At 37.7% G+C, this 70,560-nt stretch overlaps 1 protein-coding gene across 1 annotated transcript; it reads left to right on the top strand.

The window, feature by feature from the left end:
- The first annotated feature begins 37,310 nt into the window (after positions 1 to 37,310).
- barhl1b (BarH-like homeobox 1b) lies at positions 37,311 to 40,793 on the top strand. Its single transcript, XM_067376718.1, has 3 exons — positions 37,311 to 37,764; positions 39,291 to 39,513; positions 40,499 to 40,793. The coding sequence occupies exons 1-3, from the start codon at positions 37,311 to 37,313 to the stop codon at positions 40,791 to 40,793; spliced, it is 972 nt and encodes a 323-aa protein (XP_067232819.1).
- Positions 40,794 to 70,560: the final 29,767 nt, after the last annotated feature.

The following is a 70,560-nucleotide window of genomic DNA, read 5'->3' as shown; positions in this document are numbered from 1 at the left end:
TAACCATAAGTGTACAATAACAAGTAAATACTTGAAAATATAATGTGAATTAATATGTAAAGTAGAAGTACATAAATATATGAAAGCAAAAGTAAAACTGATAAATCATAAGCCATAAATGATTAAAAATAAATATTAATAAAAATGCATGAATATGAATATTGACCATTTCAGATCCATCACCACGAAAAGCAACTTGAAAGAGTTAGAGGGGCCAATTTTTGCCATGTTATAATCATTTGAAAAATAATTAAAATCAATTGGGGAATTGATATACATTAATTAAACAATAAAATGTGAATGTATTAATTTAAAAATCAACAATTACACAGTTAAAAAAAATAATTTCATAAAACAAATAAACAATTTGATTATGCAAGTCTATAATCACATTTGGTACCACTTTTTTCTTCTTCGTTATGTGGGAAGTTGTAATAGAGAAAAGGCGATAAACAAATTAAAAACACAATTACATACTTTATACACTTCATAATCACGTATTTAAAAAAAATCATTTTCAATTTTCACTTTTTTGCATTTTGCTTCAATGTTCATCTATTTGTTTCTTCTGCTCACAAAATCTGCATTTATTCAATCAAAAATGCAGCAATATTGTGAAATTGTATAATCTCATTATTGAAAATCTTTGATTCTATTCTATATGAATCAATATCCCTTTGTGTGCGGTGTTAATATACACATGTACATGTATAGCATGTTGCTATTTTCATGATAGGCTGCTATTTCTGTTTTGTTGGAAAAACACTTCTGAAACACCAATGGGTGTTAATTTTGTTCTCAAGTACATTGTATGTTGTGCCAGTTAATAAATGTCCCTTTTTAAACTGCACTCTATTAATGCAGGCCTTTGAAGAGACGAAGGAGTGTGTGGACGCTCGTGTTCTCATGGTCAAAGTGACCGAAGCTTACAGTCATTCCTCTCACACCCTTCGTTTTCTGGGCGTCAATCCAGACAGCCCCTCTCACCATTCCTGTCGATCCTAGAGGTGCGATTATCCTGAGAAAGTAAGGGGAACGGATGCGCTGCTCGCTGGAGTGGTCTGGGACTCCATGGCGGCTAATCCTCTTTTAATTAGGCTAAGGAGAGAGGATATGGGACCCCCCTGGCTTAGTCACAGCACATTGACAAAGCACCAAGCTGGGAGAAGTGCACATCACTGACTGCTAGCAGCCTGTTAGGGCCTTACGCTGCCTTCTCATGTGTGAAAAAATGCTCTTCCCTCACCAGCGGCTACCTCGGATTTGACCTTTTCCTTCAGAGCTAAAGATTTTTCTTGAGCTCCATGTAGTCACGGAGGATGAGTTACAAAACACGCCCGATGCATTACTGCTCTCGGTTTCTCACTTGAGCTCTCTTTTTCTCTTTCTTCCTCAGTAAATCGCACATTCTTTCATGCGATCCTCTCTGTTTTTGTCTTGTACCACCTTAATGATTGCTGACAGAATCCCTCCAAGGTTCTGAGGTCTGTAAAAGTGTGCGAATCAATTCAGGTGCATATCAAATCATCTGCTGTTCACAGGCTTCTGAACGTGGTTCGATGGAGACAACAGAAGCATCATGTCGAAGCGCACTTTCTACACAATTCGCATTGTTCCTATGTAGAACAAAATGCTGTGTTGTTTCCTAAGTCCTTTTTTTAATGTTTTTTTCAGGAATCAGGAATATTATTCAGACCCATGATGTTGATGTACACAAAGCCTGGTTGCATCATCACACTCCACATGTTCTGCAACAATGAATAGGCCTATTCGCAGATGGAAAAACAGGTAAACCAACATGAAAGAGAGCAAACAGCATTTCAGTGCAATTGCACTCTTGACACACAAGAGGGAGGTATTACTCCTCAAACAAATAAGACTTGATTGATCTTTTGGTCATTTGTAGCTTACATTGAAGGCAGGCACCTTTATAGGGACCCTACAAATAAATAATGAGCAGTTATTGGGGTTTCATAATTTCTAAAATCTGTGGCTTTCAAAACAGCTATGTAACATTTAAATGTTCCTGTATGTTTGATTGTAGTTCAACTAAAAGGAAAGTTCCATAAAAGAATGTACGCTAAGCAAAATGGCTCAGATACTGTTGGTAATGGTGGTCAGCTTAGATTAGGATGTTTGGGGTCTGTAAATATTTTTTAATGTTATTGAAAAAGTCTCTTATGCTTACCAATTTGCTGCAATTATTTGATCAAAAATACAATAAAAAAGCAATATTGTGAAATATTATTACAATTTAAAATAACTGTTTTATATTTTAATATATTTTGAGAATCTAATTTATTCGTGTGTTGGCAAAGCTGAATTTTCAGCATCATTACTCCAGTCTTCAGTGTCACATGATCCTTCTGAAATCATTCTATTATGCTGATTTGCTGTTCAAGAAATATTTCTTATTTTTATCAAAGTTGAAACAGTTAAAATGCTTAATTTTAGGAATGAATAGAATGTTCTAAAGAACAGCATTTATTTAAAATAGAAAACTTTTAGAACATTATTAATGTCTTTGTCACATTTGATTAAATTAATTTCTTTCAAGTGTATATATATATATTATATTCTCTGCTATTATTTCCGTTCAGTGCAATATATCTGAATATAAGATTTTAATTTAATTAGATTTTTTTTTACCATTTTGAAAGTAACTAACAAAATGAAAAACAGGATAGCATTTATCATGGCAGTTTAAACAACGATTTAAGTTTATTATTTGATTAAATTGCCTAAACTGTAAAAAAGAATTATAAAAAGAATATTTTAAATATTAAAAAAAAAAAATTAGTTAATACAACAAAGGCGATTGGTTTAATCAGCAGAAACTCAAAATATTATGTTATCTGAACTACATTAATTATTGAAGTTGATTTGACAAAAGAATAAATGTTATGATAACAAATCATGTAAATATTTTTTTTACAGTGTACTGTTCAATTTGTTATTTTTTCATGATAAAAGATAAATGCATCTTTTCTAGGTATCTTCTAAACTGTCCCACTCAAAATGTATGCTGTCTGAATCTGGGCCCAACAGATTGAAAAATATTGCACAAATCCAGAGTCTCTGTTGACACCGATCAGATTTTTCTGTTTATTATTCCAGTTATCTGGCTGTGTGCATGGTGCTGGCTGAGGTTTTTCGAAAGCAGAGAGATCCGATTGTATCAGATCCCGCAGGTAGCACAGTAAAAAAAAAAAAAAAGACACTACATCCTGACCCGTCTCTTCCAGTGAAATGAGTTCTCTGTCAGTTGCAGAAGATCTAGGGCCCACACAGCTGTTCTCCCTTGAGCTGGCGTAGATGAAACATAAAAGCAGATCCTATATGAAAAATGCACAGAGCTGTAAAAGACAATACGCTCATCAGGCTCAATACCATGCTGCTGTTGAAAAAAGAGAGGGAGAGAGAGAAAGGAAGAAAGGATAGAGAACGAGAGAGAGGGGGACCTGGCTGCCCCGGATAGATCCTCTTTTCAATGGAATGGGTTTGACGGCAAGTCTGGATGAATGCCTGTGCAAACATTTACACACGGTGCACCATCCACCGATTGCATTACAAAGATTGATAGTTCAGTCGCTATCTTACTGACTGCTGTTTTATTGGCCTGTGTGAAATCAAACGCAGCCTTGATACAGGAGATTCAGTGGAGAGGAGGAATTGTGCACTGGGGACAGCCAAACTTGCAATAAAGGACGTAAAAGGACATCTTCCACTACAGGTTCTTGTTTTGGCATGCTGAAAAATAATAACAGAGAAATAACAGAGTGATAATATACTGATAGCTTCTCTTTTTCATTGCGATATATATTTTTTTTTTTTCTTTTAAAACCAAAACGCAATGTGTTTATAATGTATATTTATATATTATTCAGACACTAGATATTGTTGTTTTTTTTATTTTTTACTAGTGGGTGCAGGACACTATAGTTCGTTTATATAAGTGAGGATAGCAAAATAAAGTACAATAAACTGTGTCATATTGTAGCCAAAAATTCTTCATACAGTGGACTACCAGTAAAACTGATAAAAATTTGGAACCAAAAATTATTCAGACACTTTGACCTGACCATGTTTTTCTTAAGTGTTATCTCACATAATTAAGATAAAAAAAGATCTTGTCATATTTTATTACCATTTTTTTAACTATAGTGAATAAACTGTAATAATGAATGAAATGTTCAAGGTGTCCGAATAAATTTTGGTTTCAGAGTCTATATACAGTAATTAGGAGTCTATAACTCCTACTGCTTAATAATAGCTAGTAAGGTAGTTGTTAAGTTAGGTATTGGGTAGGATTATGGGATGTAGAATATATTAATGCAGAATAAGGCATTATTATGAGCTTTATAAGTACTAATAAACAGCTAATGTCCTAGTAATATGAATGCTAATAAGCAACTAGTTAATAGTGAGTGTTTCTGATATGTTCAGTCGATGGATAGTTAATTATCCCATGAAGCTATGAGAGAGGAGTTTTCTTTTTTTAGATCAAAAAAAGAAATAAGTTTTTCTTTTTTTGCCCTCAGGCTTGAAAATATAAAATTTTTAGGATCAGACAGAAGTCTATTTTCTTTGTGTTTTATGTATACAAGTAGCATGGAAGGGTGTTTGTGTAGTTTTTATTCTGTTTTATATGGTTCTTTTGTCATATACTCAATTCTTTAAAGTTTATGACTCAATAAAAAAGTCAAAAAGTGTTTTTTTTAAACCTTAATAACACCACATGTGTGTTTTTTCCTAACACAGTGCCTCCTGAATAAAAAAACAAAACAAAAAAAAAACAGCTTTGGCTGCAAGGTGACCCAGAGCTTTTACCCCAAGCTTTCCAACCCACTACACCAGCCACAGCCAATCAATTCAGCCCGTCTAAGTCCATGCAGAAACGACGAGAGGCATAAAAAACACTCATGATTTTTCCATCAATATCTAAGCAGCGGATATTAAAAGAGAGCCGAATATGAGAGGGTGAGAACCGGTTGAAAAACGAAGCCGCTCGATACGGCCGCCGCAGAAGGGCCAGAGTATCTCGAGTGGAAACAAGCGTGTTGATGAGGGCCAGTGACCTCCGTGAGGAAGTGTCAGCGCGCGGGGAAGAAAACATGTCGCCTTCCCTCCGTTGCCGCAAATAATTTGATAAAACGCAACAGAAGAGCGCTCAAGTCATCATCAGATTAGCCCCTGTTCTTCCGAACACATTTCTCTCCCTCCGTAAGGTGCTCACGTCGTTAGCATTTAGATAGACGAGAGCAGTAAGGCCTGCGTAATAGGCTTCTCCCATCCCTCCTGCTCAAATCAGCTGAAGAGAGGAGGATTAAATGAAAAGAATAACAGTGATGATAGCAAGGGTGGGGGAATCAGAGAGACGAGGGAGAGCGGCATGACGCTCGAGCAGCCGTGAGCTCATTAACTGAGGCCTTGACAGAATTGATGTTAGAGGTGATTGGAGATTATCACATTTAGAGAATGCTTCATCCTTCCGTCACCCTCGCTCTCCCTCCGTTCCCATCTTTCCCCGCTCTTTCTCTCCATTTCATCCAAGTCAGCTGGCCTGCGCTCAATTCCTGGCTCCGTGGAATCCTGTGGGAGAGGGCTTACGGATAGTATCAGCACGCGCCTGCCCGCTTGATCTCCTAATTCTGCTTCATTTAAACTTCATCAACTTTTCCACTGGACCGGAAGACGAGAAGAATAGAAACAGCTTGCAGCTGTGTTTTTTTTTTTTCACCTCCACTATCCTTTTGTTGTCAGATCTGATATTACGCCTTCACACCTCAGTGCCACTCGCTCACACACACACACACACATTGAAACACCCCTTAACAGTATCACAAGATGGAAATGTCTACAGAATGGTTCAAGAGTACTAATCCCACATAACCCTCAACCCCGGACCTCCACCCTCCCTTTCCAACGCCGTTACCACTTCATCTGCCACCACCGCACACACACATGCATGTCAGTGAATTTGGTCGCCCCTCTAGCTGATGCAGAAAATGAGATTACTTTATTTAAATGACTATGATAATAGTGTTGTGTGCCTTTGGCCCCCTGTATGAGGGGGATTTCTGCTCCACTCATTGTTAGCAATTTAGCTGAGCCGCCTCATCTGCACATACTAACAATGGTCATGTCATGCGTACAGGTTATGCGTACCATCTTTCGTCTCTCCTGATCTTTTTTTATCCCGTCCCTGAGAGAGACAGATGTGGGGTCCCCTCTTTATTCTCAATTTACAGTCCAAACGCAAGGTGGACGATTTGCTCACCAGGCCATACGGTGATGGGATACGCATATTGCATTTTAAATAACCTAATCCCATCTATAATAAGAGTTTACGGTATGTCAAAGGGCTGAAGACTCTTCCATCTCAGAGTAAGAGAACAGGTGTCCACTGAGAGCACCATTGAGGTTTCTGTCTACCAGCAGTTTTACTAATACAGGTTTATCTTTTCTGAAGTATGCTGGCTTTACAAACTGATGTTGAATTCAAATGTGATATTGTTCTGAATCCAATTTTTTTTTCCTGCAGCATTCAAGCACTTGGCAGAGACCTTTGTCCTGTTCTAATTTGGTAAGCTTTGTTTTTTTCTAAACAATCTCAATCTATTTTTTCTCAGAACATACTGTAATGCCTATAAATGCATTAAAAAAAAAAAAAAAAAAAAGTTTGAATTTCATTTGAATTGATTTGAATTTCAATTTTTTTGCATGTGCTTTCTTAGTATTCACCTTTTGTCTTGACAAACTGTATTTACATTTGTTTGTTTTTTTGCTGGTGTTTTCTTAACAAAGTGACTGATTAAAAAAGTGCACTTATCGGAGAAGTAGTAAGCGCCAGATTTTTTTTAGTTCAGATTATTAAAAAAAAAAATGTATTAGTTGTTTTTTAGTTGTTTCACATTGTGAAATATGTTCTTGTAAAATGTGGCTTACTGTTTCTTGTTATTGTGGCTATTCCTTGGATTTGTGTCTGATAATTGTATTGGACTTTATATTTCAGAATGTGACTTTTTCAAATAAGCAATTTTTAGGCAAAATGTTTGGAGCCGAAAAAGGTCTATTGTCAATAGAAATGTACGTAGCACAGCTCACTCAGAAGTCACTTTCAAACGAAGCAGCTTTCTGTTGGTCAACATGGCAAATCTATGTGACCAACGATATCTGCGTGGGGAAATCTTTGCCCTCACATAAAACTCCTGAGTGCCTAGATACCTTTTAAAATGACTGGAGTTCACCTGTGAAAATTCACCAAAAAATGGTAAATGTGCTTCCATAGCCTCATACCCTGTGTGACTAGAGTGCGAAAAAAGTGCGAAAATACTGTTTAATTACATCACACTTTGTGTGAACCAGCCCCCAAAGGCCAAGAAGAATGGCACGAGAATCGCATAGAGTTTCAGTATCCATCAAAATCACTGTATGAGTCTTTTAAAGGCTTAGTTCACCCAAAAATGAAATTTCCGTGATTAATTACTTACCCTCGTCATTCCAAACATGCAAGATCTTCATTCATCTTCAGAACACAAATTAAGATATTTCTGATGAAATCCAAGAGGTTTTTATCTCCTATAGAAAGCAAAACGAAATTAGTAGAGTAAAGACATTGTTAAAATACTCAACGTAACTACAGTGGTTCAAGAATACTTTTTGTGCGCAAAAACAAAACAAAAACTTTATTCAACAAGTTTTTCCTCTTCCCTGTCTGTCTCCTATGCAGTTGATGCAGTGAACGCAGTGCAGAGCTTCCGTGTTTACGTCCGAACGCCAACTCTGTATTGGCCAGCTCCTGCATCAGCATCACACTGCATCGGCCAATAATGAGTCGGCGTTCAGACATAAATACGGAAGCTCTGCACTGCGTCAAAGTCCCTTTAAGACAAGTCATTTCACTCGGCGGCCATCTTTGAAACGCCTCTCAGGCATCCTGGGCATCAGGCAGCTCCTATCTCTTTGAATGGGGAAACATCAGATTCTCCAAAACTGTTCGTCAACCTTACGATTAAATTTGATATTTGAAATCACCAATGAAATCTAACAACAACCGACTCATAAATTTAGTTTCTAAACGCTGGAATCATGACAAAAAAACTCTTTTTTTTTTTTCAGGCTGGATCAAGCTAATGCGCATGCGCAAACCTAAATGCGCGTCTCTTCGGAGGCGTCTGACTGTTTCTATAGAAACCGGTGATTCTAACGGCCACTGAAGTGACGCGATGACTTTACCAGTCGGCGATTGGCTCTTGGCTTTAGAAGGCGGGACTTATTCCGCCATATTGCGCGTTACACTTTCTCCCATTCAAAACAATATGAGTGACACGTCTTGTGTTATTCTATAGTCTTTAACTGCGTTCACTGAGTCAACTGTTTGTTTTTGCGCACAAAATGTATTCTTGTCGCTTCATAACATTAAGATTGAACCACTGTAGTCACACTGACTATTTTAATGATTTCTTTACTACTTCTCTGGACCTTGAATGTGGTTATTTTGTTGCTTTCTATGGGAACCTTTTAATTTCATCAAAAATATCTTAATTTGTGTTCCAAAGATGAAAGAATGTATTGCGGGTTTGGAACGACATGAGGGTGAGTAACTAATGATAGAAATTTTATTTTGGGGTGAATTAACCCTTTAAGGTGTGCAATAAATGCAGTACAGAAAGCCTCAGTGGACAACAGTAGTTCTCCCACAATCTAACAACACAATATTGTGCATTAAGAAGAAACAATATATTATGAATAAACATGAAAAAGGAACCAGAGACACAGGAAAAGCAGACATTGTCCTCCAATACTTTATATAGCATGCATATTAAATATTTAAAGATTACAGTGTGCAAGAAACCACAGGTCAACAAAACAGTGGCATGCAAAACTGAGGCGTGCGTAATGAAGCTGCATTAAGGGTGCGTGGAATGGCTGCTCTGATAGACTGACTACCGGGCGCTGCTGTTTGTTACAGAGCACTTCATCATAGGTGGGTTTTTCTGCAGGCCCCTGTGTCCCATGTTCCCACTCTACCTCCCCAGGCCCCCCGCCGCTTGCGTGATCTATTGCTGTTCCGCAGCACGGGAAGCGATAAATCACCGTAATGCAGACCGCTGATGATCAGGGCTGGGCGCGAGGAGACGAGATGAATCTACGTGAGCGGGGTGGGGCGGCCGTACAGTAGAGTGTGCTGGTTACTGATGGGGTTTGTTGTTTCACAGTGTGGTACCTTTGCAGGGGTGGAGGCCCCTGGGTATTAAGTACAGCAACAAGACGTTCGCAGTTTGTGTGTATAGTTGGGGGGACGTGGATTGGGACAAGGTGCGTGGGGACATGTAGCTGGACATGTTGAGGAATGCATCTTTGCTAGGTCAGAATTAGTCTAACACTGATTAAGACACAATACTCCATGTTCTAGTCAGGGCAAAGCAGGGGACGAGAGAAAGATATACTACTCTACTGGAGTACAGAAAGGCGGGTGGAGAAAAAAACTGCAAATATATCCAGTGGGAATAACTAATGCAGAGTGTATGTAACATTGTGCAAGTACAAACAATTAAAAACACATTTATATCAATAGCAGGATTTTAGCCTCATTTTAGCCTGAGCAGAAGCGCTGGTTCCGATAACAGGGCTCCAGACTGTAAATAAATGGTTGCAAAAAATACAAAACCATTTGTGACAATAATTTAAAATCTAGTCATTAAAGAGTCATTTGTTCATAAAATGGGCATTACGGTTTGAGTTCATTGTTCACAGGAAACATTCGCGCATACATTAAAGATGTAATTAGTCTGCAAAAACTTTGTGTCTGAATATGCATTTTCATCAGAAATCATCTTGTGCTTATTATTTATTTGATTACTAATTTAATTTAATTAATTCATTATTTACATCATTAAAGTGCACGACAGAGGTCCCTGTGTGCAACAACAAACAGCATGTGCTGTACAGTTCGATTCATGATCAAATGACTTTCACAATTTGGTTCTTTTAAATGAAAAGATTCAAAAAATGGCCTCAGACTTGCTTGTGAATTGTTTTTAGATCTGTTACTGAGTCACTGAACACGATGTGTTTTGAGGAGTAGGCTATGTCCGATTTGAAATTATCTAGAAACTGGTTTGCAATGTTTATTTTAGGAGAATTAAATCGGTTTACTGACTGTTCATATGACAACATGTAAGATTTGTGATATGTAGCATATTTAAAATACCAATATTTAAATACAGTTAATGTTCAGTGGTTAAAAATTGTTGGTTAAAGGGTTGTAAAAATGTCGTTCCAAACCCGTAAGACCTCTGTTCATCTTCGGAACACAGTTTAAGATATTTTAGATTTAGTCCGAGAGCTTTCTGTCCATTGAAAATGTATGTACGGTATACTGTCCATGTCCAGAAAGGTAATACATGTACATGTCAGTGGGTTAGTTAGAAGTTTTTTAAGCATCGAAAATACATTTTGGTCCAAAACTAACAAAAACTACGACTTTATTCAGCATCTTGGGTCTGTGTATATCCGCTTTCACTCCACAGAGACGCTGATGACGTGTTATCTAGTGCACCCGAGCGTCGTTTACAGTCTGAGGGAGACGCGCGCTGTATTCAAGCTATTGTACATTGTTTGTATTTTGGTATTGCTATATTTTTTAAAATGGTGCGTAGGTGTGCATGTCGCGGATGTCCTAATCGCGTCACTGTCCGGAGCAGAAGGGGGCTGTAATGCACCAATAAGCTGGATGCCAACCGCTGTAAAACAGGAAAGAAGAAGAAGCAGCGTCACTGTGGAGTGAAAGCGGATTGACAACAGACCCGGAAGAGAAGACAATGCTGAATAAAGTCGTAGTTTTTGTTATTTCTGGACCAAAATGTATTTTAGATGCTTCAAAAACTTCTAACTGACCCACTGGTGTCACATGGACTACTTTGATGATGTTTTTATTAACTTTCTGGACATGGACAGTCTACCGTACATACATTTTCAATGGAGGGACAGAAAGCTCTCTGACTAAATCTAATATATCTTAAACTGTGTTCCGAAGATGAAAGGAGATCTTACGGGTTTGGAACGACATGAGGGTGAGTCATTAATGACATAATTTTCATTTTTGGGTGAACTAACCCTTTAACTAACTCTTTAATGTTTAGCATAATGAAGTCCAATTGCAAGGTCGATTGGTTGTAAAGGGAGCTTATCATCAATTAAAGGGTTAGTTCACCCAAAAATGAAAATTCTGTCTTTAATTACTCACCTTCATGTCGTCCCAACCTGTAAGACCTTTGTTAATCTTCTGAACACAAATTAAGTTATTTCTGATGAAATCCGAGGGTTTCTGAAGCACACACAGGCAGCAACATCATTGCACCTTTTGAGGTCCATAAAGGTATTAAAGGTGTTAACAATGTTAAAATAGTTAACGTGACTACAGTGGTTCAACCTTAATGTTATGAAGCGATGAGAATACTTTTTGTGCACCAAAACAAAATAAAAAATTATTTAAAGCTTTATTTAAAAATTTGAACTGTTGTCATACGCAGTCGACACAGTGAACGCAGTGCAGGCTTCCATGTTTATGTCTGAACGCCGACTCATCGTTGACCGGCTCCTGCATCGGCATCACACTAATGCTGCTGCTCACATGTACAATGTCAGCCAATACTGAGCCGTCGTTCCGACGTAAACACGGAAACCTGCACTGCGTTCAGTACGTCAACGACATATGACAACAGTTCAAATTTTTAAACAAAGTCTCTTTTTTTGCGCACAAAGTGTTCTCGTCGCTTCATAACATTAAGGTTGAACCAAAGCAGTTACGTTAACTATTTTAACATTGTTAACGCCTTTAATACCTTTATGGACCTCAAAAGGTGCAATGATGTTGCTGCTTGTGTGTGCTTCAGAAACCCTCGGATTTCATCAGAAATATCTTAATTTGTGTTCCGAAGATGAAGGAAGGTTTTACAGGTTGGGACGACATGAGGGTGAGTACTTAATGACAGAAATTTTATTTTTGGGGCAACCCTTCAAGAGTAAGACTGTAAGATGTATGACGTTTAACATTTGCCTTTTTTAAGCAGGTAAAAATATTCTTGTAAAACAGTGATGGTTATATGGTAAAAATACATTCAGGATCATAGTGACAGCATGAATTTGGAACAAAAATTTATTCTAAATACTACTAAAAAAAGCTAAGCTATGCACTCAATGAACTGAAGTGCTTCTGAACAACCATCTTTATAGAGCAGTTCAGTAAAGTAAAGAAATTTGGCTCTTAAAATTTTAATTTTTGGAGCCAGTTGCTCCCCTGTCTTTTTCTTTTAGTCTGGAGCTTTGGATAAGCACTGACTTGTGAGCGGATTTTTTTGACACACCAAAGACCTTTGTGATGTGTCACTATGCACACCAAATAAAAAACAAGTCAAGTCAGACTCTGTGAATGCAATAATGTCCCAATATAACTCCTCTTTAGTCCTGAGAACACCACCAAAACCATGACCGTAACCTCACGAAGAAAAAGACGAACCGCAAAACATTGCAGAGCTTGTCTGTTTAGTCTAGGTGCAGTTTCAGCGTGTTTCATCAGTGTGAAGGTGAGGAGTGGCGGAGAGGGCTTCTGTTGACATTAGTTTACACGCTGTTTGCTGCTTGTTGCACGTCTTGTGCCGGATGCCTCAAAGCTCACTTCATCAAATCAGACAGAGGCGCCACGTTGAGTTACAAAAAGAGGGGAAAATAAAGAGGGAGAGGTGTGTGGGGAGAGAAATCGAAGGTTTTGTTGGTGATGTAACACCTCAGGTCGAATTGAGATGCCTGAGGCGGATCTCAGGAGTTGCTTTAAACTTCTGGTTTTCGATTCCCACACCCGTTACACTGAAGGATTCAACTCTCTCAGCACTTAAAGAGAAAACTTTATTTGCAAGAGAAATTAAGCCCTGAAATTAGGCTCCTGTTGCTAAAGGGACCACTTAGCTTGACATCTTCATACATTTTAAATTGTCGCTGATGTTAAGGCGAATTATTAAAACAATGAGTGAGTGAAGATTGTGAAAAACTGCAAATGCACTTGTTTTTTACTGTTGTAGTTCATTTAATTCTGTTTTTAAAGTAAAATATTCTTTCAGTACTGTAAACATGCCTAAAAGTTAAATTACATCACTGAATATGATGTAACTGAGTGGGATTTTTTTTTTTTTTTTACCCAAACAAGCCTACAGTATGCCTGTGCGTAGGGTCCAAAATTGACACTCGTCAAGCAACAAATTAATAAAAAGTAGCATTGGTGAAACTTATGGGTAATTTCATTAAATAGTGCAACATAGTACATGGTTCAAGTCAAATTTTAAAAATGAATATTTCTGATATAAAAGACATGCATGGTTTAAATCAAAAACAGAAACTTCTACCATATAAGTGGAAAATGTAATGTTTATCTGATATCTAATGCTTTCGTGACAGGTGCGGTTTTGCAGAGAGACGGATTCATTTCATATAGCCTGTGATAATCTGAGAGAAATATTAGGAAAAAACAGGTAAATAATTCCATTGTCATTTGTACAAAAATACTTTTTATTAAAAGACTGCAAAATAAAACTTTTATGGCTAGAATGAAACATTTAGGCTAAATAATTCTCTCAATTTAGCAGCCTTTAGCCAGTATGGCAAGTTAATTTTGGGCCCTGCCTTTGCTAGTTTAAACAAAAGACTTAGCTCACGCTCTAATCTCGCCGAAAACTGTGCAAAGTTTACAGAAACTACATTGTCAGAGGTGTTGAGACTCAGTGTTTTCAATCTTTAAGCTGGCCTAATCTTGAGAGGTGGAACACCAGCTCATCCTGCTGTTTCCCCCTTTATCCCTTCATTGTGTCGCCTACTCCTGCCACCCCTCCCGGAGCGTGCTAATTCCCTTTTGATGAGGCGTGCTAAAGAAATCCTTTTTCCATGCTTTTAATTCCCCTCTGGCTCCCTGAGCAGCGATCGGGGTAACAGATTTCAGGCCCTCTGCCTTTTTCCTCGTCCTATAATAGAAGCCATCTCATTAGGACACTCAGTTTCACCTACACTGTCCACAGGACAGGTCAAAACACTGAGAAGGACTTTCTGTTTAATACATATATCACAATAACCGCCTTGCTTTCTTTCTGTGTTATTGACTATCCTCTCCATTGTGCTTACTGTGTCTGAGTGTTTTACCGGGATGGTAAGTAGCTCTTCCATTTCTCTCTCTGCGTCTGCGGCAGGCCAGGTTATTAATGAGCAGCAGCTGGGACCAGTGCAGGTACACGCACAGCCAGACAAAGCCCAATATATAACCGTGAAGCTATAAAAAACGAGCTGATGTAAATGAGAAAGAGCCGAGGAAGGAGGTTGGGGTGGTTTTTAGAGTGGAGCAGGATGCTGTTGAAACTGAGGAGGAGAGTCACAGGTCAGGTGAAATCGCCGCCACATAAAGGGCCACTTAGCCGGCGGAGGGCGACCCGGACACTTCCCCCGTCGGCCACGTGGGTCAAGGGTCAGCCCTTGAGAGGTGTAGTGGCGCATCTCTCAGACGGACTTTTCCAGCCTTGCGTGTGGCACTTAGCCAAAGGTGACAGCTGTGTGAGGAGCGGGGACGTGTTCAATCAAATGGGAGGGGGCTTCTGAGCCTCGCCGCCATTCGGTTAAAGTGGTCGTATATCACGGCTAATCATGACTTCGGCTGCTACCTGAAGATTATTCAATCCCGAACGCAGCGTTCAACTCCCTTATTCTTCTTTTGTCCGGCGGTGAATCATTTCGGACCACCTTTTGGGGTCAGAGAGAGAAAATGAGCACGGCAGCATAAACAAATGCACACTTCGCAACTAGGTCAGCTGGCAACCTGTCCGCTACATCAGTAGCAGACCAGACCAACCGACTTCAGGAGATATGCTTGGATTTCAACCCCAACAATGACTCGGAAAGCGCTTGCAATGCACTTTATAGAGGCAGGTGAAATGTACGATAGCATGGAGGGAAGTTTAAGAAGGTAAATGATATTAAGATGCAGAAAGATGATGTCAGAGCAGGCAGAAGCTCATTTGTAGTGCAGGGGCGTCGTACGGGCTTACTCAGACACATGCTCCCAATTAGCTGGCCTTCCTCATGTAAATGCCCTATAAATTATCCCCCGTGCTACAGGATTAGGTGCTCATAAAGGGAGTTAGCATCTCAATAAAGAGACAGGTTTGCTGCAAGAGCAAATTAGTGGAACGGAGAGACAGGGGGTGGGAGGGAGATGTGGCGGAAAACAGTGCAAGTTTGTGTTGATTTGTGGTGTTTATGTTTATATTTGCATATCATCTGTTTTATTATAGATCAGTAATGGTAGGGGTCAGCGTCAAGTTGAAGTTAGTCTGTGTGCAAGTATTTCAGCGTGGGATTTCAGTCATGCGCGTGAGATATAAACAAATGAACAGCGTCATTAGACCTGTAATACCTAGAAAACACAGAAGGACCAAACATGATAAATGAATAAACATGTCTAGGAAGGAACGGCTAAAGGATAAGGATCCGTGTATCCGGTTTTAAAAGCGCTGCCAGTTTTGGTGTAAGCGTAGACATGCTTGTTGGCATTCAGCAGCTCTGGGTGCAGAAACAGACACCTGACCTGGCAGTAAGGGGAGAGGTGTGCCTCGGGTGTGGGGTAAACATCAATGCCTTTAACAGCCACTGGAGAACCACACACTGATATATTTATCTCAGAGTAAACTCTGATATACAATCCCAAATGCTGGGTCATTCTACTAAATGGGTGCTATTTGGGTCCCTTGTGTAAAAATGACTTTAAAAATGTATTGATGATTCCAACTTTTAGTATGTGTCTAATTTTTTTCTAGCACATCTGGTAACTTAATTTGTATATGTATTTTTCAGCTTGTTTTGTGTCTTCATTTTTTAAGGGTTTAGTTTGTTTCACCAAATTGTGCATTACGTCTGTTATATAGTTTTTCAATTTTAAAGTAACGAACTATTCATCAATACTACTTCTACTTCTACTACTAATATTAGTAATAATAATAAATAATAATATTAAATCCAATTAATACAAAATTTGTGTCATCAAAAAGTGAACTCTGCTAGGATAATTAATGTTTCCATTTTTTTTATACCCTCTTACCATTTTGTATAGTCATGTCAAAATAAAACTATTGATCTGCCAGCCTCAACATTACCTTTCTGAAGGAATAATGATATGCAATTACTTACACTTAATTGTTTTTGTTGTTGTTTTTGTTTTTAAAAATACTTTAAAATCACTTTTAAAAAAATAGTATAAGCACCCATTTTATAGCATGACCCAACTATGGATGGACACCGATTTAACCAGCATAATTTGCATATTAACCTGTATATTTGTTACAGTGTTGAAATTAATGCTTAGATTTTATATAAATTCTTAAAGAAGGAGATTTAAACCAACAAAGAAGTCTCTTAAATATTGACTAAGCATGAAATATGTTACTAAAACAGTCTGTCAGACATTAATTGACACAATGATGCAGTGATTTATTAAATGCAGGGAATTATTAAGCTTGGCACTGGGCAGACTGTTAATTGGGGACATGGGTTACATTATTGTCGCTCATACACTGCCAGATATTTGGAAACAACCGAAAGAAACCAAAATCTTGCTTGGCTCCCTTTAGTCACTAAATTAAATGAAGCAAAACATACTGCAACACATTTAGTTGTACACACACACACATAAGGCATTTAATAGGGATATCCTCTTTAATTATTGTTCTCTGGTAGACACACACACATACAAATTTGCAGTCAGCAGGACCATCTTCTTTAATTATGTTGTGTCTGCTCACGCACATACAGACCTCAAAGGGTTTATGAATAAACGAAAGGTGTGGTTGGATTAAGTTAATGCCAGGCTCTATTTTCAGGATCTGCTGTGTCCAGATCAGGCAGCAGATGGCGCTGTGCTGGCAGTGCCAGGAGATAATGGGGACAGATCGGGCCGCATTACTGCCCATTATCTTCTAATTACTTGTGCGAGGAGCGCTGATCCTGGCGTTTGTGTAAGGAGAAGGCAGAGCCTGGATTACTCGCACTCTCTCCTCGGGGACTGCAGAGATTCAGCCAGGCTGGTGGGCTACAATGAGATCTAAAAGCGAACAATCCCTCTCGCTTCCTCCCTCCTTTCTTTCTTTCTCTCTCTATAGAACAGATCTCTCCATCCAGATGTCTTTGAGACAAGTAGAGCCCTCAGTGTGTGATTCTCTCACTTGCTTTTTCTGTTTCTCTCTGTCAATCTTGTAGTGTACTTTATTAACCAGTTCTCAACTGGTAGGTCATGACACAAAAATATGTCTCAGGTCTGTTCTGATTCTGGCAGAGCTCAACAGTAAGAATGACCCAGTGACCCGGGACCAGTTTGATGGATTTTGATTAGTTGGGTCAGTTGAACATGTTTGTGTGTGTTGTTATTGTTTTTTTCTCCATTAATTTTAGCGAAAGTGTGTTTATGATTTTATAGCTATCATACAGGAACATTTTACAAATATTTTTCGTTTAAAAAAAGTAAAAAAGTACACAAAAAAAAAAAATATATATATATATATATATATATATATATATTAGTATACGGCATAATATATAAGTAAATATTTAATAAATTATATATATATATATATATATATATATATATATATATATATATATATATATATATATATATATAATATATATAATTTATAAGATATAAGATATAAAATATATATTATATATATATATTATGCAGTATACTATATATTATTACTACATATAAATAAATATATGTATATGTATATACACACATTTATTGATATATAATGTATATTATTATAACGTGTGTGTGGACATATATATCTGTAATGCTCATCAAAGCTAAGATCAAAAATACAAAATATTGCACGGCCAATCAAATTTGACAATATTTTGGCACATTTTGCATTATTTGTGCACAAATGTATTGTGGCCAGAGCAGGTCACATTTTGAAAAAAACATGATTTTGATTCACCATGAAAAACAATAATGCAGGCTAAAAGCAAATACTATCTATGTTATCTTGTATATCAATCATTTGATATTGTGTTGGGTCTATGTCAAATGTAAAACCTGTGTCCCGAAGCAAAACCGATGCTGTAGACCACACAGAGTTAAACAGAGCACCTGCTGTAGGCAGACAAAAAACATCTCCTGATCATGACCTCTCGCTCCCTAACATCACATCCCACATGCCATCCATTCTAGAAAGCTAACAGAGCTGCTAACCCCTCACTATCAGACTACTTATAGAGCTGCTTAACGGCACTCACTCATCAGACCCCAACCATGGTGTAAAATCAGGATGAAGGGCAGCTCATACATTTAAGGGGACTGAATCAGAGCAAAAGCGTGTCTCTAAAAATATAAGAGGAAAGGAAAGCAAGCGAGCGCTCCCCGAGGCCTCCCAGTGGAGCCTGCTAACTGCTCAGAGGCATATGGCTAACCATGTGCTGGCTCCCCCACGCCTGCTCTTAAGCTCCACAAGAGCCCAAAGCTCTTCACTTCATTACCAGCGTTTTGTACTGCATCCACCATTTGCGCATATTAATATCTACCAGGCACGCAAGCTGAAGAAACGGCAGAGTCGGCTCTGCCAAAGTCTTAAAAAACAGTTTCTTCAGGAAAAGAAACTCGATAAGAATCTCAGGGCACCATTTGTGGGTTTATTCGATGGTTTATCTGGGCAGATTGCAAATTATTGAGTCAGCTAGGCTGGATTGGATCCTTAGAGCGGATGCGGAATAATGCGTATGCTCACGTCCAGAAAATACAAATGCAAAAGATAAGGTGATTCTGACCTTGACTGTGTGTGTTAGACATATTTAGTGTATAGATTGCCATAATAAACCAATTATTTCCCTCATGTCATTTTAAACCTGAATGACTTTCTTTCTGACTGAGATCTGTTTAACGAAAGTCAGTAGGGTTCAAAACAACACAATGAGACATTTTTCAAAATATGTGCTCTGCAGAAGAAATAAAGACATATGTTTAGAATGGCATGAGGGTGAATAAATGATGACAGATTTTTAATTTCTCGCTGAACTATTCCTTTAATGGTTGCACACTTCAGATTTACATGTCCGCTTGTGTCAATCTTTGTACGTGTTCATGAAGATGGACTGTTTACATTGCACGCATACCTAGTTATGCACATGAGTGTGTGTGTGTGCGTGTGTGTATGTGCCCATTGCGTCTGGTTCCTGCCTCCGACTGACATGTAATAAAACATGCTGCTGTGTTGTTGATCAATCTCAGCGGCTCGCCGGCCGCACAGCAAGGGCATGTACATGCAAATGAGAATAGCTAAATACCACTGAGGGGGTGGGAGAGAGAAGCAATCACTTCATCTGACAAACCATGGGGAAAGGAGGAGGGATGGGGGATATATAGAGAGAGGTATATGCAAAGTTGAGGGAATACAGAGAAGGACGGGCTGCTAACGAGCATATGCGCTTAATTACACAGAGCCTTATGGGGACCGTGGATTCGCACACAGGCCTTTTCTGAGCTCCTCAAAGCCACCGGGGGGAGTTGCGGAGTGTTTCCTGGGACACGGAGGCCTTTGTGAGTTCATTGAGAGAGTTGGGGATGAACTCTGCCACACTGGGGCAGCAGAAAGCCCTGAGGCAAAAACCATCAGGGTCACGTTACTGTTTGCTTGCGAGCATGCAAAGAGAGAGAAAGCGGGAGAAAAAAGTGTATGCTTTTGTTTGCTAGTGTGTGTGTGCCTGAAACCACCCTAGTGACCATAAGGTCAGCTAATCTCAAACGCTCGAACAATCCGAAACGTACACAAGCGGAAGAAAGGGAAGAAGGTGGCGAGAAGATGGATTGACGGGTTAAGAGAGAAGGGAGATGAGCAGCCGACATGATAATGATGTGAGAACTGATTAACGCACTCTTTCACAACTCTGGGAACTAATGGGAACTTTGCCCCCTGGCTTTCACTCTTCAAACATTGATTCCTTATGAGGAGTCAATCCTGGTGACTCTCTCTCTCTTTGCATGTTTAAGTGAGTCCATAGACACATTATTAAAATACAATAGGATCAATCCATGGGCTTTTGGCCCAAATAATCTCTTTTTTTAAAGGCTGCAGCCTTTTTGCAGAATCTATTTAAAAGGGTAGTTCACCCAAAATGAAAATTCTGTCATCATTTACTCACCCTCAAGTTGTTCCAAACCTGTATGAATTTCTTTCTTCTACTGAACACAAAAGAAGATATTTTGAAGAATGTCAGTAACCAAACAGTTGATGCTCCCCACTGATTTCCATAGTAATTTTTATTTCCATACACTGTAGGGGTGTAACGGTACGCGTATTTGTACCGAACGGTTCACGAGGCAAATTCCAGATGGAAGTGATCATCCCTATGCCCTATGTGATCATCCCTATGTGAGCAGGGCATGCGCACGTATGTAGCCGTTTGGAATGCACTCGGCAAAGGGAGCGGTGTAATTTCCTCATTATCTTCAGCTGGAATGTTCCCGTGACAAGTACACTGTACTTAAAACTATTGTTTACCATATGTAATGTTTCTCGTTTTCAATTACTTTAATGCAGTAGTTGTAAAACCAGAATAGTTCAGAATACTCAAAACATTTAAGTAAAAAACTCAAGGACTATTTTAGTAGAACTTAAAAAATATATTTTGTACTACACAAATTCACTAATTACAATTTAACTGTAATATTGAATAAACTAACACCTAATCTTTATGGCTAAGTGTTAGATAGCAACCGCACACTAGCATACGCTAATGTAACATCTCTATTTACTTGTATGAACTGATAATAAACATGCAGTATATATTGTCTCCGTGAATACAGTAAGAAACGATGGTAACTTTAACAACATTTAACAGTACATTAGCAACATGCTAATGAAACATTTAGACAATTTACAAATATCACTAAAAATATCATGTTATCATGGATCATGTCAGTTATTATTGCTCCATCTGCCATTTTTCACTGTTGTCCTTGCTTGTTTACCTAGTCTGATAATTCAGCTGTGCACAGATCCAGACGTTCTGCCCTTGTCTAATGCTTGAACATGGGCTGGCATATGCAAATATTGGGGGCGTACATATTAATGATCCCGACTGTTACGTAACAGTCGTTGTTATGTTGAGATTCGCCTGTCGGAGGTCTTTTAAACAAATGAGATTTATATAAGAAGGAGGAAACAGTGGAGTTTGAGACTCAATGTATGTCAATTCCATGTACTGAACTCTTGTTATTCAACTATGCCAAGATAAATTCAATTTTTCATTCTAGGGCACTTTTAAATATCAAAATATCAGAACATTACACAATAACACATCTTCCCGTGTATTAATCTTGTGCAAAAACACACAAAATAACACTCAATTTCACCATTTATTCTCCTTACACAGTGTAGCGCAAATTTAATGTTGAATGGATTCTTCTGATAACGATGGTTAGAGCAACAACATGACATGGATGATGTCACTTTATGTCGCTCAGTAAACTTAAAAATAATAATTTAATTAAAAAATGTTAAGCTACACGAACACAAACACCTTGTTCACAAAATGTAATTGTTTTAAGTTGCATCACTGATTTAACAGACTTTAATTGCAGCGTACTCAATCTTTATAAGTTAGTAGTATCTACTGTTGGGGTTTACAGTGTACTACGGTAGTGAGTGGGGACCATCAACTGTTTGATCTTCTTTTGTATTCAGCAGAAGAAAGAAATTCATACAGATTTGGAACAACTTGAGGGTGAGTAAATGAGGACAGGATTTTCAATTTTGGGAGGACTATCCCTTTAACTTTGGGATGAAACATGCATTGGGCATGTTTGCGACTAAAGCTGGGTGCACAATGTGCGATTTATAATAGTCCTTTAAGATTGTTGCCTGTCAGACTGTGCGAACATGTCCTCATGTCACACTGTGGGATCTCAGCTGTCCTATATGTCAGACTGTACGACAGTCAAGACGCGTTAAAAACGGACACGCGCTTGAAAACTTGTCCGGAGTTTTACATCATCAACCCACAAACATTCGATGACGGTGAGCTGCATTACACGTGGGACTGAAATGGTTGCTAAAGGCTGGTTCACACTGTGATTTTGGCCACTATTTGGTCGTCTGGGACAAATTTTGAGAATCCTAAAAGATTCTAATAATCCTAGGTAAAAATCTGTAAAAGTATTTGATCGCTAGTTTGACATGTTCACCGATAGCCGATTGCGTTGCGATAAAATTTTACCTCGGATGAAATTCTGGCAGTGTCAGAAGATTTGGCGCACAGTCCTGGAGTGTGACTTCTATGACAAACCTCAAATTGTCTTCATTTTTCAAGATAATCCGTGATCAAATTTAACCCTAGAGATTACTTTGTTAGCCAGAATTTGGTCGGAGGTAAAATTTGATAGCAACTGTCATTAATCTGCTGATTAATTGGCTACAAGTTGGTCGTCTGAGACAAATTTTGAAAATCCTAAAAGATTCTTCTGATCCTAGGCTAAAATCTGTAATCTTTGGCCATTAGTTTAACATGTTCACCAACAACCGATTAATGACTGTAACGATCCAGTTTTACCTCAGACAAAATTCTGGCGGCGTCAGGAGATTTGCCGCACAGTTCTTTAGTGAGACTTCTCCTACGACAACCATCAAAATTGACTTGTTTTTCAAGACAATCAAAATCAATGCTAGAGATTTCTTTGTTAGCCACCATTTCAGTCCCTCGTGTAATGACGCTCACAGTCAACGGACATGATGTGAGTTCATGATGTAAAACTCCGGACAAGTTTTCATGCGCATGTCCGTTTTAATGTGTCTGAGATCCCACAGTGTGACATGAGGATCATGTTCAAACAGTCTGACAAGCAACAATCGTAAATAACTATTATAAATCGCACAGTGTGAACCCGGCTTAAATCTAGAGGAGGTGACCTGAGGAGGAATGCAAAGCTAGAAAGAGACCAATGAGCTGATCTGCATTCAGTCTAAACATTCTGTGAGTGTAGAGGTGGGCGATATACTGGTAGACATGATTAACCGGTACAAGTTTGTCAACCGGTAGAGATTTTGGACTATCGTCTATGGCTGAATCCCAAATGGCACCCTAAACCCTCACGGTCTTCCTCTAAGTTCGCACTTTCGTGATGTAATACCGCTTTGACTTCCGGGTAAATTCCATTGCATAGCTCGCAAACTTGCGGGCTCAGATGAAGTGCGCATAGAGGGTGCATAGCGGCCGGCATAGCGAACACCCTTCTGAAACCTAAAATGATGAATGGGACACCCTACGGTCTAATGGACTTAACAGACACACGCACGCGGCAACCATTGTAAGTCCACAATACCAAAAGTGCATAGAAGTGTGCCATTTGGGATTCAGCCTTTATCGCAGTTACACTACATGGCATTGCTGTGTTGCGTGCATGGTCACGCATGAGTAACAGTATATTGGATCCAGGCAGCTCTTAATGTGACAGCAGCCTAATATTCCTGCTGTCTGTCATTCATGTTAAGGTCTGACTAAGGTCTATACATGAATCAATACTGCAATCAGAAGTACATACAGTATGTCTCTTCAAAAACCCTTCATCTTGGTAAGTGTTTTTGTGACTGATGCCTTAGTGGTTTGTTTCTATTGGTCTCTATTGGTGTTATTTCACTTCTTAAGTCAATTGTTCTCTGCATTTTGCCTCTGACTAAATGTAACCCCACTGAAAAAAAACATACAGTCTCGCAGCAGCCTGCAGAAACTCTGGCATTGTGATTCACAATGATTTTTTTAAACAAGCATTTCTGCATCCGTGCCACCTCTCCTCCAATTAAACAAAGAGATGGGTAATTGGCAAATGTCCTTCAGGCTAAATTCCCTCCCCCTAACTTACCGCAACCCACCGGTGGCTTGGCTCTGGAAAGGGGCTTTACTTTCGCGGCCGCCGACAACTTATCAGTTCCGCTGAACGCTGACACCTTGACGTCCTTGACAGTGCATTATTACTTTTTCATGACGCAACCAGATGCAATTACAGCAACATTCTTGCTGTGTATCCATCCCCAACTGTCAGAAATGAGCCCAGAGTGGAGAAATATCAGAGATAAGACATCAAGCCCACCCAGTTGTTAAGAAGCAGACAGGAGAAGACTGAGAGACAGTGACTTAGGACAGGGGGGTGGATTCATCTTACCTCTGAGAAGCCAATTTTGTCCTTTTCGCATCATGTGTCAAACGACCATGAAAATATGTGTATTTTGGTTCATTTACTTGACTTGAAAAGGTATTTAAGACCATACGGTGAAATAGTCAACGTTTAAAATGGTCAGTGCCACTTAAACAAAGAAAATACATTTCTCAATGACGCTCACACAGCTCTCAAAGGAGTCACTGACCTCAGGCCAGCAGCTGGCTCACTCCATCAGTGTGATAACCTGGGCTTGGCATCTGTGTGTCTCTCTCCGTCTGCTCAGAGAACTGCTTTAATGGTCCAGCTCACCCATCCGACCTGTCCCGAACCAAAAATCACTCAGTATGTTGAATAGATAGCTCTAAAAGCAGAAACAATAACACATAGGCATAATAAACATCTGTCAAATGGGGATATTAGGTATACTTGTGACAAGAGAAAAATGCAGCAATTAACCTCAACACATCATTATAGCAATGAAGATTCAGTCCATCACTTTTTTAAATAAAAATCAATCCCTGATCTATGTTCAGTGCGTACATATTAGAAGTAGCAGTTGTTCATGTAGCAGTTGTTCCCACCAGTTTCACACTGCAATAAATAGTATTTTGTGTTGCTGTCCTGCATGATTAATTAAATGATTTTCTTTTCCCTAAAATATTTTTTTATCATTAATTTATATTGTTTTGATTTATAGACATTTTTACTGGAAAACAAGACAGCATATCTTCAGGAACTTTTTGAAAATAAGTACTATATGACCATATCAAACTAAATATATCTGGACATTGTGACCAAATTTAATATTTCATAATGCATTTTTTTAAAGTATTGTAATTGAACTGAATCATCGTCAAAGTAATTGTTTTGTCTTTAATGTGTGTGTGAATGTATTGTAATTTTTATTAGCCATAATTATGGATGCTTTTTTCAACAAATTAATTGATATGAGTAGAAATACAATATATACTGTACACTACCAAGTTAAAAGTTTGGAAAACTTTTGATGAAACTTTGTTCATCTTCAGAACACAAATTAATATATTTTTGATCAAATTTGATGGCTCAGCGAGGCCTCTATCGACAGCAAGATTTATATTGCTGTCATGTGAACCACTGAAATTTCAAAACATTTCAAAACACTTATGACGTAACGAAGCCTCGTTTACTGAAATCACGTGACTTTGGCAGTTTGATGCACGCTCCGAACCACTAATTCGAAACAAAAGATTCGTAAAGCCATCACTAGATATTGTTGAATAAAGTTGTTATTTTGTTTTTTTGCCACACAAAAAGTATTCTCATAGCTTCATAACACTAAGGTTGAACCACTGTAGTCAAATGAACAGTTTTAAATATGTCTTTAGTAGCTTTCTGGACATTGAAAGAGTTAATTATCTTACTGGCATTGGAGGCCTCACTGAGCCATCGGATTTTATCAAAAATGTCTTAATTTGTGTTCTGAAGTTGAACGAAGGTCCTACGGGTGTAGAACGACATGAGGGTGAGTAATTAATGACAGAATTTTCATTTTTGGGTGAAGTAACCCTTTAAGAAATATTTCTGATCATCAATGGTGTAAAGAGTGCTGCTTAATATTTTTGTGGAAACGATGATACTTTTTTCCCACATTCATATGTATTTTACATATGAAATATTTTGTAACATAAATATATCTACTTACTTTTGATCAATATAATGCCTCCTTGTTGAATAAAAGTATTAAAAGTATTACTTTGAAAAAAACTTTTGAATGGTAGTATGCTTAAAATGAACTTTACAGAGCTTTTTGAAGATAATAGTATCGAACTTTGTTTTTCAGGAGAATCCACTTTCAACAGGAAGCACTGAAAGCACTTTTGTGTTCCATAACATCATGTTACGAATGCTTATAGCCATCATAAGCCTCCTCTTCCATTCCGGTCTCAGCAGTCCACCACAGACCATTACTTGTTTTTTTGGATTTTTTTTTAAGCTCACGCTCTCAGGTTGTGGCTCATCTGAGGTAAAATGCTTAAAAGAGTCGTTTTCCTCTCCTGTTCCATCAGAAACCCTTAGGAGCTCCATCTCTTTCAGGTACATTAAAAAGGAATAAAAGATCTCTGTGAGTGGCTGTGGGAGAAACCCATGTGAATAGTGGTTGCTAGATTTTACCTTCCTGCAGGTATTGATTGCCTCATGCCTGTCCCCTGCCTACAAGTTACAGGGGAAGATTTTGAGCGCTGCGACGAGAGGAAGAACAGAGGGATGGCTGAAGCTCTGGGAACAAACTTCCCTTTATATCCCACAGGACTAAAGACTCATTGCAATGAAGACTCATCAGCTCTTTCTCCACTAGACTGATCTCCATATTTTGCTCTGTTCCTCAATTCTCCTCCGCCCTCTTCCCAATCCCCGTCTTGCGGCCTACCGTCTCCTCGGCTCAGGGAAGCAACGTCTCGACTGAAGAAGTACAGCTGACTTGTGTGGTTAATGACACCTCAGCGAGCTATTGGTTTTTTTTAGGGCCTCTGTGTGTTTTTCTCTCTGTCTCGCCTCCATCTTCTTTTCCCCTCCATGCCTTGACACTGTTTCCCTCTCTCTGTCAAGCACAGATTTATTCTGCCTGTGATGCGTGGAGAGGAGAGCAGTGCGAGTGCTCAGGGATAGGGTCAGTAGGAGGGAGGTGTGTGTACAATAAGAGATAAGATCATGGCTCCCCGGGGGCTTGTTTGGCCCTGTACCCGATCCATCAAACGCATGCTCCTGGTGCCAAGGTCAACTCTAATGAGCATTTGCTGGGGTCTTATTCTCAGCACCCCGCACCCCTCTACCTCTGTCTCACGTTTTTTCTTTCACATGTGTGCACACACACATATAGAGTGTGTGAAAATCCACATACCTGTACAGTTCGGAAAAGCAGTTATGTTTCACGCCGTTGACAGTCTGTTACTTTAAATTGTTGTACAAATACAAAAATGCGAAATTATTAAGATTGCTTAAATTGCGTCATGCATATTACTGATCTAAATCTATAAATTATATATATATATTTATTTTACTTCATATTCTATCTTGTATGTATATGTACGTATCCTTTTAAAAAATGGTTTCTATGTTTTTAGCAGCTAAAATCATATTTTAAGGTTTATTCCTATGATGGAAAAGCTGAATTTTTAGTAGGCCTAGTCATTACTCCAGTCTTCAGTGTCACATGATCCTTCAGAAATAATTCTAATATGCTTATTTGCTTAATACACATTTATTATTATGCTTAATATGTTTGTAGAACCCTTAAAATATTTTTAGGATAAAAAATATTAAACTTTTTAGTAGGAAGTCAAAAAAATGATATATAATGTATGTATGTATATGTGTGTGTATGTGTGTGTGCGCGCAAAATTATTCATACCCTTGGTAAATACGATGAAAGAAGGCTGTGAAAATAAATCTGCACCAAAAATAAATGAAAATAAATCTTTTTGATCTTTTATTTTAAAAGTTTACAAAAATATAACCTTTCTTTGGAGAATAAGAATTTAAAATGGGGGGCAAATTTCATTATGAAATAAATGTTTTTCTCTAATACACAATGGCCACAATTAATCATGCCCTTTTTATTCAATACTTTTTGCAGCCTCCTTTTGCTAAGATAACAGCTTTGAGTCTTCTTCTATAATGCCTGATGAGTTTGAAGAACACCTGACAAGAGATCAGAAACCATTCCTTCATACAGAATCTCTCCAGATCCTTCAGATTCCCAGCTGCATGTTAGTGCTCCTCCTCTTCTGTTCAGTCCACTCATTTTCTATAGGGTTCAGGTCAGGGGACTGGGACGGCCATGGCAGAAGCTTTGTTTTGTGTTCAGTGACCCATTTTTGTTTTGATTCTGATGTTTGTTTTGGATCATTGTCCTGATGGAAGATCCAGCCAATGCCCATTATAAGGGACCTAGCAGGGTCAGTCAGGTTTTAATTTTTTATCTGTTGGTATTTGCTAGAATACATGATGCCATGTGTCTGAACATGATGTCCAGAACTTCTGACAGAAAATAGGATCACAATATTAAATATGTAAAAGATTACAGCAGTATATATCATTGTACACACAGGGTACTTTTTACCCATGTGTGCACCAAACCCATCTTGAGTGTTTGCTGCTAAAAAGCTCATTTTTAGTTCCATCTGACCATAAAACCCAGTCCTGTTTGAAGTTCCTGTAGTGTCTGACAAATTAATATTCTTTTTCTTTTTCTTAAAATCCTCCCAAACAACATGTGGCGATGTTGGTGCTGTTTGACCATTTTTTTAGACTATCTGACACTCAACAATTTTATGCAATTCTCCAGCTGTGATCCTTAGAGAGTCTTTGGCCACTCAAACTCTCCTCCTCGCCATGCATTAGGACGATATAGACACACAGTCCTTTTCCAGGCAGATTTATAACATTTTCTGTTGATTGGAAAATTTTAATTATTGCCCTGATGGTGGAAATAGGAATTTGCTTCAGATAATTTTTACAGCCACTTTCTAATTTGTGAATCTCAATAATCTTTTGCTGCACATCAGAACTATATTCTTTGGTTTTACTCATTGTGATGAATGATTAAGGGAATTTGTTTCCTCGTGTTTATATTCTATTGAAACATGAAATCATGGCTGGACAATTTCATGTTCGTAGTCACCTTGGTGTGAATACACTTTAGACATAATTTACACAATTTACTTTGAATGAAAGATCAAATGGATAAATGGATTTATTTCCACAGTCTTCTTTGTTCACATTTACTAAGGGTATGAATAATTTTAAGCATATATAATATTAGAATGTATGATATTAATTATATATTTTATATATATATATATATATATATATATAGAAGAGAGAGAGAGAGAGAGAGAGAGAGTTATAAATTCTAATATATCAAATATATTTAAACTTAATTATGTAAAATAATTAAGTTGAAGTTAATAGAGTGAAACTTTTTAAAATTATAAATTAATGTAGCACATTTAGCTGATCTGAATTACATTTGCTATTATATATTAATCAGCAATCTAATTTTAATTGAGTGATTTCATTTCTTTCAAGATAAAGAAGCTGATCTTGGATGCTGCGGAGGAGAGACTCCTGGTGCCCCGTTATGGTCTCTTTTCCCACCCTGTAGATCACAGTGATCATCTCTGCTTGGTGAGTGAAAGGCGAATGAGCTCTAAAACATGTGGCGTTCACTAATGAAGCAATAAAAGTCACGGTAGGGGGTGGGTGTACTGGTGAGGGGGGCTCTGGAAACCAGTCCCAACAATGACAGGTGTGATAATTATGACGTTCTGACCTCGCATATTACCTGCACATTGGATAAGATATAAACCAGATTAAATTTGAGGACTTTGGCATGTGGATGATTCACTGCACGTGTACATGTGTGCATTAGTACCAAAATACATCATTATGATAACAAGACAGGCCATTGGTACAACCATCATGTCATCTTCATGAACGTGTCATGTTCAATGACCGAGAGATTGTCGAAGTCACAATTATGCACCACAATGCTGCCTGGGAATGAGCTCCAAATAAATGTAAAATAGGTCTGCACTCACTCTGACCACTTCCCTGTGTCTTTGGCAGGCTGACCAGACCACCTTCAAGAACGCCTACATTCCCTATGTCACTCCTGTTTCCTGCCAGTTTCCCCAATGGCTTCATAATAACATTTAACAATGATTTATCAACTTGTGAAAACCCTCCCAAATGCCCTGACAGAGGGGATAAGGATGAGGGGCAGTGCACTCTGACACCCCCTGGAGGCCGGGGTATATGGGGCATCTTTACCTCTGTCCAACAGCTTGTGTGTGTCTCCCAGTGGCAGCTGGATGGGACCACCAGGCACAGCAATGCCCACCCACCCCATTATTCTGTAATGGCTGTGCAATGGTCTAACATTGAACTCTGAACCCTTAATGAAAAACCACCTTGGCTCTGTCCCTACTCTACATTTACTTGGCCTTAAAAAATAACTGGCCACAACGGCAAAGAGGCCTAGCGATTATAAGTGATTGTGATTATTTCTTTCAGAGGAAAAAGCAACAAGTTAATGCTAATTGGCTTAAAGGATTACTTCACTTCAGAATTAAAATTTCCTGATAATGTACTCCCCCTCATGTTATCCAAGATGTTTATGTCTTTCTTTCTTCAGTTGAAAAGAAGTTATGGTTTTTGAGGGAAAACATTCCAGGATTTTTCTCCATATAGTGGACTTCACCAGGGTACAACGGGTTGAAGGTCCAAATTGCAGTTTCAATGCGGTTTCAAAGTGCTCTACACGATCCCAGATGAGGAATAAGAGTCTTATCTAGCGAAACGATAGTTCATTTTCTAAAAAAAGACTGCTCTGCGATGAGGCACACATTATGTAATCATGTTGGAAAGGTCACGTGTGATGTAGAGGGAAGAACCGCGGTAAGGCGAAAAATCTCATTTTCTCCTCCAACTTCACAATCGTCCGACATCGTTGTTTTACCTTTTTTTAGTAAAGGCCATTTGACTTAGTCTTTGCACGTTCGCTTTGTAAACACTTGCTTGATATTTCTCACTACGTCATCCGTGACCTTTCCAACGTGATGTGTGGCGGATTGCAGAGCCAGTGCAAGATGAGAATTTGTGGTTAAAAAGTATACTTTTTTTTTTTTTTTTAAGATACATTTTTTTAGATTTTTCGCTAGATAAGACCCTTATTCCTCGGCTGGGATCATATAGAGTCCTTTGAAGCTGCACTGAAACAACAATTTGGACCTTCAACCCATTGAACCCTGTTGAAGACTGAAGAAAGACATGAACATCTTGGATGACATGGGGGTGAGAAAATTATCAGGGAATTTTATTTCTGACATGAACTAAACATTTAATGCAGCATGCAGTATTTATAGACTATTCTACATAAAATAACAGTTTTCTATTTTAATATATCAAATTGTAATTTAATCATGTCACAAAAAAGCTCAATTTTCAGCATCATTACTCCAGTCTTCAGTGTCACATGATCCTTCAGAAATCTTTCTAATATGATTTGCTGCTCAAGAAATATTTCTTATTATCATCACTGTTGAAAAAGAACAGCATTGTTTTGAAATAAATATATTTTGTAACATTATGTCTTGACTGACACTTTTGATCAAGTTAATGCATTCTTGCTAAATAAAAGTATTTTTTTTTTTTTACTAAAGTGTTAAAAGTATTATTTATTACTTTTAAATATGTCTTACTGACCTCAAATTTTTGAATGGTTGTGTACATTTTTTTTATTTATTTTCTTATTATTATTCTGATGCAAATCTGATGAAAATGAGTTTTAATTGTTATGTCATATATGATAACTGAAGAATTTTATGACTTAAAGTTTATGATTTGTGAAAAAGTATATTTTGAATCTATAGATGGCACCAAGATAATGTATAGCCGACATGCTGCTCTGCCTCTTTGTTGGCTCCTCACCACAATTTCTCTCTCCTTCTTAGCAGATGTCATCCTTGAAGTCTGTCAAGAGTTATAAATCACTGAGCTGTTGATGAACTTGGACATGGAGGGAGGATAGTGAGGGAGAGAAGTCAGGAGTCATCACCTTGAGATTATGTGCAATTTGTAAGTAGTTCTTTCCTTGGTCTTAACTAGTTGAGTTTTTTTAGTTGAAACAACAAAATATTCCAAGACACTCACATGGTTGAGTGTAAAAAGCATTTAACAAACTGGGCTAAGTCATTAAAATATTTAAAGCATTGATTAACGCATTAAAGAATGCTTGTGTGAACAACCGATGTGCATCCTGAAGAAGGCTGTGTCAAGCAGAAACGCATTGATCAACATTTAGTCCAGTATGAGTGCCTTGGAATAATTTGTTGTTTCATCTGATATTATTTACCTCTCATGTATCCAATGAGCACCAGTGGATGTGTTTATATATAGTTGCCTTGTTTTAGGCGAGTTTTACATTTTAAAGTGATTTTTTGAAAGCTCACTCACCAACAAAGCTATTTGTCTATTTGTTTCAAAATTAACAACATATGCTCCATTGAAAGTAACAACTCACCGCTCGAAATATCCAGTTGTTTGTTTATACCTTGCATAGCAAACAAATACAGCATTTTCACATGAAGGAAAATCAGTTTGCTGAATACAGTGATTTCAGTTTGGTGGTGTAGAATGTGATTCCACCTGCAGAGATGAGAGGCAGAAAGGGTTTTTTTGTACTTGGTGAGGTGGTTGTAGCAGAAGTCAGGTAGGGTCAGCTCTTCTTCTGCTTCATTCTCTGAGGTATCACCATATCAATATCTCTCTGAGCGTGCATTTTTGAGAAGAAACACTCGAAGTGATGAGTGCTGAACAGCCTTTGGGCCTCTAGAGACCAAATCAAACTCTGTGTTTCCTGTAACCTCAGCACCATGGGAAGTGACCACCCGCACACACACACACACACACACAGAATAACGACGACCTGCTCTCCTCTGTCCGACGATGTGAGCCACTGCTCCGGGTGGTTTTACACAAAGTGATGATTTCTTTGTCAAACATCCCTTCGATACACACACTCGCACACACTGGTTTTTCCCTGAAGCGATCCACAACCCCCAACCCGTTCAGTCCTAGCCCACTACGGCTAGGCCTCCAATTAAATCAAAAGTGGTTTGTTTTTATTGGTGTTTTGCGCTGACAAGTGGGCTATCATCCTGACGACTCTACCTGTCAGTGAGCGACTGAAAATCCTCAGTTGACAATGCCCAATGCTTCCAATTAGGAGAGAATCAGACTCCTGGCGTGCTAGCGATCTTTCCACCCTCCCCCAAGGCCCTTCCTTAAACCACCCCCCCGCCCCAATCTCTGGCACCCCCATCTTTCGGCACTCGCCCTACCGGCTTCTGCCATTTCGCTCTCTCGTTCTTGCTCCCTTCATAATTTTCCCCTTCCTTTTTTTTTTTTCAAGGTAGGTATATCTCCTCTGCAAATTACTGACACAAAACGGGGTGGCGCACCGGCGGTCCCGAGCCTGAGTGCTGGCGGTCCCGAGCCCCCTGTCAGCTTTAATGAGCCAATAAAGGTATATTTCTCCAGCGTGAATGCGCTAAAGTCTTTCTTGTGTGACAGCTGACTGGGAAATGTGAGTGTTAACCTTATAAAAGATTCAGCGGTTCTCATTATTTTCTGTCAAATCTCACACCTGATGGCTTTAAGGTGCATCATTTGCATCGTTGACTGGTCCAGGGTGTGCCCGTTTTTTTCCGTACAATGTTTGTTTGTTGACTGAAGTCAACATTTCTTTCCTTTTGCACGTCTTTTTTTTTTCTATCACAAGGAATGTTTTACTCAATGTTTCAAAATGACAGCGATGCCAAAGTTTATCCAGGAACGACGTACCATTTTCCTGAACATATCCAAGTATATATTTAACAAACATGGAACAGAATAAATAAATGAAATTCAAAACATTGTTTTCACCCGAGGTAAGGCAAGATCAAACGTCTTTGAAGCCTCTTGCCACTCATCTCTTCTGCCTCTTCCTCAAATCTTCAAACAATCAGAGGATGTACGTTAAATACAAGTGTTTGAGTGACAGATTTTTAGAGGGCGTTTCTGTGCATCTCCATTTGGGGTGTCAGGTTCCGCATTTTCTGTCCTCTATATGGATTGTTCATTCAACAAACTGTCCAACTGTCCAATCACTAAAGCTCCATCAATTTTATAAGTCATAAAAAGAAGTCATAAAAGGTTCATAAAAGATTGTTCATAATTAGGTTCCTTAAATTGCCACACTGATTAATATATATGTGTGTGTGTGCGTATGTATATGTATGTAAGATATATATATATATATATGTATATATATATATATATATATATATATATATATATATATATATGTATATGTGTGTGTGTGTGTGTGTGTGTGTGTGTGTGTGTGTGTGTGTGTGTGTGTGTGTGTGTGTGTATGCATGATATATATATGGTTCCTTGAGCATATAAGCTCATAGATAAATCACTCATTAAGTTTTCCTTAATATTTATAGCTTTTACTTATTAAACAAACTTACTGGAATATTGCCACCAGGATTTTTCTCTTTTTTTTTTATTAAATGAATTTAATAACATGAAAAATAAATAAATAAATAATTTAAAAAAAGCAACTAAATCCCATGCCATAATACCAAAGGTAGTGTGTGCTGTGCTTTAAATAAAAAGAGATTTTGAGCCATTCAAGGTTTTTGACTGTTTGGACATAATGAAGGAAAACCAGTGCAAAACAGAAGCCATACTAAGGCAGCCATTAAGCACTTTATCTATACTGGTTGAATGACTGATAAAACATAAAGATGCTTTTCTATTTGACCTTTTAAGTAAAAAATCATTAAGTTTTACCGCACCTGTTGTCACTTTACTAAGAGGTCTGAATTTCATTTATCTAACAAATAAAGCCCGAAACATACCACAGATAGGCTAGATAACTCCTGTCATGGCCTGCCACAGAGACTAAAAAAGAAAAAAGAAAAGAAAAATCCCCATCACACGCAGTGGGCATCCTTATAGGAGTCTCTAACTAAAGTGAGCTCGCTTGCACCCCGCCTCATTGTGACAGCTTGCAGCCGCGTTGACACCCCTTGGGAGCGGAGAGCGGATTCACTAACCTGCCGTTGTCTGAGGCCGAATAGCGCTTCCAATCTGCTGTTCTGATGGGGGGCTCGATTATTGCGACCTGTCGAAAAACACGAGGGGCTAACTGTTTGAGAAAAAGACGTGAAAGGCAGAACAATAGTTTTTCATGCATGTTAGAGTTTTGTGTCACGCTGGGCTTTCAGAAAGAGCAGTCGCCCTCATTATTGCTCATTAACATTGCATACATTACCATTAGATACTTGTTATGAACTAAACGACATGGTTGTTCGATAATCGCGTTTTGTGCATCGGAAAAAGAAAAGAACACTAACGTATCAAGCGACAATGCAACAGACTGCCCTGTGTTAGGGTATTAAAGCACAAATACATCTTGTATTTTGATCTTGACGATTAATGCACTGCCAATAGTAGTGGCTTATTAGTATATTGGTGGTTTATTTATTTATTTGTACATCAGCAGTCATTATTTTAGGTGTGTTGTTGTTTCGATTGTTTTGTTGTCGGTTTTAACCAATTTAAACACCAACCGTTCAGATGGAAGTATCAAATTATATAAGTAGATAATATATGTATCAAGTGTGTAAAAAATAGGCTATTAAAATCCTTCTTCTATACACTTGAGTGTAAACAACATGCTCATTATTTTTATAAACTTTTTTTAAATATTATCTAGGTATATTATGCAGTTTTGCATTACAAATATCAATAATTTAACCAATCTGACCAGAATAAAACATATATGTAAAAATTAATGAAATTATTAAAACTTTAACAATTAAAACACAGTCATAAGGGTTTTGTTTTATGATTGTCATGTCACATGACACCAAAATGGCTTCCTGCATGTTGGTTATTCCACACTAACTTTGATTTGGGGGACAAATATTTAAAATGTCAAATATTGGTAATGATTTATGTATTAAAACATTATAGTATTGCTTCACTGCTTATTTATTTCTGCAAAACTTCATATGCCAACATTTTCTGTTTACTTTTTTTAGCTTTTTAATGAGATTTTTTTTATTACATTTTGCTTACACCAATCAAATGATAATTTAAGTCTTTCAAAAATATAAAATGGGTTTAATACAGAAACTGAAAACATGTTTGTCATAGTAAAAGTATATTTTTGTGTGGAATTTAATGGTGTATTTACAATATAAATGCCTTCAGGCCAGAATCTTATATAAGAAGTGTCTTAAAGTATATCATATAAAATATTAGAATTAAATACATCAACGTTCAGTAGAAGCTATAAGGGAATTAAATTTAAAAAAAGAGAAATTGTGAGAAAGTGGTCAAGAAGACGTGACTCAACGCGCGCTATGAGGAGGAGAGAAAGGACCTCCCCACTCCTCATAATAACCCCATTATAAGGCTCATCAATGATGTAATGAAAGCAAACAGTGTTGAAAATTGCCTGTAAACAGTTGGATCCCAGTCTCCTAATGAATTCAGTGTCTCTTTTAATCAAAGTGGGCGACCTGTGGGGAGGGGTTTATTGGGCGTGGGGGGGTCCGGTTTCATCTTAGCGAGCCAGTCAACACCCCAAAACACCTCCTAACCAATGGAAGCGAGTCGCTGGGGACTCACGTGGAAGGGGTGCCCTTAAAAACCTAGCCACTGAGTTGTGCACAAGTTCATTTGTTAGGCTTTATCCGACTTTCCGTTCCCCAATGTGTGTATTTAACCTGCATTACCTCATTTGTGCTTCTGTCTTCTCACAGCATTCTTTCTGCGCTCTACCGTCCAACCATTTCGCATTGCATCACCTGCGCTGGCACAGAATGCACTTGCCTTTTCCATCCCGATTCAACTCTGCTTCTCGCCACAGCGAACTACCTTTGAACTGATGAAAATTGCAGCTGCTCCATAGGCGCGAGGCTCGAGTTGCTGCCGCTTTGCTTCTGTCCGTGGTGCTGAAATGCGCGCGCCCGCTAAGTAGGCTACCTTGTGGTTTTACACTAACACTGTTACTTCAGAACAGCTTTTTGAAATAATTTCATAAATAATTCAAAGCTACCATCGATGCGTCTCGCGTCTTCGAAAAATACCGGGATTTGGAAAAAATTAATTAAATTTGCCAGCCTAGAGTATATTTAGGCTGTATCGATTTTTTTTTTGAAGAGTGTGTGAGGAGCTAAAGAAAAAAAAAATTGGAGGCAGGGTCTGTGTATCTACTTCATACAGAACCTCTTCAAGAAACCTCCTTTTTCTTTTTAAACTTAAACTAAAAGTCCTCAAGGAAGAAGAAAGTTTTTTTTTTTTTTTTCCCAGACAGGGGATGAATATTTCTCATTTCCGATTCCGATTCTGCTTTGGATTTTCCTCCTGGATAGATCGCTATTAAATCGAGCGCCATTCACGCAGAACTTGGCTGAATACAGATGATAATCTGAACAGAAAGCTTCACGCAAGCAGCAGTGTGGAGATGGAAGCGTCCACCAACGGCTCCAGTTTTGGAATCGACTCCCTGCTATCCCACAGGCCAGGAAGCCCGGTTATCGCGAAGGGGGACAGTTTGGTAGGGGAATGCCGGTCCCCGCTGGAGTTCAGCCCCAGGTCAGACTTAGAGAGCGGTTGTTCTTCTCCTCCGTCTCCGAGGCGGGAGTGCGGTGAGGATGCGGCGCAGAGACAGGGTCATCCGCTCGGGCTCGCGTCCCATTTACAGCACGGCCCGATCTCTGCTGGATCTCAACCTCGGACTGTCACTTCATCCTTCTTAATAAGAGATATTCTGGCTGACTGTAAACCCTTAGCGGCGTGTGCCCCTTACTCGAGTAACGGCCAGCCGACACAGGAGACGGGGAGACTGGCATCTAAAATCGCAGACGACTTCATTGAAAAGATCCACAGTAACTCATCGTCAGACAGTGAATACAAAGGTAAAAAAAATAAAAAATAACAGCTTGTTTTTAATGGTGTTTTAAAATGAGAGCACATGAACTATAACTTGACACATTTATATAGCATTGAGTTCAAGCAGGCTGGCTTGATGAATATCCTTGGCTATGTTTTTAAAATAATTGGGGGATAAAAAATAAAAAGAATTTTCATGATTCTTATTATTCGTTCATTTATAGCCAGTGTTGCTATAAAATGGTACATTATATGATTGATAGATGATAGATCCCTTTATAGGCTAATAATAATAATTTAAAAAAAGCACATTTTACAATCAACTGTCTTAATAATCGTAAAATATATTTAGCTACTGAAATTAATGCATAGTACTACCAAAATATTTTCTGTGGCTTCAGTGCATTAAATATAGTTCATTTTTGTTTACGTGGTTATTCGCTGTTTGTAAGTGTATTGTACATTCATTGTGCTTATTAGTTTAAAGCTAGGTTCAGGGAAAAGGAAGTTGAACAAAGAAACATCATCAGCCAGATTCATTAAGGATTTGTCCAGGTGAAATTACATCTGAGGAAAAAAACAGAGTAAAAGACCGTTTCCTGTGACATATAGCCTATTGATTCCATGATGCAAACACAAAGGCCAGTATTGATAAATGTAAAAATTTGCCTTTTTTTATTTTTTATTAGGCTACTATTTATTATCATTACTATTACAAAGAATATTATCGTCTTAATATTTTATTTCTTATGTTATATGAATATTATAATATGCACGTGTTTATTGGTGTTCATGTATTTGGCCTACTGACTGCTGATGTCGTTATTGATTCTCATACTTTTGTAAAAGTGTTTTCACAATCTTGCACTTTTAGTGGAAGTAGGGCATGATGGTCTCATCTATTCGCCTACCTTCAGCTATGATTCTAAATATATATTCTACTCTCACATCATGAAATTATTAGCTTGGCAAGTCTATAGGCGCGGTGATCAAAATTAATGCTCTCCAAATCAAAGCCATTCCATCTCCAGAGCGCTTGTAAAGAGTGTGTGCGCCGCTTTGATTTTTGCCTTTCTTCCCCTTATATTTCAAGGATTTGATGCAATTTGTCCCAGTGCTAATCAGATTTGTAACGCACGGGGTCGGTCCGCTCTTTATTTCGCTCTTATCCCCGTCCCTGTGAAGTTTCTCCGGTCTCGGTTGAAAGGTTTCCATCCCTTGTGGCTCAATTAGCCGGATTATTGTGCTCCTTGAGAGACGACTCAACTACTCGACTGGCAAGGTCTCTCGCGTCGTGTCCCTCTCTTTCTGGGTTCAGAGAGAAAAGAGTTTGGTTTAGATAGGGAGATAGGGGTGAATTAATAATCACAACCTCGTGTTTTCAAGTTCTGAAAATAAAATCTGAAAACTGTACGCACGAGACCATCAAGGATTTAAACCTTTGACACCATAACTACTTGCCAAAGTAGGGTATTTGAAACACATGGGCTGGCTAACTAACTCGTGTTAAAGTGGCTTAATCAGTGCCCTTCCGTTTTATGTGATGTTTCAGTGAAAGAGGAGGGCGACAGGGAGATCTCGAGCAGCAGAGACAGCCCGCAGGTTCGCCTGAAGAAGCCACGGAAAGCGCGGACCGCCTTCACTGACCATCAGCTCGCCCAGCTGGAGCGCAGTTTTGAGCGTCAGAAGTACCTGAGCGTGCAGGACAGAATGGAGCTGGCAGCATCTCTCAACCTGACCGACACGCAGGTCAAAACCTGGTACCAGAACAGGAGGTGAGCATGTGGTCAGCTGGAAACAGAATTAAATGTAGCCCAGCAACATTAAAAATAAAGCTGCAGAAATCAAATAGTCTAGTTAATTATTTTTACTATAGTAAGATAAAATGTGCTTCTTGGCTATATAGGCCTGTTATGTTATTTTCCCTTTAATTGTGGAGTCTCCTGCCAAAAATGATAATACATGTCAGGTGACGTCGTTGCGTCAGTTTTGCTCCACTAAAACTAAAGGAAATGCTGCAGAATTAATATCCACTTTTTTAACATTTAAATATAATAAAATATTCAACTTTTTAATGTTTAAAGAGGCTCTAACCACATCATTCTTATTTTATAGCTTTAGTAAGAACTACAAAATGGAATAAAAATGAAATTCGAAAAAAGAGGAGAAGAAAATCAATAGAAATACTGCACTTCTACAAGTGGTTTATTTGCACATTTTTCCCTTCTGTTCGCATCTAATTCTGTCCAGATTTAAAATATACAATTTTTTAACCATGCATGGTGCAAATAAAATGACTAAATACTGTTAAATCTAATTAACCTTCTAAAATGTCTGCGCCATTCGATGCCTGCTTTTACCTTATATATTGTATTAGTTACACAAATAATGTGAATTAAATGCCAAAATACTTTAAGAAACTTTCCCATAACTCTCAGCAGACTCATGACCCTCATATGAAGAGGCTTATAATCTAATTTCACTTTTATCAACCTTTTAATGTAAAAGACAAAGCTCTTACAGTTTTCTGTTTTTCTCCTTTCTATCCTTAACGTTGAATTGTGTTGTTAAAATTCATATTCATACATATACTTAAATAGGAGATCAGTCACAGAGGATTCAGTTTTTATTTTTCTGAACTCTGGGTTTTATGTTTCGCTTGGGAATAGTATACATAAAACACTAGTCATTGAATAATTTCGATTTTATTTTTCCTATACTAACATTATTCTCTTTCCTCTTGAAAAAAAAAAAAAAAAGAACGAAGTGGAAGAGACAAACGGCGGTCGGACTGGAATTGTTAGCGGAGGCTGGAAATTATTCTGCGCTGCAAAGGATGTTCCCCTCGCCGTATTTCTACCCTCAAAGCCTGGTGTCGAATCTGGACCCTGGAGCAGCGCTCTACTTATACAGGGGACCTTCGGCGCCCCCGCCGGCGCTGCAGCGTCCTCTCGTTCCCCGGATTCTTCTGCACGGTCTCCAGGGCGCCAACGAGCCGCCGCCGCCTCTGCCCCCCCTCTCCGGTGTGCTACCCAGACCAACGCCACCGCGATGAACGGCGCGATTCGGACTCGTTGCAATACATGGCAGCTTTGAACTCCACCATCAAAGAACAATTTTATTGTTGACAAAATATTCGAGATATATTACGAAGCCACAAAAACAAGCTGAGACACAAAAAGTGGTTAGAGACATTTTTCAACTTTATTTAATTATTTATTTTCGCTATGTTTTTTTTTTTTAACTTATATGTTTATATTGTTTGTTTACCCTAAAGGTTAAATCTGGAGAAAACAAATACGCAATAATAGCGGGACATGATTCTACAGGGACACTTCGTTTCACAAATTATTATTACTTTATCTAGCCAATATTACAAATGTGAATTGTTGGTGAATCCCTGACGCAAAGAATATTTAAATGGTAGATTCATATTTAATTATCCTGAGATCAAATCCAGGTCACAAGTTAATAAATCGTGGGTTTTGTAGTGACCCTCTAAAATGTACAAAGGTAAAGAAGTGTAAATAAGAATATTTTGTTTTATGTTAAAAGACAAATCTCGAATTTTCTCTTTTTGTATCATATTTCCAAGCCTTACGTGAACAGGTGAGATTGACGTGAGCAGCACATTAGAAATCAAAAACGAAAAAGAAGTGTCACTTTTCTATTTGACAAACAGTTAAATGCTATCCGGAGTTCCATACCCAAACAGAACAAGCAGGTGGATTGGACGAGATGGATTATTAATCGATTATCAATCGATTATTTTTGTGCTGCTTTTTTCGTTTCTGTATTCCTGCGCAACTGCCAGCAGTATCACTTTGATGTTGATGGGAAAACGCCAAGTCCTGGTCAAGGAAATGACGAAGTGTTCGCCCAGGCGTTGTGCAATAACTCTGTAAAAAGCCGTTGAAATATCTTGTCATTCTTTCTGGTGAAGCTGTATATTGAGAATTATGATTTGTGAAGTAATGATTCTCGTAATTCCAAATGATTTTCGTTCGTGCCCCCGTGTGTTAGCGGTGTGAACTTCTGGAAAACTCTTAAAACTGCTGGATGTGCGGGGGAGGGTGGTCTTCAAGCAAGGAGAATTACTTTTATAAATGTGCTAATAAAGATCTTTCATTAATTTACCACTGACTGAGAATGTGGAGGTAGCCTATACAAATACTGGTTAAATACACACTCGTGTTCTCACAGACAATTCAATTACACTAAACCAACAGCCAATATAAAAGGTATGGCGGTGCATAATGCGCGTGCCTGAACACTGCCACATAAAAAAAAAAAAAAGTATGAATTAAGAAAAATCATATCGCTAACGTTACCTCTGTACTTTGCAACAAGAACTTGAAAACACTCTCATTTTGAACTTAAAATGTGATAATATCTGCGACCAATGAAGTCAAATTGACGTTCACGTATACGTGAAATTAAAAAAGAGCTGATTTTACCTTTTCACAAATGTATATAATCATTCTTATTTTGCATTTAACTATCTGAATGATTTCAGGAGCGATATTTCAGTAATTCCACAATAAAATATTACATATTATGAATACCTGGAATAAGTGGGCCAACACAAAATTATAATTTATATAATTTCCTTTTTTTTTTTTTTTTTTTTTGAGGGCTCAAATAAATGAGCTAAGACGAGTTGTTAAAATAAGACTTGTTATTCAATAGCAAAAACTGTCATAAGGTTTTAATTTTAAAAGTTATAAACGACCAAGTCTCAACATGAAACACTAAAAAAAGGATTAAGACCAAAAAAAGTAAACCAATAAAATACGCTTATTAGTTATGCTACACTTACCTTTAAAATGTATCTACAGAGTAATTTAATGAAAAGTAAAAGTTTGCTTATGAAAATAAACGTAAACAACGCCAGTGATTGCAATATCATAAAATTCGAGCTCCGAGAACTCTATTACTGGCAAATGTGTTTGAATAATTTTAAACATGACTGTCAGACATTTTGCTCAAACCTCACACTATTTGGTTAGCATCGTGGATTTAATTTGTCGAACCTACAAAAAAGTTAATAAGAATGTCGCACTCAAGGAAGTGAACATTCACCACCATAACCTTTCAGAAACGCCTGGAGATTTAGAGAACTTAATTCTACCTTCATATTTTAAAGTTTAACGCGACTACCTCTCATTAATAGTTCATACTTTAAATATAATTTTGATCATGAATCATATAAGCCAGTTTCAATACAATTTAAAACGATGTTCATTTTATTGGCAGCATGATACAAAAGGAAATACTGCGAGACTGTCATTGGTTGTGGGTGCAGGATCTCGTTCTCTCTCACGCACACACACACACACACTCAACACTTGTCAGCCTCCATTGTCTTGTGTCTACAAGAGTAAAGTGACAGACTTTTTTGCACCGTGTCGTTTCATTTAGTTTTCATAAACAATATGTGGATGAAATATTAATGGTCACCTAAGTGTGTAATTGTTTAAGTGCCCTAAATGATCCCATTTGGAAATGGATTCTTTCCATATAGCCTTTCTTGAGAGTGTTGGTTCGCTGCTCTTTGCCAAACGCTCCCAACAGCTGGTCACCGGGCAGTGCTGACTGCGGCTCGGATCAGCAAGGGGACATCTGGTCAGCGGCATGACGGGACCCCCCTTTCATCCCCCCTCAGTGAGCCTTAGACTGACTTTAACCCAAGCATGAGACCGGTCCATAAAGCTCAGGGTTTAGGGACTGCTCTGACAGGGCGACTGAATGGGAAATTAACGACTAGACAAAAGACCTTAATAGCTTTTAATTGAACGTCGATAACGTGTGATCAGTCGGGCTCCTGCAGCAAACTTTCGCATAGCACATGTCATTCTGCGGGGCTCCTGCCCATGAATCACTAAAGCAGAGAGAAAACATTCTTAACAACATCTCACGAAATCATGGCTTGTTTTTGAGGTGGGGACATAAGCAACAAAATCATTTTTAAAAAACATTTAATGACATATATATATTTTCTTGCAAAATAAGCATAATAAAAAGTGTCAATAATGCTAATAAAATAATTGCAATAAACAATACGAATCCGCAACAAATGTTTAGCTCACATACGAAAAAAAAAAGACATCAATTCAGATCAAACTTTTAAATTATCACATGGATCTGCACATGATCCAAAAGAGGCTGATGACCCCCCTCAATATTTATGAAAAGGGTTATTCTTGCGAAGTGCGCAGCTGATTGCAAGAAAAGCTCCTCCGTCTTGTTAATAGACGCAGAGATTTTTGCATGTGAAAGGATAGTGGTAAATCCCTCGGCTTTTACCGAGGATTGTCCCCGGCTCAGGGTTAATGAAGTGCGGATAGAGTCTCGCTGATCTCCCGACAAACAAAAACACAACACGGAGAGCTTAGAGCCGCAGGATCAGTGACTCTGATTAAGCTCATTGACTCAGAATAAAACCAAACAAAACAGCCTTCAGATGAAATTAAGAGTCAATCAAAGTGCAATTTGCATCGTGATATGGGCGACTGTCTTTTCCCATGTTTTTTGACGATTGCCATTTTTTTGTCACGTAGCTTTGTCAAATGAAATTTAATATAAGGAATAGAAACATCTATATTATTATATTATATTATTATAATAATAATAATCTATATTATTATATTATATTATATTATTCTGGACATTAAAGCAAACCTGTTCTACATTTAATTTATATTTATTTAAATTAAATGTAAAATATAAAACTTATGTGTTTACATTTAGTAATTATTTATAATAATAAAATTAATAATAGCAATAACAGGTAAATTGGTAGGGCAAAAATATATTTATTGAATCAGAGATACAATAACTATATATATATATATATATATGGTGTTTAAATTTTATTTCCATTCACTCAAATGATTTATTATTTCATAAAAAAAGAATATTTTATATATATAGTAATCATGTATAGTATATATTTATACATATCTAGTAATCATGATTGGAAATCTACATAATCATAGTGCAGGTGTGGAAAGAGATGTGGGAAACTGGGACAGCGATTGGGCAATGAGATCAGTGGCACCTGCTGCAGGGTCACGACACCCGTGACCCTCAGGGGAAGGTGGTTGGGACACTGTCACTGCATTACCATACTCGCATTTGTCCTCTGCGTAAACTTAGTTGGTCACAGAGACATGCTGGAAAAACTGTTGGAACAAAAAAAGCGTAAAAAAAAAAAAAATATCTGAATAAGCAACACACACAGACACATTTAGGAAACGGGAGGTAGAGCGAAACAATAGAAAGAGACAGAAAGTAGACAGAGTGGTTCCCAAGGTACTGTCCTGGGTATCAAATCCAATCCTTGCCTGAAGGTATACGAAGGGTGGAGGTGTAAAGGCCTCCGAGTGAGGTAGAAAGAGAACTCAGTAATCATTCCTCCAATAAAACCCAGAGCATTTCTAAACTTGGGTCAGGGGCAAAAGGATTGACATACCAATCTTGGCAAATAATGAAAACACTCTTCCCATAGTCCGGGAGAGAAAGAAGCAGGAAAGAGCGATAGAACACAGAATAGTCCACGTGGAAAAGAATAGTGGACATAAAAGGTGCTTGTTGCAGGAATCCCCTGCTGTCAGCAATAACAGTCCTGTTCATCCCAGCAGGGGACAATGTAAAGAACACTGGTATTAGGTGACAGACTGATTATCTAATCAATAAGGGTGGACTGTCGTAGAGGCCACCGCTAACCCCCTGCTTGCACTGGTCTATCATACAGATGAGTGAACAAGCGGAGAACTGTCCCATGGGAGTATTCGCTACCCTGGAGGATGTAGACAGCGCTAACAACATCCACCCCCAGGCCTAGCAGAGGGCACTAACAACAGCTCTTTCCATCAACCCCATGCTCTATACTGCCACCCAATGGCTGGGAGAAAACCATCACTGTTATTTACTTAGCAGAACTAAACAATAGTTTATTAAAGCTTGGTACAATTGCACAAGCCACTCTGCTGGCCTTTATAAAAAAATGTCTAGAATATTAAAAATAGCAAGTTTAATAATGAACATTGTTGGTCTCTTTATTAATAAAGCCTTGTGGATTTCCACTACTGCAATGCTGTCACAATTCCAACATACAGTATGTACATATGAAGTAGTTCTTCTGCGTTTGGGCTCATTTAAAGTGGATTAGGTTTGAGAAAAAGAAACTTTCTGGAGAACCTTTGTGAACCCCTGGGTCAGAACGGTGGACCCGGCGAGCCCCTGAGTCTCATAAACATAAAGGAAGGAATAGGTATGAATAAAGGATGAGGAAGGGTATACATGTATTTTTAACACCTTTCCGTGTGAAGCCTGGCAGGAGAATGCATTTTGGGTTTCTGAGGGGGAAGGGGGCAAAGGGAGGGGTGGGTGGGCAATGTGTTTTTATTTGTTTTGGGTTTTCTGTCTTTTATACGGCTGTAAGGAGTGTGAGATTGACACTTCCTAAGGTGATGAACTTGAAATTTGAATGGCTGGTGTTGTTTTTGATACATATCAAAATCATTGCTAGTATATAGTATATACTATAGTATATAATAATTAGATAATTATATACTTACATAATTACAGATAATTAGATACATAGAAAATTAGGTAATTATTAATAGATAGATAGATAGATAGATAGATAGATAGATAGATAGATAGATAGATAGATAGATAGATAGATAGATAGATAGATAGATAGATAGATAGATAGATAGATAGATAGATAGATAGGTAACAAATATAATATTTATATGAAATATAAATTTCAATATTATTGTCATTAGAATTCAATGTAATTACATTACAATATTATTGTTATTACATTGTTTGGAGTATAAGAAACAAATGGAATTTGGAATTTTTTTTTTTTTTTGAAAAAAGATATTTTATTCATATGCTATGCTATGTCCTCTGTAGTGGACAAAAAAATAACAAGACATGAAAAGGCAAAAACAAGGTTTTTTTTTTTCATTCACCAATCAATTTTTAGGTTTCAGGATTTTCTTTAAACAAACAATGTATAAAGATGATTCTCAACTATGTTATGAAAGATAATGATTTGATATACTATTTTAGTTTATGCGATATGTGTGTAAAATGGCCATAAGTCATTATAGAATTCCTATTCTATAATACATTGATACATTTTATCTCATTTGCATATGTATGTGTTCTTGGAGCAACATGTAATGGAAAAAGAAGTGTAATAATAGTGCTGGAGTCCACTAAAGTGGACGTAAGAAATTGATGTCCTGTTTCTTAAAAGCAAGTCATATTCTGAATTGAAACCCCATAACAGTTTCCTGAGATGTTGATTTATAACAAACAATTTGAAAATTAGATTTAAATGATAATTACCAAATATTATCATATTTCCATAAGAGTGCTAAATTTGATTATTCAATCAATGTCAGTCATTTTTAAAGACCAAGAAGAGGGAGTTATCTGTGACACGTACTGTACGGTATTAGAGAAATTTGCTACAATATAATGTCCACTACAGTGAACAAAAGTCTTTATGCTTGGCTCTCAGGAGGAGATTTGAAAAGTAACATTTTAAAAAATTTCTCAATGAACACAAAAACAATTTACAAAATGTTGACAAGACTATGATTTATAAAACATCTGTTTAACTTATAACATGAAATTAGGGTGATGCAAAAATGAGTACACCCCACAACAAATACTACTACATCTAGTACATTGTATGGCCTCCATGATTTTTAATGATAGCACCAAATCTTCTAGGCATGGAATGAACAAGTTGGCAACATTTTGCAACATCGATCTTTTTCCATTCTTCAAGAATGACCTCTTTTAGAGACTGGATGCTGGATGGAGAGTGATGCTCAACTTGTCTCTTCAGAATTCCTCATAGGTGTTGGATTGGGTTCAGATCAGGAGACACTGAATCACTTTCACCCTGTTCTTCTTCAGAAGTCCAACAGTGGCTTTAGATGCATGTTTAGGATCATTGTCATGTTAGAAAAGTGCATGAAGACCAAGGTCACGGAGTGATGGTAACATCTTCTTTTTCAGAATAGAGCAGTACATCTGTGAATTCATGATGCCATCAATGAAATGCAGCTCCCCGACACCAGCAGCACTCATGCAGCCCCACATAATATGATACCACCATGTTTCACTGTAGGCACCATGCATTTTTCTTTGTATTCCTTATTATATTATTATGTTTTCTTTCTCAGGTCTCGTGACATTTCTCTTCCATGTGGTGCCATTGCTGACAGCATGAAATGGGAAGGGGTTTTAACACCCTTTTATAGTCAACTGTCTGCTGGACACCTGTGTAATGAATAATTAAAACTCACCTGTGGTTGAATTCTTGTTAAATTAGACATTTGTAGTCTAAAATTTAGCTTTTCTCCAGAGACTTTCAGTGGGGTGTATTCATTTTTGCATCACCCTAATTTGAGTAAAACTGAAAATGTTGTTCCTTTAAGTTATATTATTAACCTTACTTTCATGTTATAAGTTAAACAGATGTTATATAAAACTTAGTCTTGTCAACATTTTGGAAATTGTTTTTGTGTACATTGAGATAATGTTTAAAATGTTACTTTTCAAAGTGGGTGTACTCATTTTACGATAAAAACTGTATGTGTGTGTGTGAGTGTGCGTGTGTGTGTGTGTATGTGTGTGCGTGTGTGTGTGTGAAAAATAAAATAAAGGCAAATAAAATAAAGGCAACAAATGCAGAAATGCAGTGAAGGATGTAATGAAGATGTTAAGTCTGGGGTTGTTTAATACTTGCTCAGAGACTTTAGCAGGGCTGCCAGTGGCAGTCTGAGGGAAAACCCACAGGGAAGACTCACACAGACATTACATCTGCTCTTCAAGTCTATTTCCATTCATTAACTTCTTATACAAAAATAAATAAATAAATAAAATAAAATAAATGAATAACAGCATGTATTTCATAGCAAAGTACTTTCAGTTACATAACCTACAACCCGAAGGGTGGCCAAGATAATCTCTGGGCTTTATGGAGAAAAGTGGTGCACAAGGACATGGTGAGGGTTCTTTATTTGTTTCAAATAGCTCCTAATTGGACATGGGAGTAGAAGGAATGGACACTACATCCAGTGTCCAACCCTTGACTCCTCACTCACCACTGGAGACCCTAAGGGCTGGCCTGGCAGCTGCCTAACTGAGCGATGACTTCAGGCCAAGGCAGGTACCAGGGGCTAACGAGGAAATGATGGAGTGCCTGACCAACTGGGAGAGAAAAAGATGGAAAGGAGAGCAGATTAGCCAAGCTAACACTCACAATGACTCCCCTTTTCCAACAAGTCAAGCATGGTTGCAAGAAAAAAACAGTAACATTCTGTCTGACAATAGGGGGAAAGCTTCTAGCTTGAGTTTACTATTAACAAGCGTACATTTGATCATCAGAGAACCTGATATTATAAATATTTACACACATCAGAGAGATGTGGGAATTTGCAGACGATTGTCTGCCAGATCAGAGTGCAGATTTTCATGGCTGAGACAGTGGGAAAGAGACAACGGCAGCTTCTTTTCTGGAGGAAGAGGCTTCCCACATTTGAAGTCAGTTGAGAGTGGCAAATGAAATAAAGACGGAAAAGCGTGATGGCACGTTAGGCTCGAAGACGGGCGGGGGAAAAAAAGGCTTCAAATGGTTATCAATAAAATTGCCTCTGCCAGGCGCGGCAGTTTAACCTCTTTAGTGCGTTCGGCTTCTCCTAACGGGGCGTGACGTGTGCTGTGGGTACAGTCTGCTTCATGCCTGTCTTCACAAAGCTCCCTGTCGGTTTGATGGGTTCACAGCTTCTCCTCACACAGGTGCGAGTCCCTTTGGAGTCCCACAGACTTCGGCATAAGACATGACATAAAACAAGAGCCTCTCACACCCCAGCAGAAGAAAAACAGACACTTGAAAGGCGGCCGAGACTCACTCTCTGACTTGTTATTGATTTGATCTGTATCGGGAGAACAGCACAGTGGCCACTGCATCTGGTGTGTTTCACATTTTTCATTGATTTTATGCTGAGAGTGGTGAAAAGCATTATGGGTACAAAGAGGTATCATATAAAGAAATTTGTCATCACTGCTGTAAATAGAATATTTCATAAACTCCCACCTATATTAACAGAAAGTTTGAGCTATATTGTTAGTTATTCACACTTTTGTCCAGTTATTAAATATCAAGTCTACAGATAATGTCATGATAATCATATATTTATATACATGTACTCACACACACATACTCACAGAGATATATATAAATATATGTGTGAGCATTTACAGTATGTAATTACTATATATATTCAAAAAATTAAGAGACCACTCCAAGTTCAGAAATCAATGTTAAGTGGTCTCTTAATTTTTTCCATAGCTGTATATGAATCATTATAGTGATCTATAAATACACACATCTCTCTCTCTCTCTCTCTCTCTCTCTCTCTCTCTCTCTCTCTCTCTCTATATATATATATATATATATATATATATATATATATATATATATATATATATATATACACAGTGTTCAGCGTAAATGAGTACACCCCCTTTGAAAAGTAACATTTTGAACAATATCTCAATGAACACAAAAACAATTTCCAAAATGTTGACAAGACTAAGTTTAGTATAACATCTGTTTAACTTATAACATGAAAGTAAGGTTAATAATATAACTTAGAGAACAAAATTTTCAGTTTTACTCAAATTAGGGTGATGCAAAAATGAGTACACCCCACAACAAATACTACTACATCTAGTACATTGTATGGCCTCCATGATTTTTAATGACAGCACCAAATCTTCTAGGCATGGAATGAACAAGTTGGCAACATTTTGCAACATCGATCTTTTTCCATTCTTCAAGAATGACCTCTTTTAGAGACTGGATGCTGGATGGAGAGTGATGCTCAACTTGTCTCTTCAGAATTCCTCATAGGTGTTGGATTGGGTTCAGATCAGGAGACACTGAATCACTTTCACCCTGTTCTTCTTCAGAAGTCCAACAGTGGCTTTAGATGCACTTTAGGATCATATTCATGTTGGAAAAGTGCACGAAGACCAAGGTCACGGAGTGATGGTAACATCTTCTTTCAGTATAGAGCAGTACATCTGTGAATTCATGATGCCATCAATGAAATGCAGCTCCCCGACACCAGCAGCACTCATGCAGTCCCACATAAGGACACTGATACCACCATGTTTCACTGTAGGCACCATGCATTTTTCTTTGTATTCCTCACCTTTGCGACGTCATACAGTTTTGAAGCCATCAGTCCCAAAAACATTTATCTTGGTCTCATCACTCTAGAGTATAGAGTCCCAGTAGTCTTCATCTTTGTCAGCATGGGCTCTGGCAAAATCTAGGTGCGGCTTTTTTTGTGCCTGGGCTTTAGGAGAGGCTTATCTTGTGGACGGCACCCATACATGTTATTCAAATGCAGTGTACGTTGTATTGTGTCACGGGAAGCAGTCACGCCAGTTTGGCTTTCTACTTCTTTAGATAACTGCAGTGAACTTGCCTACCGATTTTCTTCAACCCTTCTCATCAGAACACGCTCCTGTCGAGGTGTTAACGTCTGTGGATGACCTGGACGTCTCTGTGAGATGGTTGCAGTTCCATCTTTTTTCATTTTTTGTACCACTTTTGCTACAATATTCTGACTGATAAGTAAAGCTTTGCTGATCTTCTTATAACCTTCACCTTTCTGGTGTAAAGAAATTATTTTCTTTCTCAGGTCTTTCAGTGGGGGGTGTACTCATTTTTGCATCACCCTAATTTGAAAAATTAAAATTTTGTTCTCTAAGTTATATTATTAACCTTACTTTCATGTTATCAGTTAAACAGATGTTATACTAAACTTAGTCTTGTCAACATTTTGGAAATTGTTTTTGTGTTCATTGAGATATTGTTTAAAATGTTACTTTTCAAAGGGGGTGTACTCATTTACGCTGAGCACTGAGTACATACATACACACACACACACACACACACACACACATATATATATATATATATAAAACAAAAATAACATTGCTATGTGTATAATATACAATATACAAAAAGTCTTAATAAAATTATCTGAATTTACACATATACATATGTGACCCTGGACCACAAAACTAGTCATAAGGGTAATTAAAAAAAAAAAAAAAAATGTATACTCTGGTTTGGTTTGTTAGGATATGACAATATTTGGCCAAGAATTATCTGAAAATCTGGAATCTGAGGGTGAAAAAAAATCTAAATATTAAGTTTTACAGAATTTTTTTTTTGATAAATTTACGGTACGAAATTTACAAAGTATCTTCATGGAACATGATCTTTACTTAATATCTTAAGACCCATCAGCCTGTGCCATCTAGAGTTTCATGACAGAACTATGTATATATACTGTACACACACTTAACATGTATATATTGTACACTGTATTTTTGCAGTAATATACACTGATTGCACTGTTTATAATGTAATATATCTATTTTTTGATTATTATGGAAACTAATAATAATGATCCATTCTGTTAACATTAAAGCAGTGCACTAATAATAAAAAAAAGAATCTATATCGGTCATGAAAATGCAATATCTGTCAGTTCTTTTCGATTAGGATAAGGCAAGAAAAAATGACCAGCTATATTTAGACAAAAATCAATAACTGTATTATGTAAAATGACTGAATTACGAAATTTCTTCCATTTCCTTCAAGTAATAATGGAAAAACTTGAATTTATTTATTCTATGTGAGGTGTTGAGGTAGAGAGAGAGAGAAGGAATAAACACAGAAACGGTAGGAGATGGGAGAGAAGCATTGTGTTTGCCAGGACTGTGGCATTAGTATCATGGCTGGAGAGTGTGACACAGGCTCAGCTCTCTTTGATCCAGCACAGAGGCAGATCTCCACTGACCTGAGTGTGCCAAGACTGAGTGTTCAACCTCCCACAACACTGAGGGTGTGCTGAGCATCCTTTATAATTCACACGAGCACACCTGTTCATACAGACACATACCACACTCACACAAACACACACACACACACACACATTCACATCCACAATACAAACATATTAGAATGCTCACATATACACATAACACAGAAAGCCTGTCATTTATATGAGTATCATTCATTCTTTAATTTAAATCCCGTGAAAGCTTCATAAAATATAAACAAGAAGTAGTAGTTAATTGGCTGACACCTTGTCTACACTGTGTCTACAAAACTAGATCTGCTCTCGAAGCTGTCTACATTGGATGCGGATGTTGCGGTGCATTGCGACAGTTGACGGACGCCCCGTTTCTATTTTTGACACACTGCACAGCTATTCCTCCCACTGTATTGTCCCCATCTGTCTGAAGTAAAAATGATTTTATTTACAAACATCCATATTTATATCTGAATTGATGGCTATGAATTTTATTATCTATATATCTGCTTCTTGTACAATCCTGGGCAAAAAAAGGGGGGTCAGGTCCAAAATGGCTAAACACTAAGCTTTTAATCGTCTCATTTCTCATTGGAAATTAGAAAAATTTAAGCAAATCCACTAATGAAGAGCTGTTATCTAAAAAGGAATGATCAGATGTTATTTTTCAATGAGACAATGCTCCTGCCCAAATTGCAAAGACAACCAAGAAGTTGCTTTAGAACAAATCCATCAGGCTCATGTTTTGACTGAGTTCAGATGTGAACCCAATATAGTCAATATTTGGTCTCACGTTAAACCAAAGACTATAGAATAACACAAGACGTGTCAATCGTATTGTTTTGAATGGGAGAAAGTGTAACGAGCAATATGGCGGAATAAGCCCCGCCTTCTAAATAAGAGCTAATCGCCGACTGGTAAAGTCATCGCGTCACTTCAGCGGCCGTTAGAATCACTGGTTTCTATAGAAACAGTCAGACGCGCGCCTCCGAAGAGACGCGCATTTAGGTCTGCGCATGCTTATTAGCTTGATCCAGCCTGAAAATACGTGGATTTTTTTATTTTTTTTCGTCATGATTCGAGCGTTTAGAAACTAAATTTATGAGTCGGTTGTTGTTAGATTTCAATGGTGATTTCAAATATGAAATTTAATCGTAAGGTTGGCGAACAGTTTTGGAGAATTTGATGTTTCCCCATTCAAGGTGCTGCCTGATGCCCAGGATGCCCGAGAGGTGTTTCAAAGATGGCCGCCGAGTGAAATGACTTTTCTTAAAGGGACTTTGGTTAAACTCAAACGAACTATGAAATGTTTGAAGCCATTGAATGGAACAACACCTCTTCTTCCTGTAAAAAGCTGTCTGCAAGTAAAGGAAGGCTATTCCATGCTAAGTTACTTTAACTACAGTATTTTTGGAATTCTTGCTAATTTCCTGACCAGTGATTTGTGATTAAAATGGTTAAGACAATTAAAAGACTTGTGCATTTTTAAGTTTTAACCAACTGCAGCAATATTATATGATGTGTATACTGTATCATTTCACAATTCTAAAACATTTTGCATTCATTTGCATGGATCTGCATTCATAACAAAGGCATTCATCTGTTTTACTGTTTCTGAAGTGCAGTCTTGAGTTCACAGCTGACTGGAGCATCCACTGACAATCTCAAGTTGACCCAATGACTTCATCTTCCAGTGTAGATACTAAGGTTGGTGAAAAAAATTATTAAGCTAAGGATATACATACTGTCCAAAGGTTTGGGGCGAGTAAGACTGTTTTTTTAAAAGAAATTAATACTTTTATTCAGCAGAGACTCATTAAATTGTTCAAAGGTGACATTAAAGACTTTTACATTGTTTCAAAAGATTTATATTTCAAATATTTTCTGTTTGCTGCTCTTTTGAGCCTTTTATTCATTAAAAATCCTGCAAAAAACTGTCATTTTAAATGGTAATTTATGCAGTTTTACAGTATTTTTAATCAATTAAATGCATTGTTGGTGAGCATATGAGACTTCTTTTAAAAACCCCAAACTTTTGAACATAGGCTATTTTTACATTTTTCACATTCATATTTTGTGGGAAAATGAGACTGACCACCACTTTGGTTAATGTATGCTCAGTGATGCCTATTCAACTAAAATCCAAACTTAACATGCAAATAACATACAAAGAAAATAATTATGCAAAGCACTGAGATCCAGTGTAGAGAAAGGTGAATAAAAGATCAGAATATATCAGTTTTGAACTATAAACAAATCACAATATTATCATAATTTAACCCAGATAGCAATATATTATGATATTGCCAGGTCCCTTTTACATCATGTTAGCAATGATAATCTAGAAAAAAATGCTTGAGTTCGATACAAGCAGAGACATGACTCAAATGAAAGCAGTGATACAGGCAAGAAATGGCACAGTTAAGACACGGAGCAGATAAGCTGTTGTGTGGAAGATGGAAAGAAAGGAACGGCAACAGATAGTGAAAACAACAGAAGAGCAGTGAAAGCGAGGAGGAGAGTAGGGGTAAGATAGACCACAAGATAGAAGATTTGGAGAGACAAGGTTGAGCAGTATGATAGGTTAGGAAAAAAACCCACACCTATTCCTTCACTCATATGGAGCGGCAAACAAACACTTGAACAATGCACAGCAAAAGCTCTGCTGTGGGTCCTCAGTAATTACTGTCGTCTTAAGGAGCCACCGAGGCCTCTGAGTGAGGGAATAGACCCGACGTTCAGACAAAAAGGCAGAAAGGAGAGCAGGGTGCTCTCCGATATCCCTACCTACAGCTGCCAGCTACATCTCTATCTCTATGACTCTAAGGTTACCCCCACACACACTCATTGTTTGCAGTTATCAAGGTGTCATTTTGGGCATTGTCTGTAGGCCAGAAGAGTCCTAAAATGATGCTCTCCTATTTTTTCAAATCATTTAGAAGCACAAATAAACATTTGCCATTCCTTCCCGCCCAAACCTCTCTAATAAAGACATAAACCATAAATGTTCTAGAAATATACCAGCGTTGGCTATAACCGAGCCAACAGAAAGTCATCACTGATCATTTTCCTCTGCAGTCAACAGCTGCAATTGGATTAAGAACTAGATCATTCCAATTCATGAACAAATCATTCAGTTTTGTGAACCAGTTGAACAGATTCATTAAGATTTGACTCGAAAGAAAGATTCATTCATGAATCGGGTCATTTCCGATTCAAGGTTGTGCAAAATTCAGAACTGAAGAATTTAGTAATTTGGTGTTTGAATGAAATTGGCCACACTTCACAGGAAGTTGAATTGGAATTTGAGGAAGATTGACCCTGATTGATATAGCGTGTTTTCACATTTGAGTCCTCTTTAAAAGAACCAAACTTAAGTGGACAAAGAGGTGAACCAAGTGAAAAATGACCCAGTTCTCTTTACGTTCACACTGTCCCTGTCCCTGAAAGAGGACTCAGATACATTTTCGGTCCACTTAAGTAGGAATGTGGTCTCAGACCTCTTTGTGTTCACACTGTTGCTTTTTGGATTTAGTCCAGTTAAGTGTTTAATGGCTGACTCTAGCCTTCAAAAATTAATCTCATTCCCTTAAATTGTATGTGCCTCACTAACAAAGACATTTGTAAAGATTACTATCACTATTATTTTTTTAATTTTTTTTTTGTAAAACGACATTGCTACAAATGCTGAGCTTATAAGCTTAAAGAGTTAGTTCACCCAAAAATGAAAATTCTGTCATTTATTACTCACCCTCATGCCGTTCCACACCCGTACGATCTTCCATAATCTTCGGAACACAAATTAAGATATTTTTGTTTGAAATCCGATAGCTCCGTGAGGCTTCCATAGGGAGCAATGACATTTCCTCTCTCAAGATCCATAAAGGTACTAAAAACAAATTTAAATCTGTTCATGTGAGTACAGTGGCTCAATATTAATATTATAAAGCGACGAGAATATTTTTGGAGCGCCAAAAAACCCCCCAAAATAACGACTTATTTAGTGACGGCCGATTTCAAAACACTGCTTCAGGAATTATTGGAGCACAGATGAATCAGTGTATAGAATCTACTGTTCGGAACGCCAAAGTCACGTGATTTCAGCCGTTGGCAGTTTGACACGCGATCTGAATCATGATATGATACACTGATTCACTGTGCTCCGATGCTTCCTGAAGCAGTGTTTTGAAATCGGCCATCACTAAATAAGTCGTTATTTAGTTTTTTTTGGTGCTTCAAAAATATTCTCATCGCTTTATAATATTAATATTAAACCACTGAACTCACATGAACCGATTTAAATATGTTTTTAGTACCTTTATGAGTCTTAGGAGAAGAAGTTTCATTGCTCCCTATGAAGGCCTCACGGAGCCAACGGATTTCAACTAACATATCTTAATTTGTGTTCCGAAGATGAACGAAGGTCTTACAGGTGTGGAACGGCATGAGAGTGAGTAATAAATGACAGAATTTAAATTTTTGGGTGGACTAACCCTTTAACTCTAAGTTGTTTATCTTTTGCACAAAAATATACATTTTGTTGCAATGCTGCATCCATATTCTTGCGCTATATCACACATCCAACTTTGTAAATAACATTTATTTTCAATGGTTTTCCTTGAATCATGTTTTTATTGCAGAAGGCAATGATAACATCACCATAAAAACAAAACAAAAAAACAATAGGACAAATATAATAAAAGAAAGATGGAAATGAAATTGCTTTAAATTAAGAAATGGAATAACCAAATGAAAATAATAAAAATAAAACGTATTGGCTACTGATTATTTTAGGCTGCTGTCACTTTAAGAACTGCAGTAATGCACGGATCTAATAATGACTGATACATACACGATTTCTTCCAGATGTTTACATTCACTTAAGACAAAACCAACTGTTTAACTGAACCTTGTGTGCTTTTGACACTTTAAACTCAATAAGACGCTGCAGATAATTCAGTTTAGCACACAAGCTGTGGCAGCTGGTTTTCTATGCATCATGCGCTGTGTTTAGAGGTAAAAAATGATATAAATACTACAAACCGATCGTTTCGTGTCTTTAGACATCAATGTGTCGTCACGAGCCGCAGGATTTAATTTGGATTTGTCTGTGCATGTTTTTTTTTACTCTTATAGATGGTGTTACCATTTCAATGCATTATATGACTGACAGAGCGCAACGGTTGGAGTTAAAAATCATCATTTGTGTTCTACTGAAGAAACAAAGTCACCTACATCTTGGATGCCCTGACTGGGGGTAAGCAGATAAATATCAAATTTTCATTTTTGGGTGAACTCTCATGAACACTAAGGAATGCAGCAGAATAGCATTTTTGGCTAACTGAATAATGCTTTCATCTACTAATTAATATATACATTATACTACATTTAGAATCATTGAATATTCTGCTTGGACCTGTGATCAACAAAGACTTCAGACTGTCACTCCTCACAGAATTTAAATGAAAGGGACAAAGCATTAACCATGAGCAATACAGCCATAGGGATTTAAGGGACATGAGACCTTTTTCCTCACTACTCCTCTCTACTGTCTATTTTCAGGCATTTTTCAAGGCTCATAAACGCACCAGTGAATTCTGACTCATTAACTATAAGCCTCAAAGTTTACCAGAGAGGAAGAATTCATACAAGAGAATGAAAGAGAAACTTATTGTATCATATGAGATCCATTCCCTGGGTATTCTGGACAATAATGACTTAATATAACGGCGACACTGTGGCATTTGCTCTATTTTCCCACTGTTTTCTTTGCTTGTGATTGAGTAGGCCTATTTTCGCACATTGTGACAGGTGCTTAAAACCAAGAAAGCTGACGTCTGTTTGATCAAAATTTATGTGAAATTTCTCAAGGCCACTGGGGGAATCTGTGTTTATGAACTGTAATAAAAAGAGTCATTTTGACAATTCGACCTCTGTGCGGCGGATGTGGAGGGGGGAGGAGGAATTGGTTTCTGTTTGCCAGTGAATAGAGAGGAGAAATATTCTTGTCTTTTACAAGCACTAAAATACATGAGGGTGGGAGGGCTGTACATTACTGTATTCTTCAGCAAGGCTTATTGAGCAGTTGAAGGAATTTAAATAAAAGGAGTTTCTCTAATCTTAATCACTTTGACTCAAAACAATAAATTCAGATCTCTGTACAGTTTCTTGTTCACATCAGATTTAAATTTCTTATTGATTTAAGCAAATTGCATGTGTTTGGGCACATAAAACACAACAACTAAGTTTTGTCGCATGAATTAAATGTTTTTGTATGATTTTATATGACTGCAACATAAATCCTGTAGTTACAAAAAACTATTTAATAGAAAATCAAATCAATAACTTATTTTTTTATCCCCTAACCCTAATCAGGTGTGCTAAGGAATAGGCTACATTTAAAAATAAAATAAAAATTGTATTTTAATAAAAAACTAAAATCAGCATCAACCTATGTAAAACAACAATTTTACATTTTATTTTCTATCAAAACCCAAAAATGTTGTATAGTAAATGGAGGAGAAATGATCAGTAAAGACAGTTTCTAGATGACAAAGACACTGAATAGTTTGATAATGGAAACTCTCAGCGCATCTTCAGACTCTCTGTGATTTGTGCTAGAAAAACACGTTGCTACATAATCTGCCTCAGGTCATGGAAACTGGTACAGAAATGAGAGAGTGATCCAGCAAGCTTTGCTGTGACAACAGTATTCATGTTCGCTACTGTACTCAAACCTGAGGTGTCACAAAATCAATGCAGTTTTCTGTAGATCGCTGTTTGCTGCTGAACAGGAGTATTACAGCATTACGGGTGAGCTGAAGGCCTGGAAAAAATAGCACTAAATCATTACATCTGTCAGGCATAGTATGGGAAGGATCATGAATTCAGATAATTATGATTAATATAAAATATAATCATTCTGTGAACAAATTCAAGCACATGTTCATTATCATCACATCTATTATACGCTGCTCACTGGTTATCGACAGCTGTGCACTTGTGAACACATATAGCAGGCAGAAAAAGAAACACACATACACACTCAAAGGTGCACACAGGCACACAAATACACAAAGGGAAAGAGGAATAGAGCTAGATTATTGAGGTAGTATCATACAGGAATATTAAAGAAGGCTCTTAAGATTTTAATAAGAATAAAATGAAACAGTAACCACCAAGGGGCCAGCAGGGTTAATCCCTTCAATATTACAGAAAAAAAAAAAAAAAAAACAGCAAGGATGGAGAGGGGAGAGGGGAGATGGGAGGGGGTGGAGAGGCAAGGTGGAGGATACAGGCAAAGCGAGAAAATGCAGTTGCCTGAAAATGCAATAAAAAAGTAATGGTTGCCTTGGAATCAACACTGTGCCAGAACCACAGCATAGGTAAACACACACGTATAAACACACACACACACACACACACACACACACACACACTTAAACGTGGATGATTTTATCTGACATGATAGATAGATAGATAGATAGATAGATAGATAGATAGATAGATAGATAGATAGATAGATAGATAGATAGATAGATAGAATAGTGAAATTAATGCAAGATGGATGAAAGATGGATGATGATATTATGATGGATGGATGGATAGATGGATAGATGGAACAATATATAGAACGATGGATGGATAGATGGATGGATGAATGGAACAAAAGATAGAATGATGAATGAATGGATGAATGATGGATGGATGGATGATGATGATGATGATAAAATGATGGATGGATGGAACAAAAGAAAGAATGATGAATGAAAGGATGAATGATGAATGATGGATGGATGGATGATGATGATAAAACGATGGATGGATGGAACAAAAGATAGAATGAATGAATGAATGAATGATGATAAAATGATGGATGGATGGAACAATAGATAGAATGATGGATGGATGGATGGATGGATGGATGGATGGATGGATGGATATATGTATGTATGGACTGGTGGATGGATTGAACAATAGATAGAACGATGGATGGATGAATGATGATGATAAAATGATGGATGGATGAATGATGGATGGATGATGATAAAACTATGGATGGATGGATGGATGAATGATGATGATAAAATGATGGATGGATGAATGATGGATGGATGGATGGATGGATGATGATAAAACGATGGATGGATGGATGATGATAAAACGATGGATGGATGGAACAAAAGATAGAATGATGATGAATGAATGAATGAATGAATGAATGAATGAATGAATGAATGAATGAATGATGGATGGATGATGATAAAATGATGGATGGAACAATAGATAGAATCATGGATGGATGGATGATGATGATAAAACAATGGATGGATGGATGGATGGATGGGTGAATATATGTATGTATGGATGGGTGGATGAATGGAACAATAGATAGAACGATGGATGAATGATGGATGGATGATGATAAAACGATGGATGGATGGATGGAACAAAAGATAGAATGATCAATGAATGGATGAATGATGGATGGATGGATGATGATGATAAAACGATGGATGGATGGAACAAAAGATACAATGATGAATGAATGAATGAATGAATGAATGAATGATGGATGGATGATGATAAAATGATGGATGGATGGAACAATAGATAGAATCATGGATGGATGGATGATGATGATAAAATGATGGATGGATGGATGGATGGAACAATAGATAGAACGATGGATAGATGAATGATGATGATAAAATGATGGATGGATGAATGATGGATGGATGATGATAAAACAATGGATGGATGGATGGATGGATGGATGGAACAAAAGATAGAATGATAAATGAATGGATGAATGATGGATGATGATGATAAAACGATGGATGGATGGAACAAAAGATAGAATGAATGAATGAATGAATGAATGAATGAATGATGGATGGATGATGATAAAATGATGGATGGATGGAACAATAGATAGAATGATGGATGGATGGATGGATGGATGATGATGATAAAACGATGGATGGATGGAACAAAAGATAGAATGATGAATGAATGAATTAATTAATTAATGATGGATGGATGATGATAAAACGATGGATGGATGGAACAAAAGAAAGAATGATGAATGAAAGGATGAATGATGATAAAATGATGGATGGATGGAACAATAGATAGAATGATGGATGGATGAATGATGATGATAAAATGATGGATGGATGAATGATGGATGGATGATGATAAAATGATGGATGGATGGAACAATAGATAGAATGATGGATGGATGGATATATGTATGTATGGACTGGTGGATGGATTGAACAATAGATAGAACGATGGATGGATGAATGATGATGATAAAATGATGGATGGATGAATGATGGATGGATGATGATAAAACTATGGATGGATGGATGGATGAATGATGATGATAAAATGATGGATGGATGAATGATGGATGGATGGATGGATGGATGATGATAAAACGATGGATGGATGGATGATGATAAAACGATGGATGGATGGAACAAAAGATAGAATGATGATGAATGAATGAATGAATGAATGAATGAATGAATGAATGATGGATGGATGATGATAAAATGATGGATGGATGGAACAATAGATAGAATGATGGATGGATGGATGGATGATGATGATAAAACGATGGATGGATGGAACAAAAGATAGAATGATGAATGAATGAATGAATGAATTAATGATGGATGGATGATGATAAAATTATGGATGGATAGAACAATAGATAGAATGATGAATGAATGAATGAATAATGGATGAATGATGATAAAATGATGAATGGATGGAACAATAGATAGAATGATGGATGGATGGATGGATGATGATAAAACGATGGGTGGATGGATGGATGGATGGATGGATGGATGGATGGATAGATGGATGGGTGGATGGATGGAACAATAGATAGAATGATGGATGGATGAATGATGATGATAAAATGATGGATGGATGAAGATAAAACGATGGATGGATGAATGATGGGTGGATGATGATAAAACGATGGATGGATGAATGATGGGTGGATGATGATAAAACGATGTATGGATGGATGGATGGGTGGATGGATGGAACAATAGATAGAACGATGGATGGATGAATGATGATGATAAAATGATGGATGATGATAAAATGATGGATGGATGGATGGATGGATGGATGGATGGATGGATGGATGGATGGATGGATGGATGGATGGATGGACGGATGGACAGATGGATGGATGGAACAAAAGATAGAATGATAAATGAATGGATGAATGATGGATGGATGGATGGATGGAACAAAAGATGAATGGATGAATGGATGAATGATGGATGGATGGTGATGATAAAACGATGGATGGATGGAACAATAGATAGAACGATGAATGAATGAACGAACGAACGAACGATAGATAGACAGATAGATCAGTCTGATACCTACACAGTGAACACAGATGCCTGCTCCTCCAGCTCTTCCTAAAGTCAAGTGCACAAACACACACACACACACACCGGCAGCAGATGGTATGAGACAGTTGGCAGTGGTAAGTGAGCATGAGTATCTGTTTACTAATAACCCTTTAATTACTTCAGCTGGTGGATGGGATAAAAACGCCAGACTCAAGCAGGAGAACGTCTTCAGGTGATGAGGGGGTTACACACGACACAGCCTCCAAAGACATTTTATGGAAAGAATTCCTGCTATAAAAGTAAAACAACTAGATCCTCAAAAAAGACCACCGCAAACTTCACATTCAGTAATATCACATGTGGGAGATATACGGTACACCATACAACGGTAAATGTCAGGAGAAATCCATTCATCTCCCAGGATAACTTTAACCCTCTCCATTTTGTTGGTCTGAACCCACCTTTTGGGCAAATATGTTACAAAGATGTGCTCTCTCTCTCCTGTCGTGCCGGTCTGCGTGGACTCTTCCCGTCTCCGTTTCAGCTGGAGAACAGGGAATGCGCCTCGTTCACCAGCTGCCCTTTAGCTCAGCCGTGCTGCAAAAGCATACATTTTAATGATGAGACCTTTTCTTTTAAATAACTCCTCTACAGGAGAAAAATAAATTGCTGTTCAAGAGGAAATATTACACTGGGCATTGTGGGATTGAGAGGGATTGAGCGGAGCGGGCCGTGTGACCCATACATCACAGCCAACCTGTATAAATTAAGATATAAATAGCTTTATACAGAGAAACTTTACCTTGGGTCTGCTTCCGAAGGAGCGTGTGTGTGTGTGTGCAAAGCCTTGCGCACAGAAGGAAGTGTGTGTGTGTAAGAGGGGTAGAAGGGAGAGAGTGTGTTTGTATGTGTGTATGACACAGAAAATCCCCCTCGGAGTGCTGGGCAAACAGAAAGCAGGCCGTATAAAGGCTGAAAAGACCTCGCTTGGTTATTGTATATTCCTCGCCTGGATCCCCGTAAAGACCCCCATAGCCCTGCACTGTCACCAGGGCCACTGTGTCATCACGGACAGCCGGCTTTAGACGGAGCCCTGGCGAAGGCTCCAAAAGGAAATTAAAAGGGGATTATGGCTGCCTGACTCGCTGAAGGGATTCGCTAGGCCTGGGTTTTATTTAGTTCTCGGTGCTGTGCGCTGCCTGAAGTGTGAGGAGGGACCAGTGTAGGTCTGTTCAAAGCCTTCACACTCCGCTCTGCTTATCTACCAAAACTGATGTAATATTTCAGAACGGTATATGTATGTGTTAGGCCCACGGGAAATGCTTGCATTCCATCTCCACTTGCAAAATTTATCGAATCCATCGCACGCAAGAGAAAAGGACTCGCTGTTAAAAAAAAAAAAAAAAAACATATATATGAACAGCAGCTTCTCAAATTTTGATTTAATTGACGAATAAAGACGTAAACACGATGTGAGTTTAAAGCACTACAGCTGAAGAATTAAACTGATGCATGTTTTTATATTCTTTTTGATAAGATGCAGAGCCTACCTTGGATGTGCTGTAACTTTGGATAAAATCAAGTGCAAAATGAGTAAATATAAAATATAAACCATTTCTGTTTCCCAGCTACAGACCTCCCGCAGTCTGTTCACTGACCATCGGATGGAAATTGGACACAAAAATGGCAAGAGATGGTCAAAATTGGAAGTTCCAATCTAACTGGCTGACCTTATGGACTTCCAGGAGAAGGGCATCAGTCTGCCATGAAACAAAGTCATGTTTACAAAGTATGATAAATGTGCTTTTGATGACGAAATAATTACTGGATTTAATAAAATTTGTACTTTTAATGGTATTTTATCTGAAACCCTTACTAGTAAGTTAACTAGATATCTGCAAGCTGAATTTCATCAATTTTCTTTTGTCTATTAATTACTCAGTGTTTCACACTCGTAAGACCTTCGTTCATCTTCAGAACACAAATTAAGATATTTTTGATAAAATCCAGTGGCTCAGTGAGGCCTCCATTGCCAGCAAGATAATTAACACTTTCAATGCCCAGAAAGCTACTAAAAACAAATTTAAAACAGTTCATGTGACTAAAGTGGTTCAACCTTAATTTTATGAAGCGACAAGAATACTTTTTTGTGCGCCCAAAAAAAACTTAGTAACGACTTTATTCAACAATATCTAACGATGGGCGATTTCAAAACACTGCTTCATGAAGCTTCGAAGCTTTACTAATCTTTTTTTTTTCGAATCAGTGGTTCGGAGTATCAAACTACCAGTCACGTGATTTCAGTGAACAAGGCTTCATTACGTTTTGAAATTTCAATGGTTCACCACTGGGGGGTGTGAATTTGGCAGTTTGATACGTGCTCCGAACTATACTGATTTCGAAACAAAAGATTCGTAAAGCTTCGAAGCTTCATGAAGCAGTGATTTGAAATCGCCCATCACTAGATATTGTTGAATAAAGTAATTATTTTGTTTTTTTTGGCGCACAAAAAGTATTCTCATCGCATCATAACATTAAGGTTGAACCACTGTAGTCACATGAACTGTTTTAAATACATCTTTAGTAGCTTTCTGAGCATCTTGCTGGCGATAGAGGCCTCACTGAGCCATCGGATTTGATCAAAAATATCTTAATTTGTGTTCTGAAGATGAACGAAGGTCTTACGAGTGTGGAACGACGAGGGTGAGTAATTAATGACACATTTTCATTTTTGGGTGAACTAACCCTTTAAATAGTCTGTTTTAAATTATTTTGGATGGAAAGAAATTCTGATCTTAAATATCACAGGCTAATCTCAGTAAAGAATCTCTCTACTGTCACTCTGAAAGGATGCTTTGTGGTCTTTGTGTCTATTTGTGTGTGTGTGTGGCAGCATTATCAATTATCCAGTGCGCAGTCTCACTCTAGCTCGGTGTTAAATTAAGTTGTCAGTGCTGTCTCTGCAATTTCCCCTTCACAGAGGTAGACGCTGATGGGGCCTGACGGCCGCTTGGTGGTTCTCCTCGCCGGCTGCCGGCCCGCATCGTGCCTGCAATTCATCAGCACACATCCAGAGCGCAGTCCGCGCGCCAAACTCTGCCAGCCAGCCGGCAGCATGGCCAACCCAGCCCAGCGTACTGCTGCCTGGGACGGATGCAAAGAGAATGAGCTAGATCACCTTCCAAAAAACCCATAGCAAAGAGGGATTGGAGTTTGGCCTACTCCGGCGGCGTGCCTAGTCTATGCATGTGTGCTTGTCAAAGATGTAACCAAATGTTCAAGATTTGGGGGACCAAATCTAAAAGTTGCGATTATTATAAAAATTATACATATTCTGATTGAATGAGCTGTTGGAAGCCGACTAGAAATGCACACCGTTAACTGCATAATATATGTCCAAAAGCTAAAAAATGCTGCAGAAAGTATAAAGAGGTAGGAAGGCAACAAGTCACGTCCCAAATGCAATGTTTGTGTAACATCTTGTCTAATAAGATGCCTTCATCTGGTTGGATTTTGATGGCAGTCCAGATCCCTCACCAACTATCCCAAAATTTTACATGGTTCATTGGTTGGTGAAAAGAAGGAAAAGGGTGCTTGAAGGAATATTTATGAATACATTTTTTTTTTTTCCCAAACTCATGACTCAATTTCTACTGGGAAAATAAGCATTAAAGTCATCAAATATTTGCTTGGATATCTTTAAAGCGCATTTGTTTTAAGATCATTAGACATTATGGTATCTTTGAAAGCCTGAATCTTTAGAAAGTATATTAAAAAGTTAGTTCACCCTACAATGAAAATTCTGTCATTAATTACTCACCCTCATGTCGTTCCAAACTCGTAAGACCTTCATTCATGTTGAGAACACAATTGAAGATCTTTTTGATGAAATGTGAGAGTTTTCTGTCCCTCCACTGACAGTTACGCAACTACCACTGACGCTTCAAAAAGTTCATAAAGAGATCGTAAAACTAATCTGTATGAATTGAGCGATCGGTTTATATGATGAACAGATTTAATTTAGGCTTTTATTCACATATAAACTTTGATCAGCGAACATAAACAGAATCTCAAACATACTGCTTGATGCTTAAGAACAAACCTTACTGGTTCTTGCGAAAGCTCAAACTTGCTCCGTAACACACGAGAATGATTCTCGCATATCAAGCAAACATGCTTGAGCTTCGTTTATCACAACTGATGTGTGCGTTGATGAATGTTTACATGTGAATATAAGCCTAAATTCAATCTGTTCATCATATAAAACAAACGAGTCTCTCTGGAAAATGTGGAATAAACCGTTCAATTCATATGGATTAGTTTTACAATATCTTTATAAAGCGTCAAACTGTCTATGGAGGGACAGAAAGCTCTCAAAAAGATCTTTATTTGTGTTCCGAAGATAAGTCTTATGGGTTTGGGATGACACGAGGTTGAGTTCTTAATAACAGAAATTGGTAACGCTTTAGATTACAGCCTGGAAAGTACTGCGTAATTACAACAAATTTACAGCGTAACTTTCAATAATTATAGTGTAACTATACAGTAAGTATGTGTAAGTATAGGGGAACAATATGTAAAGTATTGGGAATAAAGATAACAATAAATAACAAATTATTTATACTGTAAATATTTTATATCTAAAGGGGTACTTATGACATATAACTAAGGGGTTAGTATGACATTACGGGCCGTAAATTAAAGTGTAGCTTGTTACCCTCTTATTTCATGAAGTTACAGGGTAAGTATGACATTACGGGCCGTAAATTAAAGTGGTGCTTGTTACCCTCTTATTTCATGAAGTTACAGGGTAAGTAATTAATAAAATGCAAACAATCTGATATCACTGACTCTGAAACCTTTATTTAAAAACAACTTTATTAAAAACAGGTCTACAACACTTATTATTCATTTTTTAAAATCAACTTTTCATTTCAAAACCTAAAGTCCTGACAGAAAGTAACAAGTTTTGTCCGTTTTTTGGTTGTTGTTTTTTCTCGCTTGGCTTCCTCCTGCTCTTGTTTCTCAGCTGATGAATCTTAAGACGGAATCCCGTTGCTATTCTGTATTATAAGAAATTACAGTACACCCCGAAATTTTCTAATGATTTAGGCTATTCATCTTTTCGCTTCCGACCAACTGTCACCAGCGCCTGCATGAGAGTCGACTTCGCGTTCGATGAAGCACATTGAAATGAGCAACGTGCTCATAAGCTTTCATGACGTTCTCGCGGGAGATTCGTCTGAAATTCGTGCGAGAACTGCCGTCTCTGTTATTCTGTCTTGTTTGTTTCTCATTCTCATTATCTGTTATTCTGTGTATTTTGTTGTGAGCATTACTAAAAAAAAAAATAAAAAAAAAAAATAAAAAAACTGACGGCATCCAACATCTGCGTGAGTTTACGCTACGTCACGCTCCAAGTTACGGCAAGCATGAACTCTCAACCCTCGCATGCACGCGCAGAAGACAGCTGGTCGAAAGTTTTAAAAATATTCAAATATTTGGTATTTTTCTTACAAATACGTATCGTTTCACTTCAGAAGACATCGATTTATCCATTAGGGTCGTATGGATTACTGTAGTTATTGCTGTTTGATGCTTCGATTTTTAGGAACACGTGAGCTTGCATTATAAAGCGTTCCCAGATAATTTATTTTTTTCCTAAAATCCTTTTTGTGTTCATCTTAAGAAGGAAAGTCATATACATCTCAGATGGCATGAGGGTAAAAGATGAGTAAACGGTGAGCACATTTCCGGGTGTATTTTTTAAATACAGAATAGCAAATGGGATTCCCTCTTAAGATTCATCAGTGGAAAGAAAAATAAAAGAGGAACAAGAGGAGGAAGAAGCCAAGCAAGAGAAACAAATAAGAAGTGTTGTAACTTTAAATCTGTTTTGAAATAAGTTGTTTTTCAAATAAAGTTTTCCAAGTGATATGACTGTTTGCGTTTTTATTAATTAATTAATTTATTTTTATTAATTACTTACCCTGTGACTACATGAAATAAAAGGGTAACAAGCTCCACTTTAATTTACAGCCTGTAATGTCATACTTACCCCTTAGTTATGTCATACGTACCCCTTAGTTATAAACTATTAAAAGTATGAATAATTTGTTATTTTTCCTGGTTGTTACCCCTTTATTCCCAATACTTCACAATACTTGTTCCCCTATACTTACACATACTTACTGTATAGTTAAACTATAATTATTGAAAGTTACGCTGTAAATTTGTTGTAATTACGCAGTACTTTCCGGGCTGTAATCTAAAGTGTTACCCAGAAATTTCATTTTCGGGTGAACTATCCCTTTAATACAAAAACACTTCATGCAAATCATTATTAAAGTTGGCATGAAATGAAAATTCCTATCTATTTTCTAAATGCATCATATTGATCATAATGTGAACGATTCATCCATGCGTGTTTCATTTTCAAAAGAAACATTTTTACCTATTTTCTACCCATTTTAGTAACTTAGTAGGTTTCAGATACAGACAATAAACAGCAAACGCAAATAGCATAATTATATGGGTTTTTTTCTTTTATATATAAAAGCTATAATCCACTTGAGTTAATTACAATGATTTTAATACAGTTAAGTGGGCTTTAAAACACCCTTTACCTGTAGTTAAATCACTGCAACACACAAGGTTTATTAATTGACCAATAATCTGAATATTGCAGGTGATGCATTCACCCTCAATGGTGCTTGTACGTTTTCTTCTGCAGAGTCTGTGTTTGCCTGGCTATGACAGGGAGGTGAATAAAGAGTAAGAAAAAGGAGATTTGAGATGTGTATGCATAAGAGAAAGCAAGCAGGAAAGACAGAGAGAGAGAGCAAAAGAAAAAGAGAGAAGGGGGTATGAGAGTGCAGTTTGTGGACAGCAAAGCCCATGAGACACATAACTTGGCAGCTTACCTGCTTAAAGGGCACTGGCAGGAAGGCTGGACAGGCATATATGTCACCCTCCCTCTCTTTCTCTCGCTCCAGAAGGCTGAAGGACACAGGAAGAGTCTGGGCACAGCGCAGCCGAGCAGGCAGCCAGACGGCCGGGCCGCAGTAATAATGGAGAACTGTATAACAGCGGGGCACTAAGCTCTCTGTGCTTAAGTATTTATTTGTGATGAATAGTAATGACGGCACACTTACAAAGCACTTGTTTAATATGGAATGGCCTAAGGGGCGGGTATCATTCTCGGAGTCCTTAGCTCCGCTTGCACCCCAGAGCAAATGAAGCTCGCTGCGCCTCCCTCAGCCCTCCATAACATGTGCTGGCCCTTTTCACTGTCCCTGCCCCAAAGTTAAATAAAACATTACATGCCATTTTCAGTTATTAACCTACTTAATTGAGAAAAAAAGTCAATGATTTATTTCTATTTGGGCTCCGCTGCTACACAGCTGTCATGGACGGGTGGTAACCTAAATAATCAATTGATGCGCTTTTTGGTCTCAGGGAGTTGATTGGATGCCACTATAAAGGAAAAGAGCTT

This window comes from Chanodichthys erythropterus, chromosome 22 (assembly GCF_024489055.1).
Source record: "Chanodichthys erythropterus isolate Z2021 chromosome 22, ASM2448905v1, whole genome shotgun sequence".
In the NCBI taxonomy this organism is placed as follows: Eukaryota; Metazoa; Chordata; class Actinopteri; order Cypriniformes; family Xenocyprididae; genus Chanodichthys; species Chanodichthys erythropterus.
Note: the sequence above shows the minus strand (reverse complement) of the source record. Positions and strands in the feature narration are given on the sequence as shown.

Bases quoted from the DNA above. Each gene is read 5' to 3' on its own strand.
- barhl1b (XM_067376718.1), top strand. From the start codon at position 37,311: ATGGAAGCGTCCACCAACGGCTCCAGTTTTGGAATCGACTCCCTGCTA. The intron at 37,765-39,290 runs GTAAAAAAAATA...GTGATGTTTCAG, and splicing joins GTCAGACAGTGAATACAAAG to TGAAAGAGGAGGGCGACAGG. The intron at 39,514-40,498 runs GTGAGCATGTGG...AAAAAAAAAAAG, and splicing joins ACCTGGTACCAGAACAGGAG to AACGAAGTGGAAGAGACAAA.